Genomic DNA, 72,089 nt, shown 5'->3' on the forward strand with positions numbered 1-72,089 from the left:
CGGCTAATGTCGCGATCTCATTGGCAGAAAGCCGGCAATGAGATGTGTGGGGCGTTCGTCACGTCTTCGCGTTCCTTAGGTTGTCCGTGAGTAGAGAAACTTTCTAGGTACACACACCTCCGAGTTACAAACGCCTAGTGATGTCGTCAATCAACGAGTGCTCCTGAATTCGGTTTGAAACTAAATTTGCCGCAGTCCACGTGTCTCGCTCTTTTCAATGGCCCGGCTGGAGCTGGCAGCTTCGTTGTCTTCGAGAACGGCAACTTTAGATGCGACATTCACGCGAGGAAGGCAGTATGTCAACCTGCGCCCGTACAAAAAAGGTGAGTAAACGAGGGCCATCGTAATGGCCTTTTTTGTTATAGAACAATCGACATCGCTCCAGTCTAAGTTCGTTGTGTGAGATTCGTGTGCGTGCGCCCGCGTCTCAGCTGCTTTATGACGGTTCCCGGCGACTTGTTGGCAACCGGGGACATGTCAGTTGCAACAAGATACCAAACTTACAAAAGAAAAAAGAAAACACGAAAGAATACAGTTTTGCTTGGTGAAACGACTGATCTAGTTGGTTTGCTTTTGGTGGAGGGCCAAAGTACCAATTACGAATACGGGTATGAATAATACAAACTATATGGCTTCCAAGGAAAAATTAGTAGCAGAGCAGAGCAGAATATTTACTTCCGACATATTGACGAGAGATATTCGTCCGCTGAGGAGGAGTAGAGCTCGAGTAAAGCTCAAACGAAGATATTCGAAGGGAACTTCAGTCTGCAGGTTTGTTTGACGAATATCATTGATATGAACATCTTTTTCTCGTAGAAACTGGTAGGTTCTCGATGACCCCTCTTCCCGGCTATATCAGATTAGTGATTTGAGGAATATATTAACATCTCGTCGTCCTGTAATTATTTTCATCCCGTTAGACTCCAATTTCCGTATTTTACGAGGCTTGGTTCAATCGCAAAGCCTCTGGTGCTGGTCGCACGTAGACCCCCTCCCCCCCCCCCCGCCCCCTTTTTTCCCCCTTCAAAAAAAAAATTTCACGGATTTATTAAAACAAAATATGCAAAGCAAAAAAAAAAAAAAAAACATTCATTTTAACGGTTCCACTTTATGCCACTGAACTCCGAGACTTTGTTTAGTCGTAACCAAACATTTCGCGTAAAGCAGAGGAAGTCCGCAGACCTCTGTGCCAAAGAGCATTACCCCTTCTTTCTTTTGAGGGGTGCCGCGATTCACGCCGTTTCCGAAGCGACGACCGTCCTTACGGTAGATGGCACGTGGCGGGAGAAGCGGTTTGAGGTGGTTTCCTCGAAATTCCGAAGTACACGCAATCAGACGTCCTAGGTGTGCCCGAGACAAAAAGTGCAGTTCAATAACCGTCGGGGCGGCAGTGTTTACAGCCGAGAACGTTGACACGTCCTGTTCGCTTCGAGAGTCCTAGGTCGAGATCCCTCTGCATATAAGAAGCTACAGATCCGCTGGGGAGTCCCAGGCCGCTTGTTCTCTACGTTGGCGGTGTCCCATCGACGAACCTTCAGTGCCACCTCAACTGCCTACTGTCTACAAAGCGTGGGAGCACACGTCCAGTCCACCATGGAAAACAGGTAGCGTGCTCGTGTTGCAAACAATTGTCACGGCATCTTTCATGGAATTGTCTTGTTGGAGATGGTCGAATTTGATATTGGCGTTGGATAGGTTGTAAGCGTCATTTCCTGCCAGCTGCAAAACACGACTATATTCTATTTTTTCCCCCGCTGTTTCGTTGAACTCTGCACTTCGACACCTTTCTGATACGACGACACGTTGTGTATGAATTTGAATGTTCTTCATTTTTGACGGCACACTCGACAAGCAAGCAACGCTATGTATGAAAACTGTAACTTTATACATGTGTGTATATATATATATATATATATATATATATATATATATATATATATATATATAGAGAGAGAGAGAGAGAGAGAGAGAAAAGATGTTACACTTTAAATCCGAGTTTAAGGAATGCATCGTTTCTTTTATCACCATTTATATCGAAGTAAAGTGATCTTAAGCGAAATGATCAAATACGGAAAGTCTCATTAATCGCGTTGTGGTCTGTACCTCAACTCATATTGATAATAATTAATATTATTATTATGAGTGTCACACTACCCTATATCATAAACACACGCGAGATCAAAGCTCCGCGAAATGGCATATTTTCACAAATATCTCACTGAAAATAATAAATTTTTTTTCTGTCCGCTGACGCTCTTCTGCTTTCGATGCATTCCTCAAATAGGAAACCAAGTAAATTAAATGTTTTCAGGATGAACTCCTGGAGATTAGAGACTAACCTCTCGGTTTCGTCAGAAAGTTTTGTAGGGGAATCCACTGCAACCAGAAGTCAGGCTCGACGGCATGCCTAACAATACATTCAGTTTAATTTATGTTACATCCAATGTTTTAATAAGTAAATCGAAGCGTAATTTACACTGCCACATATACGTCGAGAGATGTCTAATAAGTGCTCCAGTAAATCAAACGGAATGAAAAAGCGCCACACTTACTACCATCGATCAGCTAGTATCGTAAATGCGACACATGGAGATTTCACTAATAGAAAACAATATTCTTTAAAAAGATTAATCAATTTAGGAGCTGATTTAAACATAGAAATAGCCACCGTCGTTGTGACCTTATTTCGTTTATTTTGTGCAACTTTTTTCACTTTTTTAACGTGAAACGTTCTTTGGCTAGGTGTTTGGCGTTTCGAGAAGCCTAGATAAAAGCGTGAGCGTGAGGCTCGATACTGATTGGTTAACGGCGGGGAGAGGAGGATTGAAGTGATCGACATTGACTGGTTAACGGGGAGGTCATGTGACCAGAGGGGTAGGCGAGGAGGACCTAGACCACATTTGCGCCCTTAGGGAAAGCAGTTCGAAAGTATGAAAGGCTCTGGAAGATCGCCATGCTTATCAACTCAATAAGCGGTAGTATTGCTTCATTCTAGGAACAACTATCAAGTGTACACAAGGTACTTGTTAAACTATATGATGAAAAGCGCCGTGAACGTATGCGTGTGGCGTCTGGAAAATAGACTATTGCTAAACGTTTGGGGGGCTGGAACGTTTCACGCACACAATAAAACTGCCTAGCAATTTGCTATAATTTCGTCTGTATTGCGCAACATAACGTTTCGTCAATATTGCCTCCTTGATTACGCATAGGTTAAACAACACGGAGGATCGCAATTTAGTTGATTAGACTTCTACCAAAAACTAAACGCAACGCTAAATTTAACACGTAATAATTTCTCGTAAAGCAATACTATCCTCTTTTTGAAAAACAAATTATGTCGTACTTGAATATAACTATAGTTAAGGCTTGCATCCAATTCGGACTTCAAGCAGTGCGATAATTCATCCCAGAACCACTTCTCTTCGAATCTGCCTTCTCACAGGCAGGACTAAAGATCCAGCACATCATAACGGGTCGTTTTGAACTAAAACTAAATTTTAGCATGTGAGATCAAAATTATAGTCGAAGTTCCTATATCCAACCCTTCTTAAAGAAACGTATCACTAAATCTTCAAATGTTTTTTTTTTTTTTTTGTGTGTGTGTGTGTGTGTGTGTGTGATAGTTGTTGCAGTTTGAGTGAGTTTATTTCACTCAGAATTTTACGTCTGGTGGGTCAAACCTGTACTCTGTTTCATACTTAGTGTGCAACACTCTCAAAGCTACTGGCGCGAGCATGGGGCTTGACCTCGTTGATCATTTGCACGCGTTCTCGCGCAAACAAAACCATAGATGAAGCCACGCGCTCGCGCCAGTAGCTTTGACGGCGTTGCACGCTAAGTATGGAACAGGGTATAAAGCGGTGAAATAATTAACATCCGCAACTAAATGTACATTTTTGCAAGGTAATAATTTTTACTTAAGTCCTGCCAGTAGTATAAATTACCGTTAAATTTAAATGAATTATTTTAGCAAACCCGTGTTTACATGCAAGTCCCACAAAGTTTCTCAAGCTCATGCTTGAAAATGTTATTCCAAATTATTTGCAAGTACATGACTGCTCCTAAGCATTCGATAGCAACATGCAAAAAGCAGACATACAAAAAAGTAGCAAGGGTTGGTAAGCGACATGTGGCACCGCTCACTCCTTATGACGTCGAAAGAGGCTTTTGTTATCGAGAAGCGGATCGAGTAGAATTTAACAGTGCGTCAGAAAAATATGCACTGAAGGTTTAACCTCTGGAATCTTCAACACAGGTCATTATCTAGTTGTCGCCTCAAATTCGCACTCTTTTTAATGTGAGTAACAACTTGTTAACCCTCAAATTGACCCATCTTTGTATGACTTACAATCATCTCACACTCACGTTCGTTTCGCTCCTGATGTCAGATTTTACATTAAGAGTTACAGCCAACCATTTTAAACGGCCGCACATTAATGACTTTTTATTGAATGCCTAATTAGGTTTAATTATTTCCCGCGTAGAAACCAATCGTGATTTAGTCCAAACTTAAGTTAAATATACGCAGTGCCTAATAAAACGAGTTAAGCAAATTGAAATGAAAGCGGAGCTCGGGCCATTGAAAATTCCACATAAATAGTTTGTTTTCTCTCTGACAGACCGTTGTAATTTAGTGCGTGTTGTTATATGGTGAAGGTTTTAGTAAAAGTATGGTGCCTCGATTGCGTCTTCGACTGGTGTGTTTAGCGCCCTATCCCGCCCATACATCAAAAGTGGTCCCAATGTGGCAACAAATGACGCGAGTGTCATGCTGTTGCCTGTCGCGATCCTGGCGGTTGACCGTAGAAATGCTGACGAAAAGCACGAGCGGACGCGAGTGTCGCTGTCGTCACGGCGTTTCATTAGGCGTCCTAACTTCCGGCTGTCCTAGCTGCCGTGAACTGTCACAATGGAAAGCGACCTGCAGCAGAACAGGCGTCTGCCGTACTTACCACAACTGTTGGGACACCGTCAGGGTCGCAACCGGCGACAGCATGACACTTTTATGACGTCATCAGGCGGAAATCGAGGGACCACTTTTTTGGCCGCGGTAAACACACCAGTCGGAGACGCGTTCCAGGCACCATAGTAAAAGTTTTGAAGGATAAATTCATCTAAACAAAGAAATGACAGAATTTTTTTTTTTTTTGGAGGGGGGAGGGGGGGGAGGGGGGATGAGATTAAGAGGTGATACAAGCAATAGCCGTGGGGGGCCACTATTGCGTTTATTTTGGCAAATAAAAGCAACTAGAAAAATTGTCAATTTTATTTAATTTTTTATTCGTTTTTTTCTATCGTACTAAATGCAATTGTGACTCACATTGCTATTTGAATATTTTGCGTAAGAGGGGTTTAGCTGAACATTTGTGCATAGAATTCTCTTAAGCTGGGATAGGGTAATTATTTTATGCCTTCAAATAATAAATGCACCACCTACGGGCACCTCCTTAGTGCATTGTGTTGTGGCACGCTAAGACACCAATTTATGAACCTATGCGGCCTTTTTAAAGGGTGAACCCACCATCGGTCAGGTCCTCGATACTTCTTGGATTCATTTGTGGTTGCCTCCAAAGCATTAAACAATTTCATAAAATGAACACTGTATATATAACACAGCAGAAAAATAGCGTTCTCAGAAGACGACTGGGTAATTGTCTGCCTTAATGTAGTTCTTCAGAGTGACCAATTCAAAATTCGACTTAAAAAAAAAAAAAAAAAACATTTGTTAGTTTGAGGAGACGAGCCGTCAGGCGCTCAGAGAAAACGCCCATTTTACCATTTGGGCTAAACAAAAAAGAAAAGGCTTTCCACTGCCTAGGCCATTGCAGACAAGATAGTTTCCCTAAGCGATCGTGCAGTTACACAAATGTAGTGATGTCATCCTGCACGAGTCAAATGATTCTCCAAACCTATGTCTAAACGTAACGGGGACATCGCTTAAAAAAGACGCCTCTTCGAGAAGCTCCACCCGCGTAACAATAAGCTCAATCCAACAATCTTTACGCTGACCTTCTAGGTTGCTGAGAAGCGGTCCAACAAAAGAAGAGAAATCGTCTCGTGCATATGTCTGGATTCGCGGAACTGTTTTGAGCCGCGTTTTTCGTCATACGGTTCGCTGTGCCTCACTCTAACGTTCTTACAACCTCGTGCCAGAACGGTCATGATTCGTTCTCTCCAGCAGCCGGAGAAGATAGTAAGCAACTATGGGTTCTTAGTGCTTGTCCCGTTGTCAAAATGGAGTGTTTGTTTACGAGTCGCCGGCACGGTTGAGATGCTTGCAAAGCCACTTGTTTCTTCATTCCGTTCCTCGCAGACTATATTTGTCTTAACGCAGAACTTTGTATCCCGGCAGGAGAAAAAAACAATCGCGGCTTGTAGTTAGGAAAGCAAGTATTTACTACGGCGTTTTGTCACCGTGCAGTTGCTTTAAATCATCCTTTCTTTATTGGTTGCCATCACTTCGCTGCACGCGTAAACCTCATTTTAAGGAACATAGGATTACGATGGTTTCTTGATCTATACGTACCGGTCGATTGGTGCATTATACTTAGAGTATTGGCAAACAGCGCAAGTCACCGTGAGTATGCAACCCTTGTATGTTATTCTATTAGTTATGCTCCTGCATGCTTCCGGCTCCGAGTAGCTTTACACTATATGTCGTCATGGATTAATTTTTACGTTCGACACGTTTCTATTCAGAGAAACAAATGTACTCACCGCCTCTTATTTGAGCATCTTTTCTGAACTTACGCAACATTGACACATCTTCATAAGTTCAGTATTAGTGATTGGAGTGTGCAAGTATTAGCTAAAACAATAATAATCCTTGGAGAGGGGAACAAGGGGGCAAGGGACAAACACAAATATCTAAACACAGCCAGATGACGGGGGCGCGACTGGAAAAATCCGCCTGGTCCTGGCATCAAACCAAGGACCTCTCCATTTCCAGTGGAGCGCTCTACCGACCGAGCTAACCAGGATTTAGACGTCAAATAGAGCAAACAGCTTTTAACAGCTGCCAATCAGGACCAGGCGGATTTTTTTTTCAGTCGCGCACCAGTCACCTAGATGTGTGTGGAGATTCGTGTTTGTCCTTTGACCCCCTTGCCCCCTTTCTCCAGGGATCATTATTGTTATTCCTCTCCAGCTCGCTTGTACCTTTGGATTAATTGTGTTATCATCATATTAGCTCAAGATTGAGCAGAACGTCAGGAACAGACTAAAACGACATATTCACGAAAATTGGTACATTTTATTTCAAAGGAAATTTGAATAAGACTCACTAGAGAACCAAGATTATTTGTATGCTGAGAATAGAAGAGCAAATTATCTTAGAAATTTCGAAATCACATAGCTTAATTTTGGTGTTTCTTTTTTTTTTTAACCACGAATACAAAACAACAAGAAACTGAATGCAGGGTTGACAAGGAACACATTACCGGAGAGAGAAAAAAAAAAACACTAAAACATACGAACACAATTCGTCGTTCACGTCATCGCAACTTGGTGATAGCACGTCAAATCATAAATCCATACCCGCGAGTGCTGACGAGCGTACGTGAGAGGTCTATACGAGATCCAATAATTCCTTGTAGTGTCATCAAGAGGCACCAACGAAAAAGACAAACGCGTCGGCACGATGAGGCTCCATTCGTCCACAATTTTACGGGGTCAGTTAAAAGCTCTCGTTGTAGCGAATTCGCAATAACACGACCAAGTACGCACCGACGCCATATCAAGAATGTATGTAGATATCCAGCAACGATACAATGATTACTGGAAGCCAGAATGCAGACACCGCGAACATTCCACGGCACACCTTCGCCGCCGACCAGCCCTTAGCTCGACGAAGCGTACAGGCGTATAGCATCGATACTTGGCTTTACGTCTCGATCCGCGGTCGGAAAATGTTGCCTTTCACGCAGTCCCGAAAGAACGGCGTGGCTGCGGGCGCCACGCTATTAAGCCCATCTGCGCACCGCGTCAGACGACCTCCTCCTTTGTGCTGTCATAGGCAGCTGGAAAGAAACATACGGGTAGTGACGAGTACAACGGAGGGACATGGCGAATCGTGTTCGCGTGCAGCCGGCCAAGCACTTCGGTCCTCGCTCCCCTTCGAGATTCATTCCTCGCTGAAGGTGAGCTCACCTGCCGTTGCCTTGGGAACTGACCGCTTCCTCGCGTTGTGCGCAGCTCCTTACCGGCCTGTGTGATCGTGTGGGATCGCTTTGTGAATTTCGTCGAGAAACGGGTGACTGGGAGTGCCACATGCAGCGTTTTATTAAACTAGACGTTCGATTTCTTTTTTGTTTTGTTTCGTTCTGGACTTGAGTCTCCAGGTTGTGATTCTAGCAGGTTGTGGTTAAGGCGAATGCCTGGTGGCGACTTGCACGGGCCACATCCGGAGATCCACGTGGTTTTTTGTGGCTTTGGCATTCTATTGTCTCGGACGTTCAAGGAGCGGGTTTTATTCAAATAGCTCCTGCGGTTCGCTCTCTTCCGGAGTTCGCATTTACTTAATTTTGCTGAGGGAACGCTGGTGGGCTGTTGGCGCGTTTGCCAACGAATATTGCCTTCGTCAATTAACGATGGAGTGAACAACACCGCGTGTTTTTTGTTCATAGATATTATCGTCGGAGATTGAGTTCCAGCCGGTTGACTATGCACATAGGCTGTGCAGACTTTGTTGCCATATTTATTGCAGACACTCTATTACATTGCCTCCAAGCTTAGTTTCGGTCGGTTCTGGTATCCCTTCCGAATCTCAGAATATGCGCTTGATTTTATAGAAAGTTTTACAGTTTAAAGCTTTAGATATTTTGTGTCTACTATAAATTGTATCTTACAACACTCACGTGCCTTAAATGTTATATTATAATAAATTATATTCTACAGGCCAAATATACAGATGCAAAGCGCCGCCCTTTGGTCTGAGACTCCGAAGCCAAGTTCTTTAAGTTTAAAATGCCTACCGAGCGCTATTCGTCACACCCAGGGACGTCATTGCCCTTCGCGGCATGTTCATCGCAGATCTTTTGCAGAGTAAAATTCCGTTGCTCGAAATTGTTGCTTTGTTCTGTTGGGCGGATAAGAAGGCGGCTCTAACGACAAATATCTTTATATTCTGGATAAGTGTTCGTAAGATGCACCAAAACCCCAAACTGCGGAAACATGCAGCGTAACAATGGTTACGTCAAATACGAGAATCCCACAAGCTTCAGTGGACACTTGAGTTAGTTGATAAAAAATGCTTGTAATTAAAAGTAGCGCCTAGATGGGAAAAGTAACCGAAGTTTACGAACAGATAGTTGAGCTACTATTGAAGCGTCTCGAAAATGCATGTCCCAGAAACAAGACAGAAATACACTCGTCCTTTTACTAATATTATGTAGGGCGATCATTCATCGCATTGATAAGATTTACACCGGATACCTGTACTTTACAAGTCTATAAGGTGGGTTACGTGAGGTTAACGCCGCCTAATCTACCTCCTTGGACGACAAAATTCAACAAGAATAATTGTCTATATCTACGTAACTTTTTTTGCTTGTATATTCAAGGCGGCTCGGCTTGAAAACTTGAGAGCTAATGTTAATTGTATAAATTAAAAAAGAAAAAAAAGATATCTTGTTATTATGAATCTTACTGGGAACATAATTGGAAACAGCGTTATAAAGACTAAAAGTTTTTTGTTCCTTTTTTGATATATTAAGATAAAAAAATGTATCAAGACAATGGTTTAGAAAGAGGCGCTTGTGGTCAACCTATAGCAAGCTTAGCAAGCTGGGCATATTATGACTTTACTAGTGTGATTGCCCATGGATACTATGCTTGTCGAATCAACCTTAAATGATTTTATCCGGCTGGGTAGTCTGTCGCTAGAGGAGTACTTTTTGCAGCGCAGATAACATCTTGCCTTTTAATATGCGAAAGAATATAATTATTTTTAATTTTATAGCGCTGCTCGCTGAGGGACTTATTTGTCATAATCGTTAAGACTTCCCAAAAATATAATAACTCTTATTTTAAGCATTCCTTCGACAACCTAATTATTTATATTTCAGAAAATAACTACATCTTTCCGCTCTACTTTATCTAGGCTTTTGTTCATTTCTAGCACTGCCAAATAGTACGAGTTAGTGCATTACTGGAGAGAACAATATGCGTGTTTAGAAATGTATTAAAAATTGTCAATCATACATAAAGCATACGCATCACTTTACGCAACAGTAATGAGCCTCCTCGGTGATTTTGAAGCAACCCTCTGGCTTGCGGACGCTTAAATTCCAACTCCAGTAACCACAAGCCAACGGATTCTGGTTGTGGAGTAAAGGCTCTGGTGTGAGAAAAATTTTAGTTTGGTGTTAAACATACACCACGTAATCGAAATTAGGCGTCCTGGCTTCAGTGAGACGTGCCAAAAACGCATTCGTAAAAGCTCTCGCAACAGAGAGGACAGCAAGAAAAATAAATGAAAACTATATATTAAAAACACATTTCACCATTTGTACTAAGACTATTTTGCACGTCGAGTATGCTATGCAAAATGAGGGAAAATGGCACGATCAAAATCAACTCTATAAAACTTTTTCACTAATTTATGTGGATTCGGCTGTAGCACCAAACAACTGAGAAGAAACTTACAGAGGGTACAGTCAATTTCCTATTCCCCATGTGTGCGAGAATGAATCATGCACCCTTCTTTATTACTTTACGAGATTTTCACTAAAAGCCCATATCTACTGGCGAAACAAGGTTTTTTAAAAATTTACTGAGAATGTGCTGCTGTGTAAGGTAATTATTTGTATAAAACATGATTTTATGTAATGTTTTCACTAAAATGGCTCTAATTAAAGCCCGGAAATAGTTTTGGACTTGCTCTTAAACCACCCTTTAAATTTCAGTTGATAAATTAAGTGTTATTTTTTTTTCTCGAAGACAAGCTATCTTGCCCCAAAATACAATACAAGACGGGCGTTCACACCAAGAAAGTCGCGAATGTCTCAACAGTCTATGAGTTCACGTGTGCTGCTTAACCCCTCTGCTTGGTATTCGCGTTCACTTGAACGCAACTCGGCACCGCTCAACCGCGGCGCTCCTGCAGTCTCGAAAAACTTTACTCTTGGGCAGCGTCCAATGTTGTCGCCAAGAGGAATTGAGAGAGGGCCCTTTCCTTCATGCACACAGCGCCTATTTTTGGGAGGCCCTAGACGCGGGGGCGCTCAGCAGTTCCCACTCATTCGGAGTTCCAACTCCAACGCGACATGTGCTCCCGCAACGGTGACACATACCCCTGCTGGCGCTCCCCTGCTCACAGTTCGACTGAATGACCACCCCTGCAGGTCCGGGCTACGGCGGTTGACGGAACGATGACCGTGGCGTTGATCCGGCAGTGCCATGTCCCTGGTGAACCTCTTCGGCGGCCTCCGGCGGCTGCTGCGCCGGCGAAGCATCCAGATCGACAACTGCGTCTTCCGGCTGCACTGGTTGGTGACGTCATCCGTGCTGGTCGTCTTCAGCTTGGTGGTGACTGCACGGCAGTATGTTGGCGACCCCATCGAGTGCGTGCCTCCCACGTCCGACTTTCCCATGGAAGTGCTGAACACCTACTGCTGGATTCATTCCACATTCACCATCCCGGCGGCCTTCAGCAAGAAGGTCGGGTACGATGTGCCACATCCGGGCATCGACAACGCCGAAGACAACATCACCAACCGAAGGTACAACGCATACTACCAGTGGGTCTGCTTTATGCTGTTCTTCCAAGCGATACTCTTCTACGTTCCATACTACATCTGGAAGAACTGGGAGGGCGGGCTTCTAGAAGCCATCACAATGGGCATGCAAGTTGTCATTATGGAGGACCAGGAGCGCGATCACAAGAAACGCATCCTCACGGAGTATCTGCACCGGCACATGCGCCATCACAAGTTTTACGCGCTCAAGTACATCGTCTGCGAGTTTCTCAGCCTGGTAAATATCATCGGACAGATGTTTCTCATGGACAAGTTCCTGGGAGGGGAGTTCTGGCGGTACGGCACGAAGGTCGTAAGTTTCGCGATGAGCGATCAGGAGGAGCGCAGCGACCCTATGATATATGTATTTCCCAGAATGACGAAGTGCACATTCCGCTCGTTCGGGTCATCGGGGGATGTCCAGTCGCACGACTCCCTTTGCCTTCTTCCCCTGAACGTCGTCAACGAAAAGATCTACATCTTCCTCTGGTTTTGGTTCATCATACTGGTGACGCTAACCTCCTTTGTGTTCGTGTTGCGGATAGTCGTGCTTATGGTGCCCAAGTTTCGCTTCCACATGCTCAAGTCGAGGAGCCCCCTGATGAACCCCGAGGACCTCCAAGTGTTGTCTCGCGTGGCCAACGCCGGCGACTGGTTCCTCTTCTACATGCTCGCCCAGAACCTCGATCCTCTAGTCTACAAGGAAGTGGTGTCCGACCTGACAGCACTCATGGAGGGAAAGGTAGAGGAAGCTAGGGCGCCTCTCAACTCCATCTGACGGTGGCAACGCAGTCTTCCCAAGGACAGCAGCGTGGCAGTGCCAATCGAAGAGCCGCAGCGTCTTCAGGGCCCGGTCCGGGCGGCTGACATGCGAGCTGGCACCGCGCCACTCCGTTACGAAAACCAAAGACCCCACGAGAGGTACGCGGCGCGAAAGTCTCACCAGGAAACCGCACGCCGAGAGGACAGAGGTGGCGGCCGCCGAAAATAACGGAGCTGAGCGAAACTCTGCTGAAAAAAAGAAGAAGTCTGAAAACTGGGAAGTCTGCGTCTTTCACCTGTCAAAGAGGCGTTCCTTTCAGGTCAAGTTACGCCCTGAAATTCAAAGTGCAAACAAGACGGTGATCATGGGACACCACTCGAGGTCCTGGATGTTAAGGGATCCAAGCTGTCTGACATTCAATGAATGTGATCACCTCATCCTACAGCGGCGGCCTCGCAAGTATGCATTCCCAAACGAAAATAAGAAATGACTCTTTAGTAATGATGGGTGTCGTGTTTCCTGTATTTGGGCTAAGTTGAATTGTCGATATCATAGTTGTGACGACGGACTATGGGTTTTTTGTCTGGTCAATATAAAGTGCTAAAAAGTTGCTGATATTTTGACTGGGCAATGAGAGAAACAGCGAGTTGGTGCACAATTATTAATATGAATATTTTACTTATCGATATAGTTTTAAGATCACATTATTTCTGTCTCGCGAGTCATCCGACTGAATCAGAATTTACTCAATCATTCGTTGAGTTTTGTTTGCCGTCCAGTGTCTTAAAGTTAACCTTTCCATTTGTACTTAAAACAATGTCCAATCTATCGGGATTGGGCATGGTTAAATTTTGGAAATGAAGAAGCAGATTTGCATAAATCTGCTTCTTCATAAATGGGCGAGAACAAGATATGTGTCTGTGTGTATTTAATCCCGCTCATTAATGAATACCATTGATACTGTTGCAGTTTATTTAATCAGTAAATGGTTATTATGGTCTAGCTATGGCACTAGTCGTTGCTGATGTTAGTTCTAACGCGACTAATAGATCTCGAAAAATGTTGAAATTCTTATTTCTTTCGACCATACTTTGTCCGCACATAATTTGACAGCGGAGTGGCGGCTGCGTAGTATTAGGAACAATAAAACCTCAGTCTCATGGCACGTAATATAGAACCCCTGTATGTGAGCCAAGCACAGGAGAACCTGGTCATGTGACACACAGCCAGGTTTTGTTGGTCCAGCAATCAGTAGATATTATTACATTTTGAGTTAATTGGCGTTCGTAGTTTATCCAAGGTTAGCTGCGGACGGATGAACACTAATACGCGGTGCACACCTTAATGACGGATCTCGCAAACTTTAAACATTTGTAAACATTTAACGAGAAAAAAAAGACGCGTAATATTTAAAACACTCATACTTTTTTTTTTTTGATTTTTGCTATGAAAATAATTTGTATCGTTGTTTGCGATTGTCACACATACGTCTGTACATCATGACAAGCCCTCGGGATGAGTATTGTTTACTGCAATCCATGTTTTTCATGATAATTTTAGTGCTGATATGGCCGCACGTTCACCTACCAAAAATACAAATCGGTTGTCTCTAGATAAATTGGGAAGCCGGGTCACTTAGAAGTAAAACTGTTTTCATTAATACAAGAAAAAATCAGTCAGCTATAAAAGCGTTCGTCTACAATACCTACCGCAGCGGGAGGGTAATCGGATCAGTTGTGCACCGAAGTACCGTGGCGTCTTCAGCGCCTCCTCTCAGGCGTGATCACACAAGGATTCTCCCGTACAAGGCCTTCACCCTTAGAAGCCGATAGGGCTGGGATTTCAACACAGCACCCAAGAGATCGACAGTACAATCGTCAGCTCCTATACGGCACCCCTATTATGCGTAAGCACACTCGGCCACGTATTTCCCAAAAGATTATGTTCAGGTTTATTCAAATAAGTTCGATCGATCGTTTTAGACTTATCGTAGGAATGAGTACGCCCTGATAACCTTAAGAGTTCATGGCTGTCCTTTAGCGCAAGATAAATTCGGTTGAATTCAAGTAGGCGGTGATGACAGTCACGTACAACCAATTGCGTCCCAGCTTTGACGCATGCTTTGATATTTTTCCACGGCGTGATATTGCACGTTAAAAATATTGATAAATATTATTATTATAATTTGTAACTGTATGAGATGAAAAGTGGATCTTTCCAAAGTAAAATAGGCTCAGATTACAATACAACGAAGGATCTATTTTGCGTATATATTCATGTGAAAGTCGGCTGTCTCGAGGTGGTAATGTCTGCATCTGGGTATATACGGACTTCAATGATTTATGTCGGGCGGGGGGGGGGGGGGGGGGGGGGGGGGGAGTAATAGAACTTTCTTTCCGCCTTATTATTACGTGATAGGGCATGGCACTGATCGGTGAGATGGAAGCTGTCTCTAACGGCGGTATTAGCTCGAATCGCTATAGGGTATTACCCGCGTAATTATCGTTGCCTTTTAGTCTTCATTGTTTGTAATACGTGTTATCTTATGTTTGCTCGCATACTTCTACAGCAATGTGTAAAACAACTTTCTGTATTTTTTATGGTGCTTTATTTTTATGTATTTGTCTTTCATAGCGTAGACGGTGACAGGAGAGGAAACTAAAGCACATATAGATTAGTTCCTCTTTGTTTTGTTTTTTTCATTTCTCATCCTCGAAAAAAAAAAGTAGTACGAGGTATTGTGTAGCTTTCCAGTAAACATCGAGTATAGGTTTCTTTCGAAATGGCATGTTAGCTACATTTGTGAGTATCGTAGTATATTTCTATATTACAGCGTGGCAGTAGCGGTGTATCTGTAATCGATAGAGTGTTTCGTGAAATATTGTTTTACCTTTAAAGATTTGCAATTATTTTTATACGTTTATACGAGAGCGCCATTTGCTACACCTGCTATGCTGATTTTTTTGTTTCATACTGCGTGTGAGTTTGTGTGGAACTATGTGTTGGAACACACATGACTGCCATGAACATAACATCGTTCCTTTTACGGTATTTAGTGTGAATTTTGAAATAATAAAAAATAAATCATGTTTTTCACTAAGACGTCTGATTGTCATTTTCTAACACACTTCATGTCTCAAGGACCAAGCTTATCACGGAGTGTGTCAGCAAGCGCTGTTTGAAATGCATTTGAAATGCACAAAGAAGCCATCTGCCGACTGACTTCTCAGTTGCAATTGCAATAAACTTTAGACCTAAACTAATACACTAAACGCACAGATGACTTCTTGTTCCTAACGTAACTGACGAAGTGTGCCCAATATTACCTTAGGACATTTTCAACCATTGCCTCAAAAGCAAGCACGCCTAGATAAGTTACGAGAATGTTCCGCCGTGTTGAGCTGTTTGTATAAATTAGTCTACTGCCCGTTAAGGTTACTACGTACCATGCTGCACTTTCAAGTCGTTAAAACTGAAGAAACAACGCTATTGTATGGTATTTCTAATTCCTGCGCCGCACTCGGAGAGAACGTGTACCACTACTCTAGAAAACATGATCATATGTCTTCTCTTTCGCAATACACTCAGAGAGCAAATCACTGGGATTGATGAAAACATTCTAGCTAATGGCAAAAATGTATGTGTATTTTTTTTTTATTATTTACTTACGAAGTACAGTAGGTGATGCGTCTTTGAGCTAGAGGTAAGCACGTGACACGTCATGCTCGGTGCCGCAAGGCACATCGTATTTTTAAACTGAAAACGCTTGTTTAGGCTTCGTGATTTTCTGAGCTTTCTCTGCAGGTCCCACTGATTGGCTCTCTCGGTGCTTTGCGGCAAAGTCGACGCACGGTCTTTTTTTTTTTTTTCTTTTTAGAATGTGTCAGAAAATATTAGCGAGTGTCATCTTCCATCATCGCTCTTCCTTTTCTGACCAGAGCAGAGGCATGCATCGAACGTTCGATGTTCTCGAGGGAGGAGAGTGAGTTATGGCTGGGGGGAAGACAGATATTGCCCCCATCAGCCTTCCACGAGGACAAAGTAACCGGCTATTCGCGTCTCAAGCTCGTTGCTTTCCAACCTGCGGTGAAAACAGGAAGCGCTTTTCTTGCGAGAGTCCCAAGCCCAGGAGCCAAGGCGAAACGTAAAAACACCCGTGACCATGACTCGCGCACAGAGTTTTCTAGGTGTTATCGGCAGTGCTCCAGTGCAGCTGCGGCATCATAATTGTGTTGTATGTATGTTTATAGCACTGGAACGTAGCCAGCTCCAATACACTCTTAGAAAAAAGGGGACCAAAAGGAGGTAACAGACCGCCTTTACCACCCTCCTCCCGGCCAGGGGGGAAGCGCTCCGCTTGTTACCTCCTCAGGCGCAGCGGACACTAGGAATGCGGTGCTACAAGGTGAAGTTCGCCTCGAAGGGGCACCAAAGAGGTAAATATTACCTCCCAGAGGGTGCACGTGTTCGAGCACTGCCAAAGCCTGGGCGCTGCGATTGGCTGTGGAAAGGCGCAAACCAGTTCGCTAATTGGTCTCCTCGTATGACACGTCATTCTTCGCGCATGCGTGGTAGAGCTCTCGCCCGGCCGACCGGGAGCGTCGGCGCCACAGGTCGGCGCCTTCCCCGTCGACGCTCCCGGTCATAACGGCATAACGGTCTTTCTTCTCGAACGTTCGACGGAGGCGTCCCTGCGCAGGAACGTTCCTTGTTGTTCTGTTCGGCTCAGTCTCTTCTTACGAGGTCACTGAGAGCACTGCATTGACTTCAGTCGAAGATCCAAGTCGTGTGCACCGTATGCAGGTAAGGAAATATTCTGCGCGGGCGGCAGTTGGCGTCGGTTATGACCGCCCGGGAAGGCGACCTCCGTCTTCCTTAGACAAAGGCTTGGCGGACATGTTGGCACGTTTGAAGGCGTCGAGCGTTCGATAAAATGTGTGTGTGGCGCGAACGCAGACACGGTTTAGACCATCGAAATTCATAAAGAGCAAGAACAGAAATGACTGTCGCTTGCACTAGCGCATATTTAGAAGGTTGACATTCGCTAACCAGTGGCGTAACCAGCAGTTTTTCCCGGTGTATGTGTGTGCGGGTGGAGGAAGGGGAGAGCGGTGGTTCGGCGAGCCGGGCGACAAGGCGCCTTTTGAATCGGGGGTCGCCTAGGTTTAAGGCGTGAGGGGGTCGGAGGTTTTCTCTTTTTGGGGCCGTTGGTGTGTCGCGTCGGGCGTTAAATTGAGGATCTGATCAAATATTTGAAAATCTCATAAGGTGGTTGGTGTCTTTTTTTTTTCGCAGAGCAGTAGTCGATCAGGCATTCATTGGCGGCACCGGCCAACAGGCGCGATTAATTCTCAACGTCGTTGATATTTGTAAAAGTCAGTATTGAACACTGATTTTTAATAGCAACGTTTTTTTTTGTTTTTTTTTTTAATTTAACGAGGTTTAATAAATAGTTTGGCAAAATGTCACGTTATGAAATACCGAATATAAATGTGTGAGCTAATTATTCGTGTGCTTCATAAACATTAATAGTAGTATATTACGGAATGAGGTCATGAAGGTGTTACCGGCAGCGAGACTAGCAATTATATTGTCTTGGCATTTTCTTTGCGTGTGATCAGGCATTTCTAAAACATCATTCAGTAGGCGAGTTAGATATAACTCAAGTTTGCATTATTTGAAGTTGATTGAATATATTTCTTTCGTCCTGCGGCAACGTTGTAGGGTGATTTCGTCGAGGGTACTGGATGCCTGCTACCTTGGACTCATCTCGTGACAGTTCTTAACACTGTTAACTGCAGGTAAGCGTAGTTCGATATTTTATTCTGATTTTCTAGTTCCCATTTGTGCACTTGAAATGGGGCTCTTGATCTTTATGTTTATTTTGTGTGTGTGCTGTTTGTTCATTTCCGAGAGAAAATTGAGGGTATTTGTAGTAAATAAATTAGGGTAAGACACACAAGGCGCTTGAGTGCGTCTCTTTCGGTGTTCTTTTTTGTGTTTTCGTCCTTGTGCGCTGTTCTTCTCATGTCTAAATAAAACATACATTGAATTTTAATCAGGCAAATCACTTCGGCAGAAATATTTACATATTTGCCGAAGTTCGACATTCGGCAATTAGAAATTATTCGTGCGCTCCGCAATCATTAAAAGTAGTATATTACGGAATAAGGTCATTAAGTTGTTGCCAGCAGAGAGACTAGCAATTATAATCTCGTCATGACTTTTTTTTTTTTTGCGTGTGATTAGGCTTCTTTAAAAGTCTAATCTTTCAGTAGGCGCGTTAGGTATGGCTCAAGTTTGCATTATTTGAAGTTGATTGAATATATTTCTTTCGTCCTGCGGCAACGTTAAGTGCAGGGTGATTTCGTCGAGGTTACTGGATGCCTGCTACCTTGGACAAATCCCGTGACAGTTCTTAATACTGCTTACTGCAGGCAAGCGTAGTTCGATATTTTATTTTGATTTCCTTGTTCCCATTTGTGCACTTGAAATGGGGCTCTTGATCTTTATGTTTATTTTGTGTGTGTGCTGTTCTTCTCATTTCTGAGAGAAAATTGAGGGTATACTTCGAGTAAATAAATTAGCGTAAGACACACAAGGCGCTTGAGTGCGTCTTTTTCGGTGTTCTTTTTTGTGTTTTCGTCCTTGTGTGCTGTTCTTCTCATGTCTAAATAAAACATACATTCAATTTTAAATTTTAATCTGGCAAAGTTCTTCGGCAACAAAATTTACATATTTGTCGAAGTTCAACATTCGGCAGTTAAAAATTATTCGTGCGCTTCGCAAACATTAATAGTAGTATATTATTGAATAAGGTCATTGAGTTATTGTCGGCAGAGAGACTAGAAAGTATATTGTTGTCTTGGCATTTTTCTTTTTTGCGTCTGATCAGGCATTTTTAAAAGCTGATCATTCAGTGGGCGAGTCAGATGGCTCAAGTTTGCATTATTTGAAGTTGATTGAATATATTTCTTTCCTACTGCGTCAACGTTGTAGGGTGATTTCGTCGAGGGTACTGGATGCCTGCTACCTTGGACGCAACTGCAGGTAAGCGTAGTCAGATATATTATTTTGATGTTCTTGTTCCCATTTGGGCGCTTGAAATGAGGTTCTTGATTTTAATATTTTCTTTGTGTGTGTGTGGTGTTCGTTCATTTTCCAGAGAAAATTGAGGGTATACTTCGAGTAAATAAATTAGAGTAGGACACACAAGGCGCTTGAGCGTGCCTTTTTCGGTGTGTTCTTTTTGGGTGTGTTCTTTTTCTTTGTTTTCGTCCTTGGGTACTGTTCTTCTCATGTTTAAATAAAACATACATTCAATTTTAATCTGGCAGAGCACTTCGGCAAAAATATTTGCATATTTGCCGAAGTTCGGCAGCTAGGGTTGGCGGTTATGTGGGTCTGCTGTGGTGCTGAGTAGCTAATGTGGTGTAGCGTTCTGTGGTGTACGTGCTTCCTCTGTCCTTGTCTTAAAGCGCACTCATGTTTTTTCACGTACAATACCAACTCGCCCAACAATCAGCACTTGTATATACTAACCTGCTACAGTAGTTGTACCCCTTTGACTAAGATTTGTTAGTCTTCTAAGTAAATCAGGGTGACAAATTTAAACATGACCGGCGAATACAAAGTGCTTACTAATCTACGATTACCACCAGCCATGTGATAATTTTAGTCAGGGGTGGTTAGTCAACAGTTAAACTAGTCACGTCTGGTAAGTATGGTTGATGCTTTATAATGCTAGAATCAGTGGCCCATCAAATGCTCAAAATGCGTCTTAGAAAAATCTAATATTTCTTCACAGTTTATTTAAATTGGGGATGATATGTTTCAACTTCATATCACATGATTTCCACATTTTTTTGGTTCCAGGCAGGCGGTGCAATCTACCCGGTGGCTGTCAGCTCAAGCCTAAGTAATCCTGAGGCGCCCAGCGATGTGGCAGTGGAGGGAGACCTCGAAGCCGCGTCGCCTGCTGAGGCAGTCCTGGTTGCATTCTGCCTCTACTTCATCTTTGACTACACGTATCATCACCAGTTCAGGCGCAGATTCATTACACTAGAGTACTTAATTGACCTGAAACACTCAAATGTGGAGTCTGGTGCAACGAATTGCTTTCGAACCTAAACGAAATGCCAAAAAGTAGTTTCTCTTTTAATGCCTTTTTATGCAGGTTTAGGAATTTTTTATGTCACTTGTTTAATGCTTTTTTTTTTTGTCTGACATAAGGCAGGATGGTTGATTCTGAGAGTTACAGAAGGTCAATGATATTGCTTTAGAGTCACATTTTTGCAATTTCCGAACTTACAGCTTTTTGCTTTGTGCAGCATTGGCATACTTAATTTATTTCAGTGTACTTCATACTTGGTGCCTCAAAGCATTCGAGGGTTGTGGTTCCATGTTCACACTGATTTGTGCTTGCAAGGTTTAAATACAGCTCATTAGCAGCAGGAGATACAAGCCCTTTCTTCTTTCCACATTGGAAGAGCAAATCCCGGAGTCTGCTTTCCTCTACTCCAGCGTTCATTCCACTACTGTGGATAGGACGGGCATAGTGTACTGCTCTCCTTGAGTTGCAACGTACTAGTCATTGCCAGTCGTGTATTGGTGAAGCTTCGCTATTCCAAGCAGTGTTACAAGCATTCACTGTTATTTTCCGGGTAGACACCGATTGTTTATGTACTTTTTGTGATAATTTTATTGACTGTCGCGAACTAGAGCCCCGAAAGTGTTGTTCCAGATGCCTTTATTGCGCTTAGTGGTTTCATCTTAGAACTTTTATAAGATGTATAGTCATGCCATTGATTTTTATGCCATTTTGTCTGTGACAGCCACAATAAAACATTGTCATTTACTTTCAGAACTAGGCCGTCTTCATCTATTGTAATGCCCACCATTGAAACATGTACTATCACACCCACAAAGGGCCATAGTACCTTGTTTTAGGGGGCAAAAGTGATTCCATCAAGTGTACATTTAACCTGTATTAGGCGGTGAACTGGGCCAGTTGGTTGCTGTATACATGATGGGAAAAACAGCTCGGAAATCGCGGACTACGAAGAACAAACACGACAGGACAGCACTGTCCTGTCGTGTTTGTTCCTCGTAGTGCGCGTTTTCTGAGCAGTTTTCCTCGTCGTGTACATTTAACCCCAAAGTGGATCATAGTTCCCTCCAAAAGGGGGTAAAAGCAGCGCCCTCAATTACGTCGTCTTACCTCTCAAAAGGGTTGAAATTACCCCCTAAAGGAGGCAAAGGCTGACCCTGAAAGGATGCACTTTTAACACCAAAAGGAACTAAGGTTACCTCCAAAAGGAGGCAATGTTGCACCCTATTTAAGGAGGTAAGTTTGCACCCTCGTTGCAGGCGGTAAGGTTACCTCCAAAAGGGGTTGCCCTGTGCGCTCGTCTTTTTCCCCCCTCAAGGAGGGTACTACAGTGCCCTTTTTTTTAAGAGTATGGTGTCTCAACTGTAGATGAGAAATTTAGTCAGTGCATAACAACCGCTAGCCTGGGGTCCTTAACACGAACCACGCAGTGGCGAGACACGACCGCACGCACGCCAGTACGATGCTCATCCAGATCGAAGCGGGCAGGGGTCGGGATTCAGCCCAGGACCCCACGGATCTGCAGCGCGAGTTTTCGCTTTGCGCGCTCCGAGCTGGTGTGCGCTAGCCCACTCGGCCACCGATCCCCCTGTGGGTGCGGCACGTGGATTGATTGATTGGTTGGTTGATTCATTGATTGATTGATTGATTTGAACTTCGTAGCACCCTGCCTATGGTGCCTTGTCTTGAGGCGGGAAGGGGGGGGGGGGGGGGCGGGGCGGGGAGGTAAAGCGTGAATTTGTGATCATGGGTACATGGGCATCGTTATGTGGCCTTAGGCCTGTTTGAAATGGGGTGAATCTTCGCTCCGCAGAGTGAAACCTTATTATTTCTGAGGCATTTGAACATCAGCTCGACGGTCTGTAGCAAAGAGACGTGCAGCGTGATTACGTTACAAAATAAAAAGAAAATACCTCTTAGGGCCTTGATGCTCTATACCAGGGGTGGCCAAACTGCGGCTCGTGAGCCGCATGCGGCTCTTCGCGTGTTAAAGTGCGGCTCGCAGCTCCCTCCCCAGCCCTCCACTCCTCTCCTCCACCTTCCTACCGGTCACATGAGCACTTCCCCAGAAAGATAAATGAAGCGCATTTTAAACCGACAGTCAGGTTGAGGTTTCGTAGTCTTGTGCTACTGCTACCTTACGTACCGTTAGACTGCTTTTGACTCGGGTAGATTGAAAGTGGTTCGAGTTTCGTTTATTGTGCTGGAGAAAAGTTTGCCCACCACCCACGGCTCGTGGAAGTGTCGTAGTTTTGTTTGCGTCTCTTAGGCCGAGTCAGCCTGGCTACCCCTGACATAGTGACTGAAATGATGACACAGTATGATGACATACTGAAATGATGACAAAGTGACTGAAAGTCAAACAGTAGTAGCGGTTATAGAACATAAATCACTTTTCATCTATACACTCACAGTATGGTGTCACCCCGTCTTACAGGTGAAAAAAAATACCTATACTGTGTCTCATCCTACGATGGACTAAAGGCTAACGCCACGGCCGTCAGGTCAATCACGTTCTACGCTACACTATGACATACCTAGCATTGGATTGGGGTGGACGAATAATGCTCCGAATCAAAAAATGCTGCATCATTCCTATAGCTTCGACACTGCAAACAGCCTTTTTTTTTTTTTTGCGATGTCAAATTGTTGAGTCTATTTCGATTTGAACCACTGTCCGCCAATCCCAATCAGTGATTCGAGACGCGGCCACTGATACGTGTATCAAAGCGCAATACGCAATTTCTACGTGAATCGTGATTGGATCTGGCGGTCCGTAGCTTTTGCCTTTAGTCCATCGTAGGGTGAGACGAAGTATAACAAATATGTTTGCATTAAAATATACACAAAGCTGAATTCACTGCATACTACCAAAGAACGCCATTTTCTACATACTGTATTTCTCGCCCACGCTTTTAAACTAAAACGAGCACTGCTTTCCTGATTTCTTCTTTTCTTGGGATTGTTTGTTCATACTCATGGTAATATGCTTACAGTGTTGTCGCATTGGCATACTGATGTAGTAGTGGAGCAACTCTGCATTGTTTCTTCTTTGTGTTCAGCGCATGGAAGCGCTATTGTGCATGTGTCAAGAACACTGTCGATTGTGTCACAGTAAACAGTCTGGTGGCTTTTATTTTCCACGAAAAACTGTTCCGCTTTCTTCGGTAGCTGGAAAAGGTTCCTGCTGAAGTGTATAAGGCCTCCTCTGTTCTTCACGTTTGTCAGTGCTGCGTCAGTAGAAGTGTTCTTGTCGATGCTGAAAGCGGATCGGCATGCAGGGCGGCAAGAAGCGTTTTTTTTTTTTCTCATTTTCACACTCAAAAACCCAGTTACATAATATAGCATGCAGTCCACAGCCTTGGTTTCTTGAGTCTTTTCTGTCCAGACATCTTCGCATCCCAGTTTTCGGCAGAAATTAGACTGTCAAGCTTGGTCTTCACTTGCTCAACGAGATGAGGGGACAAGGGGCTTTTATCGTCCGTTCTGCTCAGGGCTCTCAGATCTTACACGTCAAGACTGTCAAGTAGTTACGTCTCCCCTTCAACTACTCCACGGTTGCCGAACTTCGAAGGCTTCGAAGGTTTCAGGAGAGAGTAAATTCACAAAATGGAAGAAATACGCCGAATTGCCGTTGGGAACGAAGCACGTCTTTCCCATCCTTATAGCATAACTTCTTCTTCGGGTTAAGGCTCAACTTCGTGCTCGATGGTGGCACCTATGATCGACGCAGCACCAAAGCAAAAACGAGGCCAGCCGCTGTCCGCAAACCACCACCATACCACCACACCGCGAAAAAGGTGAGTGCACTACGCCGCCGACACCGTTGCCGCCGAGGAGGAACCTCATAGCGTCATCCGCGGCGACGAACTAAATACTTCTGGTTCGAGGCTAGCTCCGAACACGATCTGGTCGCTCGCTCCCCGCGGTAAGAGCGGCAAGTCATCACCTAAATGTATATCTTCCACCGTGGCCTGACCATCACTCGCCAAGCTCCGCGCGCACGACCCGGCTTCCATAAAATCCTTTCTATCTCATTGAGTGGACGCGTCATTGTCATTTGCTGCCGGCCGCACATCTTCGTAACAATATATTTATTTATTTATTTATTTATTTATTTATTTATTTATTTATTTATTTTTCTTGCAGTGAACAGAAAACCGGCGGATGCGAACTAACTGGTCAAATTCTAAACCCGATTACGATAGTTTCTTCTCATAGAGCTGAGGTATCTTTCAAAACCTGCGCATAGTAGTAGTTGCGCCTAACGCAGGGAATGGTGAGGTCGATCATCTAGAGCAGGGGTGGCCAAGCTGCGGCTCGCGAGCCGGATGCGGCTCTTCGCGTGTTAAAGTGTGGCTCGCGGCACCATCCCCTCTCCCCCCCCCCGCCCCCCCCCCCCCTCCACTCCCCCGCCTCCCTACCGGTCACACGAGCACACGAGCACACGAGCACACGAGCACATCCCCAGAAAGATAAATGGAACGCGTTTCAAATCAAAAGACAGGTTCCGGTTTGGTAGATTTTTGCTACTGCTACCTTACGTACAGTTGGACTGCTTTTGACCTGGATAGATTGAAAGTAGTCCGAGTATTGTGTATTGCTCTAAACAGAAATGTGACCCCCCCCCCCCCGCGGCTCTTGGAAGTTTCGTGGTTTTGTTTGCGGCTCTTAGGCCTGGTCAGCCTGGCCACCCCTGGTATAGAGTATAGTTGTTTGAGAGCTTCTGACGACCTTTCTATGCGTCACGATTACTTAACATTTGTGTTATAAAAAACATTAATTTCTTTTTTTTTTAATTTGGGAAATTTTTTTTTTTTTTGCGATAGCCAATGGTTTTGCTTTTTCAGGGCGTTTGAACATCACGTAATTACCTATTTATATATTTGCGTTTATGACCGCTTTTAACGAGAGAGCAGATTCGCACCCTGCCGTCATCCGTCAAGTATATCCTGGGACATTTTTGACCCGCGTATAACTGGACTGAAAGCTTCGCAGTATTTGTCAGATCAAATCTTCTCACTATCTGTAAAAAAAAAAAAAATTTTCAAGTCCACAGTGAAAAACGTTTGTCTATTAAACAAGCTGAAAATACATGCAATAGTACTTAAAAAACAAGCGAGCTGGTGATGATTCATGGTAATAAAACCCGAGACTCAGGAACACAGAAGGGGATGCAGATTAAAAGTGGTCCCATGCTACGCCATAGATGGCGCCAGCTTGCGTTCTCTCGTCCGCAATCCCAAGCGGTTGTCACATTCACACTAAAACGCAAATGCGGGAACGTATAAAACTCCTGTCATGATTGCGAATGATCGCACCAAGGTGCCTTAAGGCTTGTCTTCCCATATTAGTTTAAAAAACAGTAGAATTTTCACGTCAACTACAAAGTATATATGCAAGAAGCGTATCATGGTTGTGTTAAATATTTTATTCTTCAATGAGACATCAAGATAATAAAGGGCCTGCCCTCCGAAGGAGTATAGCCATAGATGGTTACAGTGGAGCTCAGTTTATAAACAAAATGTATGTGCAGGGTGGTAGTTTTACATGACTTGCAAGCTATTCTGCTCTTTATATACAGTGAATCAGGAAACATATAATGGGTCTACATTCCGCCAAAGATTTTTGCTTGGCTCAAGAACCTGTAAAAGTCAAGTCCACGCCAGGTCCATGCTAGATAAGTGCTAAGAATTGAGCGTTGGCTGCGGATGACCGCAATCTGAGATGACCATTCGTGTCCACCACCTTCACGACGCCGCGTTAGGTGTACTTTCCTCCGGTAAGGTCAAACTCATCTCGGGCGAAATCCTTACCATGGTGCTTTCCAAAACTTCCATCATAGAAGCCACGTAATCTTTAAACAATCGCATCTCTGTCATAAAAGGTCGCGTCTCCCTCTCACGGTCGCCTAGTTGTTTACGGAAGCCATCGACAGCTGTATCGAAGGATCCTTTTACAGCCTCCAATTGCTTCCGTAAATCAGAAACCTGTTCGTTGCACAAGATCTTACATGTGTCCAGTTCTGATCGCAAGGTCTCGATCGTAACGTCCTGTTCTCGAACGCGCAGATGCAACTTTTCGATTTCTCTCTCTTTTTCCCGAAGTAATTCGCGCATTTCATCTTCGAGATTCGCCACTCGCGTGTCCCTCTTGATCGTCTCGACGTCGAAGTTGAGTTCCTGCAGTCTTTCCTTAAAGAGTCTAAATAAGAACGCACTTTCCTCGATGCCCAGTTGGTCGCATAGTGGCTTGTCCCAGGATCCAACCATTCGTTTTTCTTCAGCTGAAGGACAGGATTGAGGTGTCGAGCAGCGATCTGTCTTCTTTCTCTTGATGTCTTCTTCAGAGTGGATCCGCCGCGACTGCGCGGAAGAATGTTCCCCTCCTCCAGGTCGCGCTTCTTCAGAAGCAACAACGACGGCCGAAAAGGGAAGGTTACCTGGACGACGTGGACACTCAAAAGACTGATGCCAGCTGAGATCCTTCTTGGCCACAATGTACTGGCACGACTGGGGACAGGTAACGGGAACCATGTTGCAGGCGGCGTAGTGTTCCCCCCAGTTGTTCGAACACGTCACGAAGGAGCATCCAAATTTCGATCCTGGACATCGAATCGCGGTCTTGATCTGGCAGCAGGCGGCGAGTTCTTTCGATTTTGTTAAGCAGGGGTTGCAAATACAGTGCCGGCAGGTGGTCCGTCTCCATAGCTCGAAGGAGTCTTTGTTGCACGTACCGCAGGGCATCGTTCTCGAGTCTCTTGGCTTTGCTCAGAGGATGCTGCGGAGAGTGATGTCGTTGGAATGACGTTGAGCTTGAACAGTGGTGAAAATCGACCCACGGGTAGATGTAGCATGAAACCAAAGGCAACTCAAAGTCCGCGGTCCGCGCGCTAGTCGACTCGCCTATGCGATAGGCGATAAGTCGGTATCTGTTCACGTGTCAGTCGAGTGCTTCGACCAGACTGGTTGCCAAGTGATGGCCTTGCATCGGGTCTCCAAGAGCGTAAGAAAAATCATCTGTCACAGCGCCGATGAGTGTATAAATTGTTTATTTTAAAAAATGCGTCTCGAAATAAAAGTTTCACTCGAAGTTATGCAGCAGCTATTGTGTCACAACTTTTATAGTTAAAACATTTTAAGTAACGCATCCTTTTGAAATTAACCTTACTTCGTTCGACCTTTCTAGGAGCATGAAATGTGTACCCATTTAGAACTTCGTCCCGACGGCGATTCAGTTTGAGGCAAAAGAGAAAAAGAAAGTATGTTACGTCGAGTGTGTTGCAACGAAGAAGAAAAAAACTATTTCTTTTTAGGCAGATATGTAATTAATAGACATAAAATAAATATAAATGAAAACGTCCCCTTTTTGGTTTCTTGGTTAGGTATTTGCGCAAAGTTGAATTTTAATTGTTTTCTTCTATTAACCAAAAAGAGTGAAATATTTATATAAATTAAGGAGTTCTTATTTATATACTGAAATATTTGAATCATACGCGATTTCCCCGTTGGGTGACTTTCCCTGCCGTCCTCTACGATCATACAATCAATGGGAGCCACAATCACAACTAAACTCGGCTTACAAGAATCCACACAAAAGGCGGGCGAAAAATATCGTCCATGGACGCAAAAAGTGTGGAGGTCGTGAGGTTGTGAGCAAAAGACTGCACAAACAAGGTAGTCATAAGTGCAGCTTGAAATCAAGAAGCAGGAATTTGCGGAGTTGGAAGGTTCGGACACCCGCGTGCCCTGCAGCCCTTCGATGTAGCTGATAATAAATTTAGAATCCTTCTGTGACCACCCAGAAAACCAGTCCCGAAAGGTGATCTCATAACCAATGAAACGCCACCCAGGTTAACGCAACCACACATGACAAAAAAGGGGGGGGGGGGAGGGGGGAGAGGTGGGGGTAAGAAACTGTCTAAACACAGCAGCGTACGGATCTCTCCGGCAAGCGCTAGGCGCTAGGCGCTAGACTGACGGTAGTCGCGGCGTTTTAGTGAGGTGGGGCAACATGCGAAGGAACCTAGTTAATTTTTTTTGCGAATTTAAACATTCCTTTAAATGTTTTCCTTTTCTTTTTAATTTTAATCTATTTGGCTTTCTAGTCATTTTATTGGAAGTACTAATCGGTAACATCATTTAAAGTTTTTGTTGTCGGTTGAGAACTGCCATAAGCCATCCTGCAAGCATCAGAGACGAGCATGCCATTTATCTTATTCAGTGCAGTCCGTTGACGGTGGAGGGGGTACGACAATCTACTGCGCGCTTGAAGTTCTCGAACTGAGAGATAATGAAATGTTTGCGGCTCCGTACGAGAAAGAAAATCGCTTCCGCAAGCCCTTTAGCTACAGAGCTCTATCACGAAAACTTATCTCTACGTGCTCGCATGACCGGTTCGCCAAGAGCAGCTACGTATCTGCCTCCAACTCGGCGTTTCTAATCCGCCACTGCTACCACTCGATCAGCTATATGCATCAAACCCCAGCAAATGTTAGCTGTTTTTTATTTTTTTTATGCGTGTGATTTTTATATGCCGTTCAAGACCTTCAAAGCGTTACGGATTCCCGGAAGCGGTCTTCCCAATGTTAACGAAATTTATTGGAAGATCAAAATTCAACTCGATGCAATATAAATAAAAAAAAAATAAATAAACTAAGCCTTGCTCAATATAGCTTTGAGCCATAATGAGATTCAACGCACGCACTGCCCAGGGGTGAAAGGATGGTCCAAAGAAGTCTGTGATAGAACTGCACCCGCAAGTTCTTTCGGCGAGATCACGGAAGATCTAGATTTATGATTATCATTATCTTAGGGGTACCGTAGCTCGCGAAACCCTTTTTCGGACATTGTGAGAGAAAAGGGCTACTGAATAAATGCGGTGTAATTCTCCTGGTATGTCTGGGTTCTACTCGGTCAACAAGGCGCATGATAATCAATCCGAGAAACCTTTTTATAACAATTGTCCACAATTAGATTTAGGAATAATAGTTTAATGCATATATGAGGTATTCTCTGGGTATTTTGTAATGTTGAAACATAATGATACCGAGTAAATGTTGCTAATTTATATGTTGCTACTTTAATACGAGACGACTCGTAGATTTTACTACGTAATGTGAACACTTAGCCACGTTTGTTCCCGAAACTAAAGTAAAATTGTTTTGAGCCTGCGCCAATGTAATGCCCTGTACTAAAGTGGCACCTAACTTGCCTGAGAAGTTTACCCCGGAGGGCCTGAAGACGATCCAATCTATTGTCATCAGCTTTAATCCTCGGAGCACACCATCACCAGGCGGGGGATAAGGAAAGTCAAAAGGCAATTGAATAAGAAGAGCCTTAGTGTGCTGACAGTTCTGCCTTTTTTTTTTTTTTGCTCTGGTTTTTAAAACAGGTAGACTCGTTCACTGTTGGAAATATAAAAAAGTAAGGAAGATAGGAAAGTCGTTCTATATGATTTCGAAGGGAAAGAATTGGATGAGCCTTTCGAGAAACCTGCATTACTGGAGGAAGGATTTCCGAGAACAGACTTGGACACAAAACTTCGCTTGTTTTAATGCCTTTAATGGCGGATTCGGCGAGCAGTTTAATACGCTTTTATAACAATGTAAGTTGGTTTGCGTATTGTTCTTCCTCTTAAAACCGTCGTTTTCATTGAGAGAAAAAGAGGGAGAGATGTTTATAGAAGAGATGTTGTATTTAAAGAGATTCGCGCTGTCGTTGACTTTTCCCCGTTTCGGCTATATTAGAGCCTGTCGTTTTTCGGTTTCACAAAATTACAGCGACGATTTTTAATACGCATTTCGCCCCCCCCCCCCCCTTTCAGCTGTTCCATATATTAATTATATAGGTAGTGCACACTTGGCGCGGCCCATCAGAAGTATGCATTAGTTTAAAAAGTATGTTTTATTGTTCTCCGACAGAGAGCAGAGCCTTGCGTAGTGTACTTCACAAATAAATAAGCCTTAAAGTTAAAAAAATCAAGGCTCGAATTTAAAGCGTTGTTCATAAATAGTTGGTGATGCTGGTCTACTCTTAATCAGCAAACACTTAATCCTACTCTGTTAGGTGAGAAAATGACTATAGTATTTTTGTTTACTTTTATTTATATTACAATATCTTACAATCTTATAAAATCCCTGGGCATCCTGTAGAAATAATTATTATCACATTAATAACATGAAAAAATATTTGTATGCAAAACGTAAGTTATCCAACCAAAGATAAAATCGCCAAAAGAGCAATATAAAAAAAAAAAGAAAAACACAATTTAAAAATAAAGCAATCGGTATAAGCAGCGGAAACGAGTAACAAGTCAGCGTCCTCTTTTGAAGAACGTTAAATCTTCGAGGAAGGTTTGAAACGAAGATTAGACTTTAGTGAGTGGCCCAACAAAGTTTCAACAACAGATTAAGTGAGAGAGCAGTCATGCCCCTCAAGAACTAGGCTCTCAAACAGAGCTCATGTTCCACTTTTTTCGCGACCACAATATCGCATTGTGCGGCACTTATCGCAGTGAGGAAGCTACAGTCTAGCCACCTTCTTAACGGCACGTAAACAAAAGGAGGCAGTGACCTGTCGGGCGTCTTTCATCTTCGTTAAAGTTATCTAATGGTGACCGCAGGTCACTGTTTGAATGACTCAGAGTATGAACGCCAACCTTCATCCCCATGCACATACACAGTTTTTCCAAGAAAAACTCATTGTCGGAAACCCTACGCTGTAGATGAAAAGTAAGCTTTGCCCGGTAAATTTCCGCAGTTTCACCAAATCACAGAAAGGTCTAAAACGTTTCGTTACAATTAGTTGGCGAATCTTGGCACAGGTGACTCAGGGTAATTGTCGCATTACTTACTCTTCCCAGCAAAATAAAATCACCAATGTTTCGAATTGATTCAGATAAGCGTACTCATGCTGCAGGGACGGGTTTTTACGAAATTTTCTTCCATTCGATTCGCCATTGGGTAGTTTACATGGCTAAAATGGTCTGGTGTTTCAATTGTTTGACACGCTTTTCACCGAGGAATCGGTTTTATGTAGCATTGTAGCAGACTTGTACGTAATCCGTTACAAGTAACGAAATTACTTGTAATCCCTTACATTTATCGGTAATTTAGTAACAGAAAAATTACATATTTTCTAGAGTAATTTTAAAGTAATTCCCTTACATTTTTTACGTAACGGATTCCCTGTAATCCGGTACTTTTTTTTCAAGACCAGCCCCCCCCCCCCCCCCCCCCTTCTAAAGAAAAGGTTTCTTTCATTTTGGTAAAGTTGAATGCAGTGACACTCACGCGAATTGACCAGCGCAAAGGGAGGCTTGGCACTCCAGTTCCGCAGTCTTTTTTTGCAACACTAAGCCCCTGCACCTATTTTTTTTTTTCACCCTAACAACGATGTCAAAGATCCAAATAAACATTTCTACGAAAAAAAAAAAGGGGGGGGGGGGGGCAAGTTATATCCGCTTTTTTTTAGTGCCTGTTTTTTTTCTTTGCGATCGAAGATGGGGAGAAGAGGACACCTAGTGATTGTGTGCCTCTTCGACAAGCTCGAGGCAGTAAGTGCAACGACAAGAATTAACAATGTCCTTCTCGGTTATAGTGACTACGAAAATTTTCATAATGTCACACCACGAGACAACGCTCCGTCTACCCTAAAATTCACTAAAAGAGATGTGATAATATGTGAAGGTGTTATTTTTATACACGTTTGCAAGTCCGGTCTCAGGGCGCCGCCATCTTCCTCAGTGGGGTGCGCTCTCGGGAGCGGCCATAATCCGATTACGACGCCTTAGCAAGGCTTCGTAATCGGTTTATGACTGGTTCAAGCGCACCCCAGACAGGCAAGATGGCAGCGCCCTGAAGCCGGACTTGCAAACGTGTATAGTCTAACTTCTAGGATTAGCCCACTTCATTTGTGAACTCCAGGCAGGTTATCTGCATCTCAGCCACCCTTTTGTGAGTCAACTTTTCGCGAGCACTTCGAAAATGGTAATAATTTTCCTTTTTTCTTCCAGTTGTTACCCCTGCAATACGCATCTTATCTCAAGCAGATATTTTTAGAAATAAAACATAATGATGGCTGACGTAGACTGATATTCTGGGCTGGAGGAGCGAGTGAAACTCGTGAGTGTTTCTTTAATAGTGTGTCTCACTTAGTACTCTACCTTTCGCTGCCCGTGGCATCAGCGGATGTCTATCTGGAGAACATCGGAGTAAACTGCAGTCAGCCCGTGCTCTGTGCGTTTTTGGAAGGCACCAAGAAAGGTACATACAGCAAACGTGCGTTTACATTTATTTGTTTTAACCAACGTTCTAATTAATTGTTGTTATGAGTGTCCTGGTTATTTTTTTTCTCGATTACTTATATTTATATATTAGAAACTCTTATTCACCAACGTCTCAACCGAGGCTCGACCTGCTCATAACCAAAGAAAGAAGAATATCGAGCCAAACCTTATTTATTATTTTAATTATCACCTTACTGTTACCAACTCTACTAAAACTCTCGAATATCAGGCAACGGCTGCAAAGATGAAGCCTTGCTCTATCTTTGAGCTAAATAGTACTTCCATTGCTTCACTGAAATAGCTCAATGCAGAGCATTAAATGTTCGTGAGGCACAATATGGCACTCCCATCCAGTGCGTCAGTTCAAAGGGTGTTCAGCGTAGCAGTCGACATCTTCAGTAAGAAATGACGTAAAATGTTTGACGAGACTTTCGAGAGCCAGCTGTTTCCCAACATACTCAAGGTCAATAAATGGAGCCGGTGGCACCAATAAGAACTTAAATAATCTTCTTTTCTTTGTTTCTTAATTGAGGACAAAAATGTTGAAAGTAACGCCACGAAAGTAACGGATTACTTTTTGGGGTAACGGCCACTTACTTTTATGAGAGGGTAATTGTAATTGTAATAAATTACAATTTGGCCTTGAGTAATTGTAAATGTAATTCCTTACTATTTTTCAGTAACGTGTACAAGTCTGCATTGTAGCGCTACCAGCAGTATCTTCCTTTTTGTTCGACTTTTCTTAGTGATCTTATGGACGACTGGTATTTCATTAACGATTTTAAAAACCTGAGCCCAAAAAGTCAGTTTACCAATAGGCTGCATTGCGCATATTGGGGAGAATGATTCAAGATGGCTTGATACGCAAGGTGTATTCTTACAGGCTGAACAATAAACGCTACATATACACTCTACCTTTGCCTTCATTATCGCCGTTTTCATCTGACAACTCCCAAATTTCAAAGCGAGTTGCGTAAAAAACAGGTGATATGGTTGCTGGGAAGTTAGGCTACACTCGAGCTTTCCAGATCGGTTAGTTTATTTTCCATGATAAACACTCGGGATTTTGGCTCCCGCAGATAGGGACCCGCAGTTGGGCGGTTTGGTAAGTTTTTTTTTTGGAAGTCACTCTGCTCTGCTTTTACCGCCAGTGACAAAAGTCGAGGTCCCACAAGTTACATGTTCAACGAACCGAATTAGAAGGTCGTGCCTGCAGTGGGTTTGCCAACCAATCTGAGGAAAATATAGGTCAGCTTCCTCTTCGGGTTAAAAGCAGTATCTTATGACCTCTACATGAGGGTATAACTTTTAAATGTGACTGGAATTTTTTCACTGTAACATTTAAGTTCAACTGCTCTTCACGTATTAGAGTGCTTCATAACATTGTAATATTTAGGTTCCCCCTTTCTTAAAATGGGTGGTGGTGCTGCACCAATACAAATAAAGTACCTGTAAGTTCGGATCACCCTACGATTAAATACAGCAGAAGCTACGAGCCGCCAGGACCAATCACGAACCAGTTAGAGATCCGTAGTATATTGCTTCTACACGCGTATCAGTGCGCCTCTGGGCTACACACGTCGCAACGATGACCACGTGGTTTGTTTGTGACTGGACTTGGAAACCCGCAACTTTGGCCGGTGTTCATCATACGGTGAGATGAGTGCTGATCCTTCGGTAGAATAACCCTTGTGATTTGAACCGTCAGTGCGATCATTGTGCGGATAAGATTCACTTTGCGCCGTGGGCGCAAAGGGAGTTATATCAGAACAAACAAGCTTCTCGTATATTTTTTCCGGGCGGCATCTAGCTTAATTTAGCGTTTCGTTTATCTAATCGAGTTGCGTGAGCGGGACAGATATCAGCGACAGAAAGATAGCTGTAGTGATGGGCTCACATGTTTTTCTGGGTGCTATTTACTCTGCCGATTCGTGCTCGAGTCTGCTGGAACATCTATTCGCGACTCCAATTCACTATAGGTGGCGCCACTCGTTTTCCAAAATGGCCGGTTTAGTGAGGGTCGGAGATGCGAGCCGCTGCTGAGCCTGTCTGGTTTGCGGGCTTCACTGAGCGACACAAATTATTTCTGGTAATACTAGAGAGCTAGGGTGTTATAAGCGCAAGTTAGCTCATTATCCTGTAAACAAAAATGGTATTTAGCGTACTATTTCGGCCAGGAGGTACGTTTTAATTTCGAAACAAAACCGAAACTTACCTTTATTTTGGATTTAATTTTAGATTCTTACATAACTTCGGTCTTAATTTCAGATTTTTTCATAACTCAAATTGTGTCTCATACCGTGATTATTTAGTTAAAGAAGTTGTTCGCGGAAACCTTCGTCCCTTTAATGACAGGGTCTTTCATACACTTTAGAGGTAACAGAGAATGTTGTAGTTGTTGAAATATTCAGTGCTGATTTTCGTGCGTTCTTGCTGCCTTTTCTCGCTGACATAATTGTCTTATGAAACAATTAACTGCGAGCCTTTCAGGGGCTTTCTGGGTATTTAGAAGACTAATTGCTTTAATATATTTCCCAGAACAAGAATAAGCGAATAAATCCAATTATGCGATATGTTCACAAAACGTATGAATTAAGAAACGCTGTTCTGACTAGAAAAATTCAAACACGGAATCCGAGTCAGGCAGCTGAAGTGTGCGTGTTTTTAAAGCAACGCGTGACGCATATGAGTTTATATTGCATCCAGTCTTTGACTGTTGGTCTATCTTGATAACAAAGTGAGAGGTCTTCATGTGCTAAAAAGAAAACAAAATGACACCTTTCAGAAAAAACGATTATGGCTAAATTGCGTATTTCTGTGATCGTAGCGTTAATGCGGGGCATACATTGCCGCGATTTGTATTAATATTAATATAAATATTAATATTACGATATTTTAATACGCGATTTTCAAGCTCTAGAATAATTAGATCTAATTTCTAACGCGCAACAAGTCTGACAATCTAAAGTGTGCTAACTATCATCGCTGGTTCCAATTGCAGCATTTTTAATTACCAAGTCATAAAACAAATAAAGTCTAAAATAATGACAACATCCTAGCTAATGTGAGAAATTCATGTAAAATTAGCTTAATTGAGGGTGCCATCAAAGTAGCGACTTTTGACAATTGGCAAAACTTCCAAAGTCGCCGCCAATATCCTTCCAGACCAAACCAGAAGGAAAAAAAAAAAACGGATTATTTTTTTTAATTATTACTGTTTTTTTTAACATTAATTTCCTTTCGTATTTTCTCGTCGTCGTTTTGCCATCCTCAGCCTTTCCAGTTCGAAGGAACGCCTACCTGATTGCGCCTCTGCTCACTGCAGCACGTTTCGTTGGTGTTGGAAAACGACGAAACACTAGTGAGTTTAAGTATTGCCTATACGAGCGAACGCAAGCGCTGTGTGTTTGCGTTAGCTTTGCATGTTCCACGATGCGCGCGTGCGGAACCCGAAATTGCGGTCTTGGATCGGAGCATGGCAACGATACGCACGCGCAACGTGGAGCAGGCCACCCTAACGCAAACGCACAGCGCTTGCGTTTGCTTCTATACGCAATACTCAAACTCTCTAACAAGGTACAATCCTATACCGTCTGCACCACCACATTGCGACGGTGAAGTGTGTTGTTTGCATTGGGAAATGACATTTCGCGAGCCAAGATCGGGAGCAGTTCCGCCGTGCCCGCTGAGCAGGAGAATCGGAGGACCCTCACTAGAGCGCTTCCCGTTTCCGCCGCGGGAGGGCGAGCTTCGAGCTGGAGACGCGAATACCGTCAGCTTGTTACTGATTAAAAATAATTTACTCATTGGTGGTTTATTAACACGGCTATTGTGCTCCAGTGAGCGTGCTTCAGTAAGGCGACCGTTACCGCAAGCGGTAGGGACGTCTAAAAAGTTAAGAATGATCTCAGTGTTTATCCAAAATGACTGATTAAACGTAGTATTTTAGCCCCGCTGTCCTGGCAGTAAACTCTGTGTCTTGTGCTTCGCAGATTTAAGGGCGGCCTCGGATAATGTATTTACAACCATACTGCTGCGATACCTCGGACTCAATAAACTACCTTTGAGATAGACGATAATTTAATGGTCCTCCTCAAAATTAGAAGAAACACATCAGTCATTCATAATTCCTGCCCCATCTCTCTGGTTGCTTGTTTCAACAATCGTAAGTTTTTTTTAAGAATTGAGAACGAAAACTAAAAGCGTGACACATAAGACGTGCAAAACGAAGGGGAAAGCAAGCAACCTTTCGCTCTTTTTTTTTTTTTTTTTTGCACGTTTTATATCTCACGTTTTTAGCTTTGTGCCCATTTTTACGTGCCTGCAGCACCCCACCTTTGAATTAAAACGAATGATATCGATCGTTGGGGAAAATTGAAGATGGAGAAAGCGTCCAGCATGTTTGAAGAAACGGCCTTCTACTACTCCTAATAAAAAAAATATATATATACATACTCAAGAAAGCCCTGTGGAATGTTTGTTTGTAAAGTGGTCGCTAGTTTTTTGGGGTTTTTTTGTATTTCTTTCTGTGGATTTTTATTGTACATGCCTCCTGTCGCATCCGACTTGTTTCACTGATTGTTGTAAGGCGCCGCCAAGGTTTGACTTCACATTAGTTTTGTTCGTTTGCAATACAAATTTTAATAATGACATAAAATTATTATTATTATTATTATTATTTAAATTGATTGATTGATTGATTATTATTCCACACGTATGTAACAAACTTCGGAGTGTTAGTTGTTTACTCTTTAATCAAAAAGTGTTTATGCCATTTACTATCAGAAAGTCAATCGCGCATGCTCTAGGCTACAGCATACTTAAGTACGGCATCACTTTGTTCGCCAATGGCTCAGAACTATGGCATGACAAGATCAATTGTATTCTAAAAGGCTTATCGAAAAGCGTTGGACACAAATTAAATTTCACACCCGACATAGAACTCTTTGAAACTCTGCAACTACCAACTTTTTATTCTCTATTTCTACAAAGTGTTGTGCTTCGCCACTTCTGGAACGATGACTTTAAGCGCCCCTTCATTTCTCAAAGGACTTTTCGCCACGTAGCTCGTTTAGAAACCTTTCGATGCTTCACGCGTTAGGGTAAGAGAGTTCGGTCATATTACGTTCCTCTCATTTTCAATCAGCTTCCAGAGCCTAATCTCAAGGTTACAACAAGAAGAAATTTGAAGGAAATTTTAACTAATTTCAACATTGCATAATTTAGCAGCTCGCTTGCTCCTTTGCATTTATTTGCATTATAATTAAGCAAATGATAATGTAAACATTTTAATAGGCAACTTAGCATACTGGGTCTTGGCCCATAAGCCCATGCAGGCTTTGTCCAGTCCCGCAAATTGAACTTCCTTGTTCTTCTCCCCTTCACCAATAAAATTATTATTATTATTATTATTATTATTATTATTATTATTATTATTATTATTATTATTATTTGTTTTGAGTCCACTGCGTACGTCTAAAATATCCCCTTATGTCATGTATTAGATTTAGAGGATAGCCACCTGAATGTTCGTTTGATAAGTGGCACCATCTTATGGAGAATTTTTGCAACTCAGAGACAGCCCACAGCTGCGATCATTGGACCCGATCTCAAGCTCGAATCTCCAAGCGCCGTTCCGAACTGTGACGCAGTGCTCGCGTCCAATCGCTCGGTGATATGGCCTTCCCAAAGTTGTCCTTTTTGGCCCCCAGCCGCGCTGACTAGCAGCCGACCGAGGCGCCCCCTTTTCATTCCCTCAGGCTAAAGTAGTGGGCATGAGACGTACGGTCACCATCGTGCTCGGTGTTATTGAAGCGGACAACAGAAATCAGGTTGAATGAAGGTGAGAATGTGGTTTACTACGAGCGTAAAAAATATATTCAATGTCAAAACAGAGGTAGGAAACTTCATTTACGAAAACACTTCGAACGGCTTCAAGACTGAGCTTATCGATCTTCAGAGATATCGGCGCCGTGGCTTAGTTGGTTAAAGCGCCTGTCTAGTAAACAGGAGATCGTGAGTTCGAATCTCACCGGTGCCTTTTGCCGATAATTCTCTACGTGAGCATTTTTTTTTTCTTTTTTGAGAGCCGGTTTTTTGAGCGAGCCCATCGCCGTGTACTAATTAGTATGCGTACCCAGAGACAGCGCTCTTTCGTTGCCCGAGGTGTGAACGCAATGGAAGCGAGTGCGCTGTTGTCTCTGAACCGATTTCCTTCCTCTGCGTGTGGTTCTTTAAATTTCAACTTTAGCGAAACGTAGTTTCTAGAAATGTATTCGTGCAGGAAGGCCATTTCACCGAGTGATTGGACGCGAGCACTGCGTCACAGTTCGGAACGGCGTTTAGAAATTCGAGGTTGAGATCGGGTCGAATGATCGCAGCCGCGGGCTGTCTCTGAGTTGTGAAAATTCCCCCTAAGATTGTGCTACTTATCAAACCAACCTTCAGGTGGCTATCCACTAAACCTAATACATTGCATAGGGTGATATTTCAGACGTACGCAGTGGACTCAAAACAAATCCTCCCGCTTACAAAAACACTTTGATTTGTTTTTTTCATTTACTTCCATTTGAAAAAAAAAAAACATTATATGGAAGTGAAACTCGTGAATTTATTACAATAGAATGCTTCAATGAAAGTGAAGGCTTCGCATTTCAAGTTTTTACTAACCATAACATTGCTTTGCCCCAAACATTTTGTTGCTGAGAGTCCCCGTATATTTTATCCACGTTTATTGAGAAAAGACGCATGTTACTAGCGTGATAGAGCCGAAGATGTTTTTTTTTTATATATATATAAATTTAGTTAACACTTTTTTTGTGCACAAGGAAACCACTTATCTACCGAAAAACACGCAACATTAAAAAGCTTTCCCAGCTTGAAATCTACCCTGCATGCGGATTTTGCATGTAGCATGTATAATAGATATATGAATACTTCGTACGCGCACATGAATACTTGTGCGTGTACAAATGTCGAAACGGCCCGCTAATAAACGTTAGTTAAGTAAATATGTGATTAAACATGGCTAATTACATCTTGCCATCTGTAAAATGTTGTAATGAGTGGCCAATACAATTTAATTAAACAAGCTATGTCACGGAAATATTTTATTCCCCCCAATAGTACACTCATTAGCAAAAAAAAAGTCTTCTTTTTTTCTGATTAAGCTTACTTCTCAAACATCTAACGGACCAAATAGTGCTGAGTAGTGCATCAGATGGGAGCATATTGTCAAATGGGAAAGAACAATGCCACAACTATATCTTGTGGGATGGGAAATAGTTAAATCTTTAAATTATATCTTAAAAAGATAAACGGAGAGAGAGAGAGAGAGAGAGACAATGTTTTGTGTTCAAGCATTTTGTATAGTGCAGTACATCGGCGCCGTGGCTTAGTTGGTTAAAGCGCCTGTCTAGTAAACAGGAGATCGTGAGTTCGAATCTCACCGGTGCCTATTTCCTGCTGCAGGGAAGTACTTTTTTTTCTCCAAGCTGGTTTTATATTCGATCTTCTTTTCTCATTGAAGGGCAGAAAATGTCACATTTCTACCCATAGCGGTTCAATTCACCTGCGGGGCTACAGGCATAAATTACACTTTTTTTTTTTTTTGACGCAGCCTTTCGCTGATGTAGCCGAGTTTGACGACAGCGTTCGTCTGGGAGTAGCGTTCAATCAGCGAAGCCCTGACGGGGCACGAGTTCGACCCAAACAATGACGCAACCCTCGTGCTGAATATGAGTGGAACTATCAATGGAGGAGATGGGAGATATAATTTAGAGCACAAGACGTGTGCTGAATAGACTACTTCCATAAAGCCCTGCATGCAACACGGCGCGCGTTGCACTCTGGGAACTAGTTGGCCAGGGAGGAGGGTGGCATGGTTTCGGTTTCGATCGGCACGTCGACAAGAGATTGTTTTCTGGTCCCCGAGAGCGTCATTTGTGGTCTCTAAACTAACCTAAATGGGCAGGCCTTGAAGCTTTAGCACAAGCCTGAGACGTATAGCTTGTCTTAACACATGCTTGTTGTATTTTTGTACTTGAGCCTTTCTGTTAGCGTTTCGAGGTATGTGGACGAGCCAATGCTGGCAATCTCGACGCTGCGAAGCTCGGGGATCTTGCTTCTGTACGAATCAACAAGCTGTTGCAACCAATAAGTACAAATACATCGAGCTCGCGCATTTGCATTAGTGTTGTTGATCAGGAACTGTGTTTTTTTCGTGCGTCCATAGACGAAATATTACTTTTTGCAATTACTGTTTTACTTAATAATACCGAGTATGCTAGGTAAAACGCGGAGGCGTCATTGAAAAGCTCAATTTTAACACACTTCTTATCTCTTATCTGCACTGACCCGCAGCCCTGCACGAAGTGAAGTCCCCACCTGCTGGCATTCCACTAATATTCAACATCGCGTAAGTTATCCTGCAATCATATAGGCAAATTCGCACATACAGACCGTTTTAAGGAAGCAGAAGTCGAGTACTTGTGCGAAGAATGTCGCACCGTTCGCCGGAAATGCGCCGGACGGGCATGAACCCCTATCCGTACCTCATAGGGGTTCATGCCCGTCCGGCGCACGGTGCGACATTCTTCACACAAGTGCTCGAACGAATTCAAAGCGCGTTTGACGGTTGCTAATGGCCATAATATTTGTTATGTGTTTGTTTTCTTCCTGCCTGAGTATGCCGAGATAATTTCAGACACACCGTTCAGAAACAGATCTTGGGCGTCAGTAAAAACTCGCGCAAAAAGGCTTAGCGAGGAGTAGGGGACGCTTGTTAGGGCCTCCGTCGTAGCTAGCCGATCACAGCGTTTGCGATAAGTTAATCATCTATCAGCATAAAATTTGAGTGGGAGATATATGATGACACGAGGAAGACATCATAGTAACTTTTGTGCAGTAGTGAGGTCGAATTTGTTGCGTTTGCTTAAACGTCCATGCGTAAATGCTGGGCTCAACTTTGATACCCTGTGAGGATGCGGCTTGCTTTTCGCCCAATGAAGTAACAAGAAACGGACGTTTGGCCAACAAAATACGTGTAAGGCTCCAGATGAACAAATTTCAGTTCTAGTTCACTGGTACTAGACGGGATTATAGAAATTGAGCTCAAACATGCACTCGTGGGGTGAAGTGACTAAAACACGACTTACTCAGTTCGCATGCGAACGCACAATATCCTGTGTTTCGGGAACCAAGGAAAGTGCCCCGGTCTTCGTTTTGTATTGCTCCAGAATGAGTGTATTGCACGTTCGTGAAAAGTTAGATAATCGAAAACGCAAGCAGCGCGTTCGGTCGCCGCGTGATAGCATGAGATGAAGCTGCTCAGTCGAAACCGAAACTGAGTGGCCAACTAGTTCCCAGAGTGCATTGCGTAGTATTTCGCCGCGATGGGGCGCGTCGGTTTTGGAAGTAGTCAATTAACACCGAGCTGCGTTGAAAACAAGCTGGACAAATCGCCGTCTATTGTTCAGTATAGAACAGCGTATGCAGAGCGCCAGTTCGTCTCCTTCTTGCACAGGGTTTGCGATGATGTCAGAATGCCAAGCTCTTATTGGCTGATTGAAAAACATAGTGGGTAAACCTCGAAGGTCTATCCACTATTTCTCCAATCAAAGCCAATCAGAACTCGACTTCGTTCTGACGTCACTGCAACCCCTGCGCAAGAAGCCGACGACTTGCATATATCACTCGAAACTGGTCTTCCAGAAACAATTAAAGAAGCAACCTCTACAAGTCTTAGCTAAATTATCGTGGAATATGGGATAAAATCGAGGTAAATCGGATCACGTATGTTCTACCAAGTTCACGTAAAAAGAGAAATCGAAAATGAAAAGAAACGGAAACAATTTTATTAGACGTAAGAAGAAAACCGTCGCTGACATGAGAGTAAAATGACCATTTCATTCAGGAATGAGCAATAAAATGTTAAAATGTACAACACTGACTAAAAATTGTGAACTCTATATCCACTTATACATTCTGTAGAAAACCATGAAAGAAAGTTTGTAATTGTTTTCACAACTTGACTCATTAGCTATGTTTTAGCAACCCCAGACTTCAAAATGTTATTAGCTCCATACTTCTGACAATCACCAAAAAAGTACTATCGGCTGTCAGAAGAGTTCTTAGTTTCCTAGATAAATCACGCCAAAATTCCGAGTAGAGTGCAATTCCAGAGTTACTTTGGTCTCTAAGTCTTCTATGCTTCGCAAGAACGTGTCTTCGTTAGTAGTTTTATTGACAAAACTACACGGAACTGTTTATGCTATGTTGTTGCCTGTTTCAGAATAAATATTGAAACCCTGAATGTTCTCGATAATATCCGGAGAGCATAAATCTTTTATTTAGGATACTCAGAATTTTTTTTCTAAAAACAAATTTCAACTCGACTCTAACGTTGTTGTAGGGTATGAAAAGCAACATCTGAAAAAACTTCAAATATTCTTCTTACACAGCAGCGACGTATTCACACACATGCACACATAACCTTAATAACAATGGCACTTTTCTTTAAAAAAAAAATCATCTCGTACAGCAGCTGACAGCGTCTAAGAAAACAAATAGTGGACACTTCAGCTACAGTTTTTGTTTACATTTGACATCTTCATTCTGTGAGAGAGAACTAAATAAAACTTAAACGCAAGTTGAGCACGAACCGTCGTGAAAAACAAACAAATCGTCCACAAGAAATAAGTAGGCTCAGTAATTGCCGTTCACAGATGCCACGTTTACGTGCTTAATCAAGTGTTCTCGAACCCAGACGCTACTCATTCTCACATGAAGCATGTTTGTGAAGAATTAATGTAATGAACTGTTAAACAAATTAAGTGTGATGGGAACTTTCCTTCGAGGAAAGAACCGAAAATGTACAAATGTCTATTTTTCTTTCTTACTATGGTTTTGGACGTTGCTGAGTGTGAGAATGCCTTTCAGCTGCTGGCGATTAGTATATTATTATCCCGGTACTTGGACGCTGCAGTGGTCAATCGCATCCTCTTTTACGTACAAACTACACAGGCTTGTACATAAAAACCTAATGTTCAAATCAATTGGTTTTTAATACCGAGACGCAAAACCGGCCTGGCTTTTTGCATGGTATGCGGACCTCTGCGGATCATACCTGGTCCGATCGTACACGGCCTGGGAGTTCCCGTCATGAATATATCCATCCTTGCTATATCTGCCCTGACCGCTCCCAGATTGGCTGTATCCAGTTCGACCGTTCTCAGATTGGCTATGTCCGGTCTGACCGTATCCGGCCCGAGCGATTCCTGCCTCAACATTGCCGGCCTGAACGATTCCAGCCTGAACAATTCCGGCCTGACCGTACCCTGCTTTTCCGTAGCCGCCTTGCTTGTAACCGGGACGACCGGCCGCAGCCTGGTTGTATACACTATTGGCGGACACGCTGGAGCCGTGCTGAGACGATCCGGAGCGGGCGAGGCCACCCCTGCCGTTCGCAGCTGACGCGCCGAAGCCTCCGGGAGCCCCGAACCTCGTTCCGGCGGCTACGGGCCTGGCGTTAAAAATGGCGTCGGCGCTCCTGCCGGCCTGTGTTCCCGGCTCGTTGGTTTCGATGGTGGTCCGGAAGCCGTTGGCGTCGGCCACGTAGTTGACGCGGCGGTAGATCCCGTTGGCGTCCATGTAGCCGTAGCTTCCCGTCCGGGCGTTGTTGGCGTCGCTCTGCTCTTGGTGGAAGAGCCTGGTGCCGTACTCGTCCACGGTGTCGTAGCCAAAGCTGAACGGCATTGAAGGCTGCAAAAAAAAAAATATATATATTACAAACCGTTTTTGAACCAGGGTGCTCCGTAGTGTTCTTATTTTTTTTTAAATTTTATTAAAGATTTTGTCTTTATGAGCTATATAGAATTTCATTTGGCATTCACCCGATGTTCACTCGGTATGCACGTTGGTGCAGTTAATAAGAACAAGTTTCGCAAAAGCCGTTGCATGGACCAGTTGTTGTTGTATACAGTCGCGTATCAGAAAAACGCCGAATTCGTTGAGTTTTTTTTTTTTTTTTTTTTTTTTTTTTTAATCTTAAATAATTTTACTATAATTAAATCTTGGGAGTGAAGCATAGGACGACGTTGATATGATACCGACTTAAATAATCAGCGAGATATCTCTACAGTTGTAGGATTTTTCGCAACAGATAGCAGGGTTTGGGAATGGAACTTACATAGTTTTCCTCGGCGTTGACTGAACGAGCAGCTGACGGGGCGTAGCCTTGAATTCCCGAATAGCCCTGGTTGAAACCAGGCCGCTGAAACTGGTCTTCGGCAAGGACACTCGCGACCAAGCAACCCATGATCAACTGCGAACAAGCACGAAGTATGAGGGGCACAACCCTAGACAAATGAAAAAGCAGAAACGAACGTTTTTTTTTCTTCTTAATTCAGGTTTAAATGTTTCTTTCGACTTTTATAACAGTTAAGGGAGCACTAAAGTGGGTTTTGAGTTTGTCTTTGTATAGCGTAAACTTATTCTTTGTACCTAAGCATCCTAGAAAACAAACAAACAAAAAAAAACAATCATGCGTGGTCTTTTCTTTTGATTAAAACAGAACCAAAAACATTGCGATACGTCCCTTTTCTGAGATTAACCTCAGCAAAGGGGCGACTCAGAAGGGTTTGTTTCAATTTTAATAGAAAAAGAAAGGTAACACAGGATTGTAATTTGGGGTTCTATAAGATGCTTACAGCGAATAGGTTGAGTTCGCATCATAAAAAAAAGAAACCCTCAAATACTACCGGAAACACAATAAAAAAGAATACCCACAGAAAATAAAATGAGCACGCACGGTGTGTGTGTGTGAGTTTTTTTTTTTTTTTTTTTTGCTTCCGAGTTTTAGGTTTAGTTATGTTCAGCATTCCCTAACTCGCCCGCACGCTCACCCTTATGGTTTTTATTACGGCATTCGTAAGCGTGCTTGCTTAACTGCACTAGATAATTAGAGCGATGCTGTTGGCGCTTCTTTTTTTAAGAATTACTCATAGAGCAAACCACACTGCATGATAATTTCTTAAACTATATACAATTTCTTTTTCTAATAACAAAGCTCCCAATAATTATTTTAGTAAATTGATTTTTTTTTATTCATAAACTATAGGATATACGTAAACCTGTAAAAATATTGGAAACTAAATGGCTACAAATGCTATGCCATCAAAGGAAGAAACAAATTGCGAAAACTTTAGCGTGTATATAATTAAGGGCTTGATAAATAATGTTTCATGAAAAACAAAGTGCGAATACGATAATAGACCAAACCCAAAACACACAGGCGCATAAAAAATAGTTCCTCCAAGTGCGACTTAGAGTGGTCGGCAAACGCGTGCTACGGGTGGCAAAATCTTCGGTTGTTAAGAAAGTTTCTTTTAAATAGAAGCCTGGACCTTGTTATTGAAGTTAAAGTGATCGTAAATCACATCATATTGTCACGAATTAAGGCGACGAGAAAGCAAAGAGTAAACTGAAAATAAAGGTTTAATTGGCGAACTTGTGCCAACCAAAAATAAGTAACGAAAGAGCGTCGAGGCAGTAGAAAAGCAGGCGGCGATTAGGCGGCGAAGCAGAGCGGGAGCGAGACTGAGACTGACTCGACAAGGTCGCGGGCAGCTGCTTATCTGCCTTGCGTCACTATCTCGAAAGTTCGGCAAGGAAGGTTCGAGCGTCGCGCGTCACTATCTCGAAAGTTCGGCAAGGAAGGTTCGAGCGTCGCGCGCTCGGGGCGAGGATGAACTGGCACTTTCGAGAATAACAAAGCAGAGGGAAAGTTACGTCTGCTGCGAGAATGACTGGGAATCTTCTAGAAGACCGTGACCAAGCGTTGCCTTCTTGGCTCCGCGGGCGGCAATATAAGTGTTGATGATCGTAGTTACCAAAATAGACTTAGTGTCTTCTCAAGGTAAAACAAAAAATGTTAGTTACAAGCCAACATAAGTCAATTCATTCATAATTGAAAACTAGGACCATTGTAGTGTATGCCTTTTATTAGGCGCTACTTATATTGTTGATGCTCGCAAGGTTAATTAATCGGAAAGTTTGTGGCTCCACTGACAAATCTACAGACGGGGTTAAAGACAAACTCTTTTATGTTAATTATGTTAGTAGGACTTGTATGACCTTTAGCAGTTACAGCAGAAGATTGCTCTTCGAAAATTGAAAGCAACAAAAACAAATCAGCCTTACAAAAAAACAAGGAAAAAAAAACCAGACGTTGTCGAAAGAGTGTTCGAAACAAGTATGGACTTCACTCTGTGGAAACAGTTCGGCATAAAATCAGCTACTGAGTTAGTTGTCGACAAAGTTCGGCCATGTTGAACACCCTCTCTTTTGAACGAACGGACCTGGGGATAGCTCGTAGCGCCGTCAGTTATTAAAGAGATACCAAACCAAAGAATTTAGGGTTCCTAATAAGTGGCGCACGTTCTTTCCACCAGCCGGCAGCCGCCGGTGTGCGCGAGGACACGCAACGAAAATGACGTCAAAGACCTCCATTCGCGCTTAAGAGGACAGTGAAATGCATGGGCTTTGGGCCAAAGGAGAATAAAGACAGGCTTTTCATCTCTACAAGTGAAAGCTACGTGCTTGTTAGACCAATTAATCGCTTACCTTTTACACAAGACACCACTGCGTAGATGAAAAGCTTGTCTTTATTCTCCTTTGGCCCGGAGCCCATACATTTCACTGTCGTCTTAACCGCGAATAGAGGTCTTTGACGTCATTTTTGTTGCGTGCGCTCGCGCACACTGGCGGCTGCTGGCTCGTGGCAAGAACGTGCGCCACTTATTATGGCATGGATGAAGAAAGAATAAACAATTAAAACAGGGACAACACAACCACATCTTTCATCCAACACGCTCTTCTACCAAGCACACTTATTATGGACACTAAATTCCTTGGTTCAGTATCCCTTTAAGCAGTGCAGTTATGGCTCTTAGCCCTGGTGTTACAGTTATTTTTTTTAAGGTCCTTAGAGCATTATACAGGGGGTGGCAATAAAACAGAAAAGTAGAACAGTAAACACAAATATAACACTGTAAGCTAGTTAGATAAGCTAGAAAAAGTGAAATGGATACAACAAATTTAGCAGTGTAATTTACAGAAACGACGTTGTCAGAGAGTGAGCTCCAATTCTCGATAACCAATGGTAGTGTGGAAGTCTGCTGAGAAACAGTTGATGATCGAATTCGACGTAATTTACATGGGTGATGTAAACGAGGGAAAATAGCGTGGGAAGGTGATAGTAATGATCCGCTGAGGTGGGCATTGTGACAGACAATTCGATGAAGAAGAGAGAGGCGTGACACTCGGTGGCGAAGGGAAAGTGTATGAAGGTTAGCCGATTGACCAAATCCTGATAGGCTGGTATATATTGAGTAGTTATTATAAATCAAACGAAGGGCTCCGTTTTGAATAGATTCTAAACGATTTGGGAGGTATGACTGCCATAGAGACCGTACAGATGAACCATATTTTAACTTGGATCTTATAAGAGTTGTATACGCTAATCATTTTACGCAGGGTGTAGCAAGTTTGAAGTCACTGCGCAAATATCCGAGAGTGCGATTAGTATCAGCAAGAACACAGGTTATGTGAGTAGTTCATGACAGGTCAGAGGGGAGATGAACACCCAGGTATTTATAGGATGAGCAGGCTGTTGTTTGAGTGTTAGCCAAGTAGTACGAAAATAATGTGGCACGTGAACCTCGGGAAAAGGACAGGGATGCCATTTTTCGCACCCCTAGATCACAGACGCAAGGTCTTCCTGGAGAATTTGATGATCGTGGTATGAGAGAATGGGTAACTCAGTTAAAGGACGTATCTTTTAATAGCGGCGCTCAACATATTCCAGCTAAATGGCGTTACATGTTCGTTCATATTACATAATTTTTATCTATAACGTCATTACGCGTTTAACCCGCTTGAGTTTCCGATCAAAAAGGCCTCGTCCTGTTTTATATAAACACGAAAACAACGGCCCAGGGCATAAAAAGTAAAACCTGAACGGAAAATAGCTTCAGTTTTATTTTCAAGTTGTTCGTTTTTATGCAAGTTCCATATCTTCTCAATAGGCATGCAGTTTACTCGTACGCACATCCATCTACACGCGTACTATTCAAATAAGTCGACGAAGTTTCCTGATGCCAAAGAAAAGCTTGACCGTTGACAATTACTGGATATTATTCGAGTAAACACGATGTGCTGCTGTTTGAGGTTGTAGCTTCACATTGTCTACCGCTCCATGCTAGAAAACATAAGTCAATTTACAATAAATTCCAGTTTGAGGTGCCATCATGATTTTTCTGCAGACAGTCAATCTCACGTAAGACTTTTTCTTCCTTTCTCGCTCTCCAATAAGCTCGACGTATCTGATCTCGTTGCTCCGGGTATCTGACAACGATGCTAGCTACGAAACTGTTCGGAAATGACCATTCAATTTTTTACGGTATACTGATTGGAACGCGTCCCCTAATACGTGTTTACCGCGTCAAAAAAATGCCTCGAGTTTTGCCAGATGACCTTAAAGTGCCATGCCGTTACTCGTCGCAATCCTGGCGGTGTCTCAGCAGCGGTGGTGTATGAGACAAACGCCTGTTCTGCTGCATGTCGTAATCTAGTTCGACAGACCACGGAAGCTTCGGAAGCCAGGAGTTGGTACGCCACAACGACGGCGACATCGCGCGTTCGCTCCCGTTTTTCACCGGCATTACTACGACCAACCGCCAGGTTCGCGACATCCGTCAGTGTGACACCCAGGCTTTTGTGACGTCATTTGCTGCCACCTCGAGACCACTTTTGACGCGTTCCAGGCCGTTAGGAGGCGCGTTCCATGCACCATATCCATAGTGACTGACATCCCAAGAGGGCGGGGCGTGACTAATTAAGTTCACAATTCTTTAGCCAATAACAGCTTAAGAGAACGCAGGACGCGGCGAGTCTCGAACATCTAATTATCGCTCCTAATGCAATCAGATTGCGGCATGAGCCAATCAGGACGCCGAAGAGTGAATCATGAAGCCACACGCCCTGCGTTTTTTAGCCTGTCAGTAAGTGCGCGGAGTGCAAGTTCGTCTGCTTCTTTTGCACGGGTGGCTGTGACGTCAGAACAACGCCGAGCTGTGATTGGCTCTGATTGAAGGATAGTGGGTAGGCCTTGAGGCAGCTTACGTTAAGGTCTACCCCCTATCCTTCAATGAGAGCCAATCACAGCTCGGCGTTGTTCTGACGTCACCACAACCCCTGAAAAAGAAGCAGACAAACTAGCGCTCCTCGTGGCGAATTCGCGATTGTTTCTTCGACGATTTTATCAGTTAAGGCCTCATTCTGATTGGCTAAGGGGCGAAAATAAGGTGCTATGTACGCACCACGCCCTGGCCTTCTTGAGTTGTCGATGACTACGGTAACTTTGCTTGTGCAGCCTCACCTGTGCGAGCATCCTGGTAGGTAGAGGAGTAGTGGTTTCCGCTCAAGCTACGCGTAAGTCCACGGGTGACGGATTCTGGTGGCTGTGTGTCCAAGAAGGCTCTGCGAGTGTTCTGACGACGGAGGAAGCTGGCGGTTTCGCTTTTATAACCCGGGAACTGCCAGTGCGAGGCTGTGCAAGATCCCGGGAGGATGAGGCTTGTGTTTCTTTGCCCGCACATTCACCTTTCTTTTTTCGGTCACGCGACCCGCGAGGTCTTCCGTTTTTTCTGTGCACGACGCGGCACTTTCCCCCTGTGTTTCCGGTGCGCGGCTTATTTCGCAACTTGTCGTGTGGCTTTATTTGACAGGGTCCACGTTTGTGCAGTTTCGCCGCTTAGCAATGGGAAAAAATGAGGACCTTCGCCGGCGGACAGGAACTGCTTTACGGCGGTCAAATTCTCTCCTTGAGGCTTGACGTCCGCTCTCGCTAACGCAAACAAAAAATTACGCGCTTTTTTTACGTATTTTACGAGCTTTTTCGTATCTTAGGTGTTGCTACAAACTGTGTTGGCTGTGAATTCGCTTTTTGATGCCTCATTCTGAACGCGTGTTTTCTTCGCTAATTCTGGAGTAGTCACCGCTTTAGAAGAAGGAAGCCGATCAAAACATCTATGACCATCCAACTACTCTTCAACTACTGTTGACAATATTCACGTCAAGGTAGGAAGCATTTCGGTCGGTGGTTGGCTGCATGAAGGATAGGAGCTGAAGTGCCGGCAGGAGGAATGGTGGCCAGGATAGTGCGAAAGTTTCTGTCGTAGAACCCAGTGATCCTGGGTTCAATCCCCACCCCTGCCCACTTTGGTCTGGGCGAGCGTCTTTCCAGCGTGCGGTCCTGTAACAGAGTTGGGAAGTACTTTAAGTACATTACACTTAAAGCAATACTTCAAGTAAGTTGAGGAAACTTGTACTTTACTTGAAGTGTGTTCTCCGAGTATGTACTTGCACAGTTACTTAAAGTATTTCTTTCTTGTATTTTCCCAGGAAGGTACAACTTCCGACTTCGAAGTTGCATTACCCAAATTTGGTCTTGTCAAATTTTTATAATATAATGATTCTTTGTCAACTTTGAAGAAATAATGGGAGGGTTATTCTATTGATGTACTTTATCCAGAAAAGGGAGGAGACGACGCATCGCTCATTTGGTCATTTCCCTGAGTGAAGTACTGGCGGCTATAAGACAGATACAAATAAGTGCCTCATAAGCTGAGTGTGTGAAATAGTTCGTCCGCGATAACAAATGGTACTGCTCTGTGGGCATTTGACATTATCTAATTTCGCCGTCATGGGCGAAAATAACTAATGGCACCCCCAATCACCCCTGGGACATTGCTTGCCAGTTAAAAAAACACACAAAAAACACTATACAAGCAAACCAAATTGCACCATGAAACATTGTGCTAAAAAGTACGGTACTTTGAGAGAACATTGTATGTATAGCACTTTAGTTCAAGTACATTGCGCCCGGTGTGCTTACTTTGCTGGAAGCACATTACCTCTCATTTACTTTTTACTTTAATTCAAGTAATTTTAGATGTACTTTACCCGACACTGTAACTCTACACCATGATGCACGTTAAATGCCTTAGGCTAGCAGTGGCAAACTATATATATCGTCTACATCGAAGACACTAGACACCCACTGGGACTGACTAACTTCTCGCTGCCTAAATAAATCCACACAACACAAAGGGCCTGTAGAAGGTAGCAGCCCCTGCGGCAGCGCTCTTGCTATTCTGCGTAATATATCGAGCATAACAAGACGGTTGCCATATATATTCGAGAAAATAAAAAAGGCTGGAAAATGGGGCTTTGCAATTAAACGGTGCAGAATGACTTCTCATAGTTCCCAAACAAAAAGAAATGGCATTGCCCATCCCATTTTCTAGGCCGCCGATGCTCGGTTTTAAATCAACCGAGCGTGGCAGTTTCCTGACGTAAAAGCTAACCGTGAGCACGCTACAGACCAATTATATATACAACTGATGAGGCGGCGAATAACTGAAGAAACTAAACTTTAATGGGACGGAATTGTGCCCATAACAAAATAGAAGAAGGATAGCGTCACAGGCGTCGATGGCGGCGAAACAAGATAGCGTCACAGGCGTCGATGGCGGCGAAACAGGCGTCTATGGCGGCGAAACAACAGGAGTGGGCACGGCGGCAACGCACGCAACATGTCGTCTAACCACTTCCTTCTTGTCATGCAGCTCTTGCTGATTGCCGGCGGGCGTACTCTCGATTCAACTGCACCATCACCAGAGACATCGGGAACAGAAGCGGACAAAGCAGCGCGTCACTTTGGGCAACTGGACCACGTGATCTTCGGCTTCGTTACGTCATCGACACAAGCGCCATCGACAATAAGAGCCACAGCCTGCCCTCAGGCCATCGGGAACAGAAGCGGACAAAGCAGCGCGTCAGTTTGGGCAACTGGACCACGTGATCTTCGGCTTCGTTACGTCATCGACACAAGCGCCATCGACAATAAGAGCCACAGCCCGCCCTCAGGCCATCAGTGGGCACGGCGGCAACGCACGCAACATGTCGTCTAACCACTTCCTTGTTGTCATGCAGGTTAGTAAGAAGCGTTCTTTCGAATTCAAGAGCAATTACGTTTGCCTTGTAGTGCTGCCGTGCCCCGGCTTGTTATTATGTATTGTTGCCGACTGTGCTTACTCCGTACGCTATGTATTACTGCTGTTGGCTGGGGACGTCGAACTTAACCCGGGCCCGATGACGGATGCTCAGGCAAAACAGTTCGCTGAGATGCTGAAGCTTCTCCAGGATCTTTCGACGCGCTCAGTCAAGATAGAAGAGGGCCAGTGTAGCCTGATTCAGACGGTTAACGAAATCAAAGCTAACCAAACACTAATCGAAAGAAAAATTGAAGTAATTGGCCGAAGAATTGATTCTGTTGAGTCGGTAACAACTGATATCCGGAAAGAACTCACTGAGGCACGCGAAGTAATCAAATCTGTGCAAGAAGACAACGCGTCTTTGCAAAGTCGCTTGGATGACTTCGAAGATCGGTCGAGACGCGAAAACCTAATTTTTCACGGGGTACCAGGGGATTCAAGGTCGGAGACGTGGGCACAAACAGGAAGTAAAATTATTGAAATTCTATCTCGTTCAGTTGACCCCCAGATGACCTCGGAGAGCATCGATCGTGCCCATAGATTGGGATATTTCTTGGACGACCGATGCAGACCGGTTATCGTGAAATTCGCGTCGTACAAACTAAAAGACAAGGTTTTATCGTTCCGTTCGACGCTGAAAAACGCTGGGACTACAGTGAACGAGGATTTCTGTCTGTCGACACGACAGGCAAGAAAGAAACTTCTTCAATTCGGAACATCTCAAAATGCAACCTTCAAACTCCGGTACAACAAACTTCTTATTGGCCAAACAAGCTACTTTTATGATCCGCTTACTAATAGTGTACGACAAGCAGACCTGCGCAGTGGCGGCGTGTCTGCACCCACTATCGCTGTAAATAACCAAACTCAAAATGCCAGTCATGCAGCACCTACGTTGTAGCATGTTGCGAGGGGTGGTGGCCCTATTCAGACATCGTCCTCTGCGCAACTCTCGATTCTTTTCACAAATATTAGGAGGGTCATCAATAAACGGGACGACCTTTGTTCAATAATCGACTCATCAAATGCTAGTGTTGTTGTTTTGACAGAAACTTGGCTGACAAGTAAGATTTGTAACAGTGAAATTTTGCACTGTCAAAAAAAGTTTAATATCTATCGGCAAGATAGAGTTGGTAAAAGTGGCGGCGGTGTTATGATCGCTGTGGCTGATAATATTTTTTCATTTGTTGTAAACGTTGCCACGAATCTGGAGATCCTGTGGATTTACTTTTGTTTAAATCATCCTAAATATGTTTTGGGCGTTTGTTATCGTGCTCCTTCGAGAAGTTCTACCTTTGTGTCTGACCTTCATGACGTCGTGAATGCTGTCACAGTCCGTTTCCCTGACGTCCCAGTCTTACTGTTAGGAGACTCTAATTATCCGAACATTACGTGGTCAAACGACGGCCCCTGTTTAAGTACTTTTTCCACAGAATCCAATGACTTTTTAAATCTGTGCGCCGATTTTACCTTCACTCAGGTTGTTGGGCAGCCTACTCGGGTTACTTGTTCTTCGGCCACGGTGCTGGACCTTGTGCTGACGACGTCACGCGAGCTTATATCGTCTCTCACGTACCTACCTGGTCTCAGTGATCATTCATTGCTCCACTTTGATTTTGTTGTTCCAGTGTGTCGCTCTCCAGTGCAAGTAAAACGGATATCTGACTATGCCCGAGCGGATTTCGGAGCTATTAATCATGAATTGGGTATTTTTTTAAGTGATTATCTGCGTAATTTTTCTGAGCGTTCTGTTGAGGATAATTGGATGTTGTTCAAAGAAAAAGTTGCCTCCCTTACAAATAGATATGTACCTGTACGAACTGTACGTAATTACACTCACTCCCCATGGTTCAACCAGACGCTCAGAAGGCTCTCAAATAGGAAAAAAAGGATGTTTCGTGCTGCAAAGTTATCCGTGTTTCCCAATGCAGAGCATCGTTGGGCAGCATATTATTCTGCTGCAGCAGTGTATAAGACGTCTGTTGCCAAAGCCAAGCGGAGTTTTTTCGAATGTACGCTACCCACTATGTTGCGCAACAACCCTCAACAATTTTGGAACGTCGTAAACCCTTCTGAGAGGCTTGACGTAGTGCTGAACAACGAGGATGATGAGACGATAGCGGCGAATGAGTGTGCAGCTGTGCTAAACGAATTATTCACAAAATCGTTTTCGAATTTAACCACTAATTCCTATCCGGATGTTTATGAATACAATATTTGTGCTATGAATTCCATTGATATAGAATGTGCCGGTATAGTGAAAGTCATCGCCAACCTTAAACTATCGTCATCGTGTGGAATTGATAATATTAACTCGAAGTTTCTCAAAAACACTACTATGTATTCCTCTATTATCTTAACAAAGCTATTTCGGCAATCACTCGAACTCGGAAGCCTTCCCGAGGACTGGAGGGTGGGGAAGGTGATTCCTATCCATAAAGGTGGTGACAAATCCAGCCCAAGTAATTATCGCCAGATTTCCTTAACAAGTGTCCCTTGCAAAATTTTAGAGCACATAATCTATTCGCATCTCGTTAATTTTCTTAATTCCCATACATTCTTTTCTCCTGCTCAACATGGCTTTAGAAAACTGTTCTCGTGCGAAACTCAGCTATTAACACTTACGCATAACCTTCACGCTTGCCTCGATCGTTCATCTCAGGTTGACTGCATTTTTTTAGATCTCTCTAAGGCATTTGACAAGGTTTCACATAGGCTCCTTTTGTATAAACTTAGTAAACTGAACATTGACTCTCATGTTTTGACTTGGATCAACGCCTTTTTAACTAACTGTTCTCAATTTGTTCATGTTAATGGCATTAACTCGCACCCCTCTCCTGTGACTTCTGGTGTCCCCCAGGGTTCAGTACTCGGCCCTCTTTTGTTTTTAATATATATTAATGACCTTCCTTTGCATATCTCATCCTCAGTTGGTCTCTTCGCAGACGATTGTGTCATCTATTCTGAAGTAACTAACGATTTTGACGTTCTTGCACTCCAGTCTGACCTTGACAGTATTTCTCGTTGGTGTGAAAAATGGCAAATGGAACTCAATATTAACAAGTGCAAATCCATGAGGGTATCACGTCAAAATAACACCTGTCCCTCGTACCATATAAAAACTGTTGAGCTGGAATCCGTGTCCTCATTTAAATATCTTGGTGTTCATATCACTAACAACCTCTCATGGAACATTCATATTGAGTATATAATTAAAAACGCTAACCGCATGTTGGGCTTTCTAAAAAGGAACTTCTCTCTTGCCCCACTGTCCTTAAAACTACTTCTTTACAAATCATTGGTCCGCAGCAAACTTGAGTATTCTTCCGCTATCTGGGACCCGGATGTAACGCTTGCATTATCATTAGAAGCTGCTCAAAACCGTTCTGTTCGTTTCATACTGCATAACTATCATCGCACATCTAGCGTAACAGCAATGAAAACTACCCTAAGCTTGTCTGACCTCTCCCTACGTAGAAAAATATCTCGTCTATGTTTATTTCATAAAATTTACCACCACAATGCAAATCTTCGTCAGCATCTGTTGCGCGAGAGATAACACAGAGATTGTTCCAACTAACCTAACATCTGCATCATCATAACGAGTTGCGAGGGGTGAGGGTCGTACTGATAAAAACAAACATTTGTCAGTACTTTTTTGTAATATAAGGAGTGTGTTGCGTCATAGGGATGACTTGTGCTCTGCTATAGACTCATCCAGTGCTGATATTGTGGTTTTAACCGAAACGTGGCTTTCCTCTTCTGTTAAAAATTCCGAAATATTTTGTTGTGAAAAAAGTTTCAAGGTTTATCGTTGCGATAGAGGTGAAAGGACTGGTGGCGGTGTGTTAATCGCAATTGCAAGTCATATTGAATCGTTTTGCGTGCGCCTGAATAGCGAATTGGAAATAACATGGGTTTGTTTGCATTTGAATAACCAGAAACTTATTTTGGGTGTATGCTATCGCCCGCCATCTAACAATCATTCCTTCGTTACCAGTCTTCATGACGCAATAAACTCATTAATAATACGCTTTCCTTCCGTTCCGATCATTCTTTTAGGTGACTTCAACTACCCAAATATAGTCTGGACTGGCTTGCATGCTTACAGTCACCCATTTTCATCAGACGCGACTGACTTCATAAACATGTGTAGCGATTTCAGCTTCAGTCAATTGATGACTCTTCCTACTAGAATTACCCATACAACAGCCAACATATTGGATCTAATTTTAACAACGTCATCTTCTTTAATATCTTCAATTAGCACCATGCAGGGCATAAGTGATCATTCATTAATACATTTTGTCATCGATGTTCCTGTTAGAAATGCTCCAAAGATTCAGAAAAAAATACGCGACTATGCTAAAGGTAACTTCGAGGCCATTAACAGTGAACTTTCTTTTTTTCTTGATGATTACTTGCCGCTCTTTTCGGAACGCTCAATTCAGGAAAATTGGGATTTATTTAAAACGCAGGTTGTGCATCTTACTAATACATATATACCTTTGCGCAATATTTCCGTTAACCCGCAATCACCATGGTTTAACACCACATTAAAAAGGCTTTCTAACAAGAAAAAACAAAAATTTCGAGCAGCTAAATTTTCAAATGTTGATTCTAAATGGTCTGCATACCATATTGCAGCCAATAATTATAAAAGTGCTATTGAAAATGCGAAGGCTACTTATTTTAATGTAACTCTACCATCACTTTTAACAAGCAACCCAAAGCAGTTTTGGAATGTAATTAATCGAAATGAAAAATCGTCAATATCATTGTTTAGTTCCTCTGGAAATGCTGTGCCTTTTAGTGAGTGTGCCCTTGTTTTGAACTCCGCCTTTGTGGCTTCATTTTCAGACGTTAACGTGTCATCTTTACCTCCATTTCAACATACTGGATTTGTTCCTATGTACCCGGTCGCTATTGATGCTTGTGGAATTGTTAATGTAATCGATAATTTAAAAATATCGTGTTCCGCGAGAGTAGATGATATTAATTCAAAATTCCTAAAAAGTACCAAAGAATATTCTTCAATAATACTTTCTAAACTATTTAATCAGTCTCTTAATTGTGGGTATTTGCCGGACGACTGGAAGGTGGGAAAGGTGGTGCCGATACACAAAACGGGTGATCAACATTCTCCTTCTAATTACCGTCCCATATCGCTAACAAGCATCCCATGCAAAATTCTTGAGCACGTCATTTTTTCACATTTAGTAAACTTTTTGGAGTCTAATAACTTCTTTTCTCCCGCCCAACACGGTTTTCGTAAGTCATTTTCGTGTGAAACCCAGCTACTAACCTTCACTAACGACCTTCACCTTATTCTTGATCGAAGTTCCCAAGCTGACTGCATATTCCTCGATTTCGCTAAAGCATTTGATAAGGTATCACATAGTCTACTACTTCATAAGCTAAGCAAACTCAGCATTGATTCCGCTACACTATCTTGGATTCACGCCTTCCTAACTAACCGGTCTCAGTTTGTATTTGCGAATGACACGTCTTCTCCTTCAGCTTCTGTGACGTCCGGAGTGCCGCAGGGGTCTGTACTGGGTCCTCTTCTTTTCCTTATATATGTCAATGACTTACCCTCCTGTGTTTCATCTTCGATTAGCTTGTTTGCTGACGACTGTGTTATATATCGTGAAGTGACTAACAAATCCGATGTTTCTTCTCTTCAGTGTGACCTTGACCGTGTATCTGAATGGTGTGACTTATGGCATATGCAGCTTAACACTAACAAATGTAAGGTAATAAGGGTTTCTCGGCTTCAGAGTGATGTCTCTTGTTATTACCTAAACCACACTCCTTTACAACAAGTAACAACCTACAAATATTTGGGGGTTCATATTTCATCCAATCTGTCCTGGGAAACTCATATTCAATACGTAACAAGTAACGCCAATCGTATGCTGGGTTTCATAAAACGAAATTTTTCAGCAGCTCCCTTATCACTTAAACTACTTCTTTACAAAACACTTGTTCGCACCAAACTAGAATATGCCTCTTCAATTTGGGACCCCGGTACTGACGTATTAACATCTGCAGTTGAAGCAATTCAAAATAGATCCGCCCGATTCATACTTACTAATTATCACCGCACTGCCAGCGTAACATCCATGAAATCAAGTTTGAACCTGCCTAATCTTGCATCGCGTAGAGAAGTTTTTCGTTTGTGCCTGTTTCACAAAATCTACTACCACAATCATACTTTGCGTGACAAGTTATTAGCACCTCCTTTTTACATATCACAGCGTCTTGATCACCGACACAAGATGGGCGTACCTTCATGTAACACTACTACTTTTCACAATTCATTCATACCCCGAACTACAGTGTTGTGGAACCACCTTCCAGCGTCTGTGGTATCAATATCTGACAGCGTTGCTTTCAAAAATTGCCTTAACAATGTTCACATTTCAGCGTTTCACTAATATGTACATATTGTTTTACATTCATAGGTTGTTATTCATTGTATGTTGTTGAATTCTATTGATGTAACCCGCTCCCCTCTGTAATGCCTTCGGGCCTTGAGGGAACTTTTAAATAAATAAATAAATAAATAAACACAACCATCATACGTCTCATCACGTTTCGACCATCAAAATAAAGTTGGCATCCCTCAGTGTCGCACTTCAAGCTTTTATCAGTCTTTCATACCCATGACATCACTGGACTGGAATCGCCTTCCCGCACCTGTTGCCAGCATAGCCGAAAGTGCCGGATTCAAAGCTGTACTTTGCGAATATTTTTTGGATTTTGGTTAACAGTGTTTTGTTTTAACAATGTTCTGTTTTTTTGTTTTATTTTTATGCTTACCTGCCTAATTACTGTTTGTCTTTGTGTGCAATTAGATGTGTGTGTCCACTCCCCTCTATAATGCCTTCGGGCCCTAAGGGAATGAATAAATAAAAAAAAAAAAAACGCCAAGGTGAAACCGACCCCGCTCGCCATGCGGAGTCCCTTATGTATTCGCGCGGGTTTCTGGAACATTCGGCGTAGAACTTTTCGGCGCGTAGAACATTCGGAACTTGGTCAGACGAGATTTTTCTCGAACTTACGAGAACGCCAAGATCAAAGAATAAATAAAAGAACAATTCGCTGACTGGTATCGAGCCTAGACACTTCAGCGCAACAGTCAAGCGCGGTAAGCATTCGGCCACGTACACGCTCGCTCGGCGACGCGCGTGGCAGTATATAAAAAAAGAAAGACTGCACCGGAAGTAGCTGAAGGATTAGGAATGTCGCATCATGTGTCAACACGTTTAAATTATAGCCGCGTTGAACATCCAAGCAAAAAAAAAAAAAAGGCTTCAGAAAACCCCGCAACAATAACAGTTTTTTTTTTTTTAATATTTTTTCCATCATTTATTTTTATTTTTTTTTTTCAGTTTAAACTCGTCATTCACAAAGTTGAGGCCGAAGATGACGAAAGGCGCGGCCGATTGCGCTCTCGCGACAATGACGCCGCGGTTTTGTCGCCAAAGTAAGACTGACGCGCTTCGCGAACTTTCGTTGCCAACCTTGTGTTTGACGAGCTCCTGGAGTGAGTGAATTCTCTTCCAAGGTCCTTGTGCAGTTCAACAGCTTACGGCAAAAACTGAGTGTTAGGATGAATGAAGACGACTTGGATGAGTCCACTTTACGTCGACGTTGTAATGATAAATTGCATAGACCATCTATGCAATTTATCTTTCCACGTGAAGGAGGTTTTTTTTTCCTTCTATATTAGTGTTTATTTTTACGCATAATCTTTCTTTTTAGCTCGAGCTTATTATGAGACTGTACACTAACCCTGGGGGGTATACAAGAGACATTAATCTACCCTTCATTCGCTCAGAGAAAATCAAAATGGTCGATATATTGCCGCGCCCAGGGCTGAGAAAGCAACGCTCGGTCACGGACCTCCAGAAAGTTCTCGTTTATTCATGTACCGCACGTAACTTCTATCATTTATTCCTGCTTTTGTTTTCTAGAAAGTGCGTGTTCATTCTCGCCCGATCACGCGACGCTCGAGCCGCTTTCGCCGAATCTTCGAGATAGCGACGCACTCTAGATAAGAGGCCGCCCGCGACCTTGACAAGTCAGTTTTCGCCCCAGCGTTCGACTCTGCTGACACGCCGACGTCGACGCCCGCGACGCTCTGCTTTCTTCTGTTTCCTTCTTTATTTTTGGCACAAGTTCACCACATTAAACGCTTATTTATTTCTGTTTATTTCTTGTTTATTGGTCACCACCCGTGACATCCTGGTGGAGGTGCGGGGTAATCGCATGTCCGTACAGCGCAGCCCGCCAAGTTCCCGCAGTACAAGTCCAAACCCAAGCTCCGGAGGACCCGACGAAGACCAGATCGAGACCCGGTCAAGTCGCCGCATCCGAGGTCTACCCCCGGAACACGGACTTCTGCCACCCACGACTAAGCCGAAGACGACGATGGCCAACCAGGCGCAGACCCCGGCCGCTTCTGCCGTCGTGTACCTGCCGGTCGCACCCAGGACTCCAACGCCGTTCCACGGAGACGTCCGCGAGGACATTGAAGACTGGCTGCAACACTATGAACGTGTAGCCCGCCACAACGGATGGACGACTGAGCAATGCCTCCACAATCTCTACTTCGCACTCGAAGGGACAGCGAGGCATTGGTTTGAAAACCACGAAGCGTCCTTCACTACGTGGGAGGTTTGCGCCGCCGAGTTGAAGCGAACGTTCCTCAACCACCACCGTCGGCAGCGAGCAGAGGACCTTCTTCAAACCAGGGTGCAGGGCACCAACGAAACCGTGACAAGCTTCGTAGAAGATGTCATGCGCCTATGCGCCCAAGCCGATCCGGAGGCAGCCGAAGAGAAGAAGCTTCGCGTCCTTATGCGTGGCGTGAAGGCTGAAATTTTTGGGGGCCTTGTCCGCCATCCCCCGACAACCGTCGACGGTTTTGTGGCTGAAGCCACTAACATCGAGCGAGCGCTGTCGGCCCGAGCAAGCCATTACCATCGACTCGCCGGCGTGCCTGCTCCTCGAACCGCCGCATCTTGCCGACTAGACCTGAACGCCACCGGTGTCGACGGCCTTCGGGAAATCGTCCGCGACATCGTCCGGGAGGAGCTCCGGAAGCTGCTGCCTGCTGCCAACCAGCCGGCTGAGCTGTCGATCGCCGAAGTGGTGCGCGAAGAAGTCCAGCGGGCAATTCAACCGGAGGCTCCTGCCTACGTAGCACCACCCAAATAGCCCGCCCTGACCTACGCCACAGTGGCCCGACGGCCACCGCCTCCTCCTCCAGCCTATGTTGCGCCGCTCCGACGTCGTTCTCCTGCGCCGCAGCACGACCACCGCCGCGACGCCCAGGTGCAGTACGCCGCCCAAGAGCCCCGCACACCTCGGAAGACCGACGTGTGGCGAACGCCCGACCGACGCCCACTGTGTTTCCACTGCGGAGAAGCAAACCACACCTACCGCCAATGCCCATACCGACGACTCGGGCTGCGGGGGTTCCACCCGAACGACCCACGCCCCCGTAATGGTGAACGCCCTACGGAGATCGGCGAGTACCTGCGACGACCTCAGTCGCCCGAGCCTCCGTCCCGCCGAGAGTTCCGGTCGCCTTCGCCCCGACGTCCAGCTTTGCCCATGCACCGACCCCGACGTGAAAGCCTGTCGCCCCTCGCTCCTCGCCGGGGAAACTAGGCGCGGCAACCCCTGGAGGTGGAGTTGCCGAAGACGACCGACGTAAAGAGCCTCCAAGAACGACGGAGCGCTCCCACTCTCGCGACGCTACGCATCACAACGACGCTCCTGCTTCGGTGTCCAACAACCTAAACGTTGTTATCGACGGCATCGACTCATCGGCACTCGTGGACACCGGAGCAGACTACTCAGTCTTGAGTGGGAGGCTCTCTCGCCGCCTTCGAAAAGTCATGACGCCGTGGGATGGACCACAAATAAGAACCGCCGGAGGACACCTGATTACACCAGTCGGGAGATGCACCGCTCGCGTCGAGATTCACGGCGAAACATGCCCTGTGAAGTTCGTCGTTCTGCAAGACTGTTCGAGGGACGTCATTCTCGGAATGGATTTCCTGTGTGAATACGGCGCCATCCTCGACCTTGCGGAGAACAAGCTGACGCTTCGGAAGCCTGTCCCATCGGTGGAAAATACCAAACTGACGTTAGCTGCAGCGCGAGTCCTCGCCAGCCACGTAAACCTGCCGCCGCTGTCGAGTGTCTTTGTGCCCGTCGGGACCGAAGGAGCCACCTGCGGTGTAGCACTGCTGGAAGGAAGCGTCCAACTTCTCCTCGGACGAGGGATTGGCATTGCAAGAGGCGTAACAGAGCTCCAGGACGGGCGCACCGTAGCCCTTGTCACCAACTTCCGGCAAGAGTCGCAGCACCTTACAAAGGGTACAGCTGTGGGCTACGTCGAGGAAATTGAAGACTCAGCCGCGATCGCCGTGATTTCAGAAGACGCCTCTCCGACGCAGAACAAGCCAATCACGTCCTCAGAGCTCGACATCGACCCATCCCTCCCAGCCCCACAACGACGACAACTTCGTGACCTTCTCGCCGAGTTCAGTGAGTGCTTCTCCGCGTCGTCGAAAGTGCGCCAAACGACGGTTGCGAAACATCGGATAATTACTGATGACGACGCACTCCCTGTGCATCGGCCGCCGTACAGGGTCTCCGTGAAAGAAAGGGAAGCCATCCAGCAGCAGGTACAAGAAATGCTTGACGACGACATTGTTCAGCCCTCAAGCAGTCCGTGGGCTTCCCCGGTAGTCCTGGTGAAAAAGAAAGACGGGACTCTTCAATTCTGCGTAGACTATCGCCGACTGAACGCCGTAACAAAAAAGGACGTCTACCCGCTGCCACGCATCGACGACACCCTGGACCGGCTACGCCACGCCCGACACTTTTCGTCAATGGACTTGAAGAGCGGGTACTGGCAGATTGAGGTCGACGAACGAGATCGTGAGAAGACGGCCTTCGTCACGCCGGACGGGCTGTATGAGTTTAAAGTAATGCCGTTCGGGCTGTGCACAGCGCCGGCAACCTTCCAGCGCGTTATGGACACCGTCCTTGCCGGCTTGAAATGGCAAAGCTGTCTCGTCTACCTCGACGATGTTGTGGTCTTCGCAAGCGAATTCGACGAGCACCTGAGACGACTGCGAGCCGTGCTGCAGGCCTTCAAAGCTGCTGGGCTGACCCTCAAGCCTTCCAAGTGTCGGTTCGCCTATGGTGAGCTGAAATTCTTGGGCCACGTCGTGAGTGCTCAGGGTGTAAGCCATGATCCCGCCAAGACGTCCGCTGTCGCCGAGTTCCCGAAGCCATCAGACAAGAAGACCGTTCGAAGATTCCTATTACAGACGTTTCGTTCGTGACTTTGCGCAAATTTCTGCACCGCTGACGCATCTGACGAAAGACGACGTGCAGTTCCTGTGGGGAGAGGAGCAAGAGCAAGCGTTCGACGAACTCAAGTGAAGGCTCCAGTCGCCCCCTATCCTCGGACATTTTGACCAGTCGGCGGAGACTTAAATCCACACGGACGCCAGCAATACCGGTCTCGGTGCGGTACTTGTTCAGCGACAAGAAGGGGCAGAGAGAGTAATCGCTTACGCAAGCCGGGCGCTGTCTAAGGCAGAACAAAATTATTCAACGACCGACAAAGAATGTCTTGCTGTCGTCTGGGCGATAACCAAGTTCCGCCCGTACTTGCACGGGATCCCGTTTCGCGTGGTCACAGACCACCACGCCCTCTGCTGGCTCGCAAACCTCAAGGATCCGTCCGGACGCCTCGCCCGCTGGAGCCTTCGACTGCAGGAATTCGACGTAACCATTGTGCATAAGTCTGGCCGCAAGCATAATGACGCTGACTGTTTGTCTAGGGCTCCAGTCGAACCTCCAATCTCCGGCGCGGACGACGATGACGACGCCCGTTTTCTAGGCGCAGTTAACGCTACCGACATGAGGGCACTGCAACGCGACGACGCGGAACTTAGCTCCGTGATCGACAGCCTCGAAGGTCGAGGAGGCTCTGTCCCACGGGTCTTTTCTCGGGACCTACCGAGCTTTGTCCTGCGGCGAGGCGTGCTTTTCAGAAAGAATTTCGGAACCAGCGAAACCTCCTGGCTACTGGTTGTCCCCGCCAGCCTCCGAGAAGAAATCTTTTAAGCGTGCCACGACGACCCAACGGCCGGACATCTCGGCTACAGCAGCACCCTTGCCCGGATTCGTGACAAGTACTACTGGCCAAAGCTTCCGAAGACCGTCCATCTCTACACACGATCGTGCCATGAGTGCCAGCGACGCAAGAAACCACCGTCAAAGCCAGCAGGTCTCCTTCAGCCGATTACCCCGCCAACCAAGCCCTTCCAGCAAATTGGAATGGATTTGCTGGGTCCTTTTCCACCGTCGACGATGGGGAACCGCTGGATAATCGTCGCCACCGATTATCTTACTCGTTACGCCGAGACGAAAGCCCTTCCTTCGGGGACTGCTGTCGAAGTCGCCAAGTTCTTCATCGAGTTCATCGTCCTCCGCCATGGCGCCCCCGAAGTACTGATCACAGACCGAGGGTCATCGTTTATGGCACAGTTGACTCAAGAGATCCTGCGTCTAAGCCACACGGAACACCGTCGAACAACGGCATACCATCCCCAGACCAACGGGTTGACGGAGCGGCTCAACAAAACAATCGCCGACATGGTCTCTATGTACGTCGACGTGGAGCACAAGACCTGGGACGAAGTGCTGCCCTACGTCACGTTCGCCTACAACACAGCAGTGCAAGAGACCACAGGAGTGACGCCCTTCCAGCTGGTGTATGGCCGGGCGGTGACGACTATGCTAGACTCTATGTTGCCGCACGAGTCAGTCGACGACGGGAGCGATGACGCCCAAATGGTTGCTCAACGGGCAGAAGAGGTCCGCCAGCTAGCCAGACTACAGATTCAAGACCAGCAACATGTCGACGCTCGCCGGTATAATCTTCGTCGCCGCGACGTCCACTTCCAGCCCGGAGACAGAGTTTGGGTGTGGACGCCGATTCGTCGTCGCGGTCTCAGCGAAAAACTCCTGAAGCGCTACTTTGGGCCCTACAAGATCATCCGACGCCACGGCGATCTGAACTACGAAGTTCTACCCGACGGAACGCGCCCATCTGCAAGACGTCAGCCGCGACCCGAGGTGGTGCATGTCGTCCGGCTGAAGCCGTATTACGAACGATAGGACTCTCCACTCTCGTCGACGAGTGAACTGTGGACTGTGAACTCCGGCTAGCAATTCTGCTGTCCTTTTGTTTTTTGTTTTCCGTTTTTGTGCTGCATCGGGACGATGCACTTTTAAAGGGGGGGATAATGCCGCGCCCAGGGCTGAGAAAGCAACGCTCGGTCACGGACCTCCAGAAAGTTCTCGTTTATTCATGTACTGCACGTAACTTCTATCATTTATTCCTGCTTTTGTTTTCTAGAAAGTGCGTGTTCATACTCGCCCGATCACGCGACGCTCGAGCCGCTTTCGCCGAATCTTCGAGATAGCGACGCACTCTAGATAAGAGGCCGCCCGCGACCTTGTCAAGTCAGTTTTCGCCCCAGCGTTCGACTCTGCTGACACGCCGACTTCGACGCCCGCGACGCTCTGGTTTCTTCTGTTTCCTTCTTTATTTTTGGCATAAGTTCGCCACATTAAACGTTTATTTATTTCTGTTTATTTCTTGTTTATTGGTCACCACCCGTGACAATATGCATTTTGTCGAATAAATGTATAATTTGTCTTTCGACATCTACGCATCGTTTGCAAACGTAATCTAAATGAAATATTCATAATATGCTCACCTCTCGGGCTTTATATTTCTTGCGAAGGAAACATCATAGCATATTGAATTTACAATTCTGCGGCGTTTTGTCCAAACCATAGTTAACCACAGAATACATTTTTTACCGAATAATTGGTGCTCTTTAGTCAATTGATTATTCGATTAATCGAACAAATATACGAGCGAATAAAACTGCCAACGTAATGCGAAATAATAAACATAACATTATTTATTTAGGAAATACAATCGCAGGTTTCGTAAAGCTTTAGCGACATGGGATCAATACGTTTTAATAAAGCCGCTTAATTAATTAGTTTGCTTTTCGCGCATTTCAATGTCAAATCGTGATGGCAGAGGAAACGGCATTACAGAAGAAAAAAAAAAGTGTCGGCACCTACTAACCCCTATTTAAGTAACTTAAAGCGTGAGCTTTGAAACACAGCCATTGAAACCGAAAACTGGATATTTTACATCAGGAACCTCAGCCAGAAATGTAGTATAGCCTCCTCGCAATCTGACATTATATTTACTTATGCACAATTTCAGTAAAAAAAAAAAAAAAATTATTTTTAAAGAAAATAATTTTAAGAAAAAACACCGGAAAGAGGTGAATCGAGTCAAAAGTAATTATACTTTTTTACTTCCGTGCACTGGGATACAGCCAATAATGCGTAGTCCTTGCGAGCTTGAGAATCACCGGGCGTGGCTTATTGCGTTCACGCCCCCTTGCTTCGTGATTGGTCCTTCGGCATTCTCATAGGCTGATGTCGCGATCTCATTGGCTGCGCAGCGATTGTAAGATACTCGGGATTTGTCACCTTATGAGTTCCTTAATTAAGCCGTCAATGAGTGTACGAGCAAGCAAGACATTCGTTTCAACTAACCGTTTGCTTGTTGTTTTCTTTTCCCGCTTTTTTTTTCTTTTTTTTAACGCAGCAAATACTTAGTTTACTTACATCTGCAAAATGCAGAACGAAAATTATATATATATATATATATATATATATATATATATATATATCAGGGTGTCGAACCGGAACCGAACCGGTATTTTTTCCGGAACTGAACCCGAACCGTTATATTGTTATCGCGATGAACCCGAACCGGAACTGAACCGGAAAAAAAATATCGGTTACCGGCTCATGTCAAAACGGTTCGGCCACGCGCTGGTGACAATGAATGTGCTATCAATGCCATTTGTTTTTTAAGTGCCGTCAACTGACACACACCTCGCTTACATATTTTTCTTCTCCACTCAGTCTTAGGAATATAAACGCTGCATCCATGAATCTTGACATAGGAACCAGTATTGCGCTGGTCGCGGCTTGCACGGAAGAAAAAGAATTGAAAAGCTGTGCAAAAAAAAAAAAAAAAATCGCGTCACGGGATTTCATTTTTTTACAATCTCGTAAATCCTAAATGCTGCTGTGTGCTCATTTCATAACACGTTTCTAGAACGCGCGAGTTCTTGAAGCTTGCTTCCATCGGAATGAGAAAAGAAAAGGCTGTGGAGTTTGATAATAATGCATCCGGTTTCGTATAGGCACTTAGAAGCTAACATATTTGTGAGACAGCGAACTCTTCTATTTTAATATTTATCCTATTACGTCCTTCTGGCGTTGCGTTCGGTGAAGTGTTTTTCATATTCCGTATCTTGCTTAATGAAAACTTCCTTAAGGGTCTAATTTGAGTTACCGAAGGCTAGTTCAAATAAAGAAAGCTGTATTTTCTCCCCACTGTTCCTTCAATTGCTTACACGCCGAGGTGGCGGGATAGTTAGCGAGTTCTACTTGTAAGTGGGTTTGTAAGGAGGTCGCGGATTTTACAGCTACTGCGTCGGACCTAATGAGATGAAGTCCGAATGCGTAAACGTCGGTGAGGTAACCTATGAGTGCACATAAAGAAACCATTCCTGGTAGAAATCCTTGAGCCTTACACTACGATGTATCTTGTTTCGTATGTGCTGATTTCAGATGTTTTATTTGTAATTTATTTTGATGTTGCAATTTGTCATTTATAATTTCCGAACCGGTTCGCGAACCGGTTCAGCGCCCCGAACCGGTTCGCGAACCGGTTCGCGGATCGAATTAATCGAACCGGAACTGAACCGGAACAAAATAAATTTACCTGAACCTTAACCGTAACCGAACCCGTATTTTTTTCGGTTCGACACACTGATATATATATATATATATAAAATATATATATATATATATATTTTCTCAATTTGATTAATGATATCCAAATAGATTTTAGGACTAATAGTACGTTGCTTGTCACAATGGACGTAGTGTCTCTTTACACTAATATACCGCATGATGAAGGTATTCAAGCAGTTCTTAATATTGTTAATGAGAACGACCTCACTGTTAGTAAAAGCGTCTTAAATATTTTTATGCACTTAGCTTTAGAGCTTAATAACTTCACATTTATGAATGAGCATTATTTACAAATACATGGCGCAGCAATGGGATCTCGCTTCTCTCCCTCCTATGCAAATATATATATGATGTCTTTAGAGGAGCGGCTACTTAACTCCTTCCCGCATAAACCCCTTTTTTATAAACGTTTCCTAGACGACATATTTATAATTTGGAATAATGGAGAAGATAAGCTCTTTGAATTTATTAATTTTGCCAACAATTTTAATCCACATATTAAATTTACGTATAAATACTCTGATACAGAAATAGAGTTTCTAGATATTAAGGTAAGACTTACTGAAAATGGTTTGAAAACAACCTTATATCGAAAACCTACAGATAGACGTCAATTTCTACATTATAAAAGCTGTCATCCAATACAAAACAAAAAAGGTATACCATACAGTCAAATGCTACGCTTAAGACGCTTATGTTCAGAAGATAATGATTTTTATATAAAAGCTAGAGCACTAGGAGAGGATTTCATTAACCGTGGATACCCCTTACCGCTAATAAATAATTCTATATCAAAAAGTCGAGCGATCTCTCGGAACGCGTGTTTAGTAGAGCGGCCGAAAAGAAATAATCATGAATTACGACTAATCTTACCTTACCAATCAAAACTTCCAAACATAAACAATATTCTTAGACGACACATGAATATTTTACACATGGACACAGCTTTAAAAGCAGTTATCCCTCGATTCCCTGGTATAGCGTCCAAGAGACCACGTAATTTATTAGATTTATTTAAACAGTCCCGAAACTCCATCGGACGTAGCCTGGTCCCGATTGGTTGCACCAAGTGCAATCATAACCAATGCAGTTTATGTGGGGACATAATTATAGCTAACTCTATTCGTAGCACAGCGAATAACTTTAATTGGAAAATAAATGGTACCTTTGACTGTAATTCGGAAAATGTTATTTATTTAATTCAATGTAGAAAATGCCAAATTCAATACATAGGAGAAACTAAAACAAGCATAAGAAAACGCATGAATCTACATAAAAGTCATATACGTAAACACGTTGCCGGACCGGTTTCCCGTCACTTAAACTCCGCAGGACATAACGGACTTTCTGATTTTAATTTTATTATACTCCAGGGGGGCTTTCGAACCACCAGAGATCGAAAAAATAAAGAATCTGATTTTATCTATAGATTTAATACTTTAGAACCGAAGGGCCTTAACAGTTCGAAAGGATCATTGCCGTCTTTTTTTATGGACAATTAATTGAGATCTTCTAATCGGTACCGCACTGTTTTTTTTTTGTTTTTTTTTTTCTCGCTTTATCGTTTAATGTGACACGAGCAAACGCGTAACATTGGGCCTCTCATTGGCTTCACATGACACCAGGTATAGTTGGGTTATACCCAACCACATGTCCCAAAAACTGGTTTTATGATAAGAATGGCAGTAATAATATTATATTTAATTATTTCCATAGTATTTATTGCATTGGTATCGAGATATATTAAACTTTTAAACGAGAATTTAGTTGAGTAGGCACCCGCTAAACGGTAAGCATTTTTCCAATTAACTTCTTCTTTCCGGCCGTTTTTTCTTTGATTGAAAGAAAAGGAAAACGAAGTCTTCTCACTTGACTGACGAAGAGCCTACCAGGCCCGAAACGTTTCACTGATCTCTTTTTTGGCAACCTCCTCGGCTAACTCCTTTAAGGGCTATTATTGTGTTGAGTATATATATATATATATATATATATATATATATATGAAAGATTTGTTGATTTGGCACAAAGGTGGGATGGCCGCAGTGTTGTATGGAACGGCGTCCCAAGGAACGGCCGTTTTCTGGAACGCGTTCCTTTTAGGAGGAACGAAAGAACGTTGCCGTTCCAATTTACATCGGTGGAACTGAAGCGGGAAAAGAACGGCGTTCTTTTTTTTTTTTTTTTTCGTCCAGTGGTGTATTTCTTATTTTAGTTCCAAAAGAAAAATTACAAAAGTATAAAAACAATATCTTTACGAAGAGCAAAATCTCGTTAACTTTTTGGCTACTTATCTTAGGGATTATTTTGTGTGGTCCTCGCTTGGTAAAGGTGGGGTGCAGGGGAGCTAGCGGATACTGATTTTTTTTTTTTTTTTGAGTACCCGAGACTGCAGTACAAAAAGCTAAACTTTTAGTCCAAAGAAAAGACACAGAAAGAGGGACGTTTCAAACTCACCTACTTTCTTTGCTTCCACGAATCCTGATACATCCAGAAATCTAAGGCCAACTATAGCCATGACTAAGCTTCCACAAAGAAACCTACAGTTACAACAAAATAACAGGTTACCAGACATCGAACTCACCCTCGTATCCCGAACATTGGTCACTTAAAAGATACGCAAAAATTAACCTTTAGTCCTTCTGCCCTTGTCCCCCACCTTCAAACTGAACAACGAGTCCAAGTTTCACGAAGGACTTGTAGTTTTCAAGACTGAACTTCCAATACCTTAGCTTCTCCTTCACTTGCTCGTCTTGCGGAAAGAAACATCGAAATGCCACCCTTATTAGTTCGAACAAGGGATTTAATTAGATTGAAGCGTGTGAGGTTGCTGTAAAACGCTCGCGAAATGTGGGGTAACACCGTAACAGTACATTCGGCTCGTCTGAATCGCCTACCACTAACATGAATATGGTAAGAAGATTAGATTTTTAAAAGTGAATATATCAACAAATGAAATTCTGCTTCCGCTTGTTTTCTTCGGCTGGTACCCTTCCATCACGGCACTCAAATTTGTATATTCCCGTTTGATGGGATAGATTAAAGAAAAAAAGCTTTGCTTGATCTAATTAAATATGGTAATCAGCAAGATGCAATTGTAACATATACGA

At 43.9% G+C, this 72,089-nt stretch overlaps 3 protein-coding genes and 2 non-coding genes across 6 annotated transcripts; 3 read left to right on the top strand and 2 right to left on the bottom strand.

The window, feature by feature from the left end:
• The first annotated feature begins 1,527 nt into the window (after positions 1-1,527).
• LOC8033781 (innexin shaking-B) lies at positions 1,528-15,607 on the top strand. Of its 2 annotated transcripts, none has more exons than XM_029968379.3 (2): positions 1,528-1,604; positions 11,346-15,595. In XM_029968379.3, the coding sequence occupies exon 2, from the start codon at positions 11,401-11,403 to the stop codon at positions 12,514-12,516; it is 1,116 nt and encodes a 371-aa protein (XP_029824239.2). In that variant the 5' UTR covers positions 1,528-1,604; positions 11,346-11,400; the 3' UTR covers positions 12,517-15,595. The 2 variants fall into 2 exon arrangements, with proteins under 2 accessions (XP_029824239.2, XP_029824238.2); XM_029968378.3 differs by lacking the exon at positions 1,528-1,604 and adding an exon at positions 8,036-8,141 and having other exon boundaries at positions 11,346-15,607.
• A 10,417-nt stretch (positions 15,608-26,024) lies between these two features.
• Positions 26,025-27,521, bottom strand: LOC8033766. Its single transcript, XM_002405874.5, has one exon. The coding sequence runs from the start codon at positions 27,355-27,357 to the stop codon at positions 26,362-26,364; it is 996 nt and encodes a 331-aa protein (XP_002405918.3). The 5' UTR covers positions 27,358-27,521; the 3' UTR covers positions 26,025-26,361.
• An 11,344-nt stretch (positions 27,522-38,865) lies between these two features.
• On the top strand, positions 38,866-38,939 carry Trnat-agu. The gene has a single exon. It is a non-coding gene; the product is annotated as a tRNA-Thr (tRNA).
• Positions 38,940-40,281: 1,342 nt separating this feature from the next.
• Positions 40,282-40,355, top strand: Trnat-agu. Its single transcript has one exon. It is a non-coding gene; the product is annotated as a tRNA-Thr (tRNA).
• A 3,605-nt stretch (positions 40,356-43,960) lies between these two features.
• Positions 43,961-45,107, bottom strand: LOC8033783 (spidroin-1-like). Its single transcript, XM_029968383.2, has 2 exons — positions 45,087-45,107; positions 43,961-44,659 (listed from the first exon to the last, which is right to left on the bottom strand). Exon 2 carries the CDS (start codon positions 44,651-44,653, stop codon positions 43,961-43,963), a length of 693 nt encoding a protein of 230 aa, XP_029824243.2. The 5' UTR covers positions 44,654-44,659; positions 45,087-45,107.
• Positions 45,108-72,089: the final 26,982 nt, after the last annotated feature.

The sequence above is a fragment of the Ixodes scapularis genome, unplaced genomic scaffold (assembly GCF_016920785.2).
Source record: "Ixodes scapularis isolate PalLabHiFi unplaced genomic scaffold, ASM1692078v2 PGA_scaffold3__209_contigs__length_174095766, whole genome shotgun sequence".
Taxonomy (NCBI): domain Eukaryota; kingdom Metazoa; phylum Arthropoda; class Arachnida; order Ixodida; family Ixodidae; genus Ixodes; species Ixodes scapularis.

What these genes read in the sequence shown, in the direction of transcription:
- LOC8033781 (XM_029968379.3), top strand. Translation starts at nt 11,401, where the DNA reads ATGTCCCTGGTGAACCTCTTCGGCGGCCTCCGGCGGCTGCTGCGCCGG.
- LOC8033766 (XM_002405874.5), bottom strand. Translation starts at nt 27,357, where the DNA reads ATGCCCTGCGGTACGTGCAACAAAGACTCCTTCGAGCTATGGAGACGG.
- LOC8033783 (XM_029968383.2), bottom strand. Translation starts at nt 44,653, where the DNA reads ATGCCGTTCAGCTTTGGCTACGACACCGTGGACGAGTACGGCACCAGG.